Raw genomic sequence first — 72,089 nt, 5'->3', positions numbered from 1 at the left:
CTCTCTCTCTCTCAGAAATAAATAAAATATTTAAAAAATTTTAAAGTTGCTTTTAAATGATATTGAGATAAAAATGGCAATTATTTGAGGGAAGATAAGTGTCAGCTAACCTTATTGTGGTAATCACTTCACAACATATAGGTTTATTATACCATCATGTTATGTACCTTAAAGTCACATCTGTTATATCAATAATACTTAAGTAAAGCTGGGGACACTTACAATGGTACAGGAAAAAATATATCACTTGGGCAAAAATGTATAAATAAACTTAATGAAAATACTTCATTCCTACCTCATTTCATATAGAACAACTAATTTCACATGGATCATATGCCTAAATATAAAAGGTACAACTATAAAGATTATAGAAGAAAGCATAGACAAAGCTATATTAGAGGGCAGAAAAGTGTGTTAGAGGTGCCACCATTACACAAAAACTGGATTTCCTCAAAAAAATGGTACATTGGTAGTTTAAAATATACTCAGCCTCATTAGTTATCAAATGAAAATTCAAACCACAGAGATATAAAGCTTTGCATAGTCTCAAATTACTTTTAAATGGCTTAAAAATGTTTTTTAACTTTTATTTTTTAGAGACAGAGAGTGACAGAACATGAGCAGGGGAGGGGCAGAGAGAGGGAGACACAGAATCTGAAGCAGGCTCCAGGCTCTGAGCTGTCAGCACAGAGCCTGACTCGGGGTTTGAACCACAAACCGTGAGATCATGACCCAAGCTGAGGTCAGACATTTAACCAACTGAGCCACCCAGGCGCCCCAAATGACTGTTTTACAAACGTGCACAAAACAAAATATTGACAAGCATGTGATATAACAGAACTTTTATGACTAGTGGAATTTTAATGTTATATAAACTGAAAATACTCCTTGGATGTTTCTTATAAAATCTAACATGTGCCTATCCTATGCAACAGTATTAGACTTCTAAGCATTTAGTAATTTTAGTAGAAATGCAGACTATAGCACTGGGTGTTATATCGAAACCAACTGACAATAAACTATCTGTAAAAAAAAAAATGCAGACTATAAAAAGTTGGTACCTAAATGTTTATACTAGTTTTTTTCTATAATAATCAGATATCAGACTGAATCAAAACAGTTATGAAGGAAAGAATGGAGAAACAGAGTATGATAAACTCTATATAGCAAAATGTCACTCAACAATAAAAAATATTGATATTCACAACCATGTGAGCTGGGTGGCTACTGCAGTGTTCAGGTCTCTTCCTTGCTTCTTGGCTCCCACCTGCAGGCCCTGACCACTGTGGTATGAATGGGGGCCACCAAAGAGCAGCAACAGACCCTTGACGGTATTAGCCTAAGTGACCAGAAGGGCAGTCAGCTTCCAGAAGAAGGTTCTGGCTGGAAAACCATCTGAGAAGTTGTGTGTGAAGGGCATAGTTCCTGTTGTTGGGGCCTGGAGGATATTTTTGGTGGGCTACACCCTGCACCAGGTTCAGCAAGCAGGGAAACAGACACTGAGGTTCTGACCCAGGAAGAAGGACCACAAGAAGGGAGGTAGAAGGTGGCTCAGGAAGGGCAGGACAGTGTGTTAGAGGTGCGGCCAGCAACAACACCAAGACCAGTTTTAAGAAGTTGAGACATGGAGCTGCCATGCCATCGGGGCCACGTTGTGCACAGCAGGGAGTTGCCACCACTCTCGGTGCCTGCACTACTTGAATTGCGAACCCACTGGCCTCCACAGGGTCACCCCCAGCCCATCCAGGTTCCCCTGTGCCACAGGCACACAGAGGGAGGAAGGGAGGCTCCAACTTTTGGGGAACAGAGGAGGTCATGACAGGGGGAGGATGCTAAGGGACAGAACACAGCAACAGCCCATCTTCCAGGGCACACCCTGCACAGTTCCACTTAATACTCAGGAAGGTCTTTTATCATCACTGGTAACTTTGCCCAGGTCCCAGTGATGGCAGCCCATGAGCCTGTGTTGAAGACGACTACTGACAGGTGCAGCAGCACCAGACAGCCCAGAGCAAGTACCATCACAGCCCAGGTGAACCCTCCGTCACAGGGCAGAGGTCAGAGCCCACTCTTCTTCCCACCTGGGTTCACAGAAGACGCTCTGACACCTTTAAGAACTTCATGTTTCTGGCTGGCAGTCCAGAGCTTCAGCGAGAACCAGAACTGCCTGAGTGCAGACTGATATTGAGGGAGGGTCGGCCTTGGTGGGCTCAGCCTGGCGGGGTGTCCCTGGCAGTGCAGCCTTCACTGAGAAAGACGGCTCCCCGGCTTCTGTCCATGTTCGCAGGGACCCATTACCTGGCTCTGTCCCAGCATGGAGCAGGTGCACAGGGGCATAAGACTGGGCAGGGTATGGTATCTCCTCCTCACAGGCTGAGATTCAGGGAAGCCACAGACCTGTGGGCCTCCAGCAAGGTTCACTGCAACCTTTTGTTTGTTTTGACTTTGGACTTTACTCTTCTGTCAAATCATAGAGAACAGAGGGGAAACATAGGTTATGCACAGAAAATGGTACCTTTTTCTGTTCTCAAAGGTACAAATTTGGGGACAGAGACTTAAGTCCATGTTGGCATCTGGGAACATTTCTCAAAGGCTTACTTAGTTTTATTTTCTTGTATTTTAAGGATTCCTATAATCCTGTTTTATCCTGGATCTTGGGAAACAAATAATGCTTTCAATGTCCCATATCAGCAATATCATTCTCCAAGTAAGTGCTATCTGCCAACATAGTGAATATTACTGTAGGAGAGAAGTGACAGGTTTTGTAAAAACACGTTAGGAACTTTAATGCAAAAGTTAGATAAGTTGGCTAAATCATCTCTATGTTAACAACTTTCTCTTATTTATCAGCTTTACTTCTTGGTGACAATTTAAATATTTCCATTTCCAATTTCCCCTTGCAGAAAATTTTAGTCAGTCTTTTGTAAAGGACACTTTAACAGCACCTGCAATATGAGTAAGGTCTTGGCATTCATGTGCAAACTCTCCAAAAGGCATCTGTATCCCACAAACTGTATAAGAATGTTGTTACCCCAAGTTCAGTCCATGAAAAAATACCATGTACAAGTCTTCTCAGCCCTGATACCACCAACCTTGCCAATGATGTGACCTAGCCTCAGCCATGGTCTGAGTTCATGAGGGCCCCCAGGGGGAAGTACTCCTGGACCCAGTGGACTCCTTCATCTACACACCAATAAGGCATCACTGTTTTAGTGTACTAAAGTTCATTTTGTAATTTGGCTAAAATTCAGTAATTGTCCCTTATAATCTGTAGAACACATAGTGATATCTTAATTTTCATTCCTTTTTTTGAGAGAGTCAGAGACAACATGAGTGAGGCTGGGGCAGGGAGAGAGAGAGAGAGAGAGAGAGAGAGAATCCCAAGCAGGCTCCATACTGTGAGCGTGGAGCCCTATTTGGGGCTCAAACACACAAAACCATGAGATTATGACTTGATCTGAAACCAAGAGTCATAAGCTTAAACTACTGAGCCATCCAGGCACTCCTATTTTCATTCTTAATATTGGTAATTTGTGATTTCTCTCTTTTTATTTCTCAGTAGGTTCTCGCAAATTTTATTGTTTCAAAGAACCAATATTTATTTGGCTTGAATTCCTGTATTCTGTACATATTTTCTACTTCATTTGATTTATGTTTATCCATATTATTATTTTCTGTTACCTACTTTCAGTAAAGTATGCTCTTTCGGGTTATGTTATGTGGAAATTTACATAACATGTTTTCAGTCAGTTTATCTGATGAAGGCACTTAAAGTTATAATTTCACCATGAAGTCCTACATTAGGAACATGTCACAAATTTTTATTATGCTTTTGTTGTCAATATTAAAAATACATTCAAGGTATTTCCTATATTGTTCTTTATTTTTTCTTATATCCAAGGTTTGTATAGAAATAGTTACTTGAGGGGCACCTGGGTGGCTCATTTGGTTGAGCGTCCGACTTCAGCTAGGGTCAGATCTCACGGTTCATGGGTTCGAGCCCTGTACCAGGCTTTGTGCTGACAGCTTGGAGCCTGGAGCCTGTTTCGGATTCTGTGTCTCCCTCTCTCTCTGCCCTCCCCCACTCATGCTCTGTCTCTCTCTGTCTCAAAAATGAAAACTATAGAAAAAAAATAGTTACTTGATTCACAATTCTTTGCGGATTTTCGTAAACATTACGTTTTTATTGAATTCTACTTTAACTCCATCATTGGAAGATATGCTCCATATAATCCCTGTCCTTTGAACTATATTGAGACAGATTTATGGACCACATTCACTTCCTGAGAGTACGAAGGCATTCAGAGCATGTACTCTAAAATATGCCACCTTGGCATGTTTATTGTTTCAGTTATAGGAACTAACAAACAGCAGGTGCATAAGGGCACTCTGACCCTCCTTTTTTATCTGAAAGCAGGAGATAAAACTCCCTGTGAAATGTGCCCCTCTATACAAGGAGGTAGACATCCTGTTTACCAGATACAGGAAATTTATGATTGAAAAAGATGTAAAAACAAACCTTATTAATTCTTCACCATTTCTACCTGTAGCCCAAACCCTTCTGACTTGCAAATTCTTCAGAAATTTTTTGTTCCCTCTTTGAAAGATCTTTCTGCTCTGGTCACAATTTCGGATGATCATTGCCTTGTGAAGACTCTCACATATGTGTAAAGTCTCAGTGAAACTTGTACAATTTTCTCCTGTTAATCTGGTTTATGCCAATTTAATTCTGAGGCCCAGCCAGAAACTCTAACAGGGCAGAATAGAATTTTTCCTTCTCTACACATAGAACGTGTGTTCTGAAGATAGTGTATTGTTTTAAAGTTTAATTGGATCGAATTGTTTGACACTATTTGGAAATTCTATATGCTTACTGATATTTTCATCATTAATTACGTAGCATTTATCAATCACAGAGAGAGAGAGAATATTAAAATCTCTTTGATTTGGGGCCAGCGAGTTTTCCTTGCACTTCTATAAAGATTTGACTTAATGGTATTGGATGTTCCATTACATTGTTACATAATTTGGAATATTATTTCTTTCTTGAAACTGTCTCTTTTTGAGGGAGAGAGACAAACCATGAGAGACTCTTGAATGCTGATAAAAAACTGAGGACTAATGGGTGGGGGGGAAGAGGTAGATGGGCATGGAGAAGGGCACTTGTGGGGATGAGCACTGGGTGTTATATGGAAACCAACTTGACTATAAACTATTTATAAAAAAAATCACCAAGTTTTACTCCTTAAATATATACAATTACTATGCATCAATTATCCCTTAATAAAGCTGAAAACAACAATAAAAAGGATTACTTAGAAAATAAATAAATAAATAAATAAATAAATAAATAAATAAATAAAATTGTCTCTTTTTTCTGACTGTAATACTCTTGAATATCCCTGGCAGTAATCTTCACCTTATCATTTATTTAGTAAATGTCACTGGTTATTCCATTTTGCCTTTGCTTACTATGTCCATTGTATATCTTCTTTATTCTATGCTTTACTTTTTTGAAGGTGTATTTTATTAATGATTTATTATTTTTTACTTTAAATCCAAATTAATTAGCATATAGTGCAATGATTTCAGAAGTAGAACCCAGTGATTCATCACCTACATATAACACCCAGTGCTCCTCCCAAAAAATGTCTTCCTTAATGCCCTTGGCTCATTTAGCTCATTTTCCCACCTACAATCCCTCCAGCAACACTCATTTTGTTCTCTATATTTAAAAGTCTATTATATTTTGCTCCCTTCCTGTTTTATATTATTTTTGCTTCCCTTCCCTTATGTTCATCTGTTTTGTTTCTGCAATTCCACATGAGTGAAGTTGTATGACATTTGTCTTTCTCTGACTCACTAACTTCCCTTAGTATAATACACTCTAGTTCCATCCACATGGTTGCAAATGGCAAACAATTCATTCTTTCTGACTGCTGAGTGCTGAGTGATAATTCCATTATATATATACCACATCTTTGTCCATTCATCAGTTGATAGACATTTAAGCTCTTTCCATACTTTAGCTATTGTCGATAGCATTGCTATAAACATTGGAGAGCATGTGCCCCTTCAAAACAACACCCTTGTAATCTTTGAGTAAATACCTAGGAGTGGAATTACTAGGTCGTAGATAGTTCTATTTTTAATTTTTTGAGGAAACTTCATACTGTTTTCCAGAATGGCTTCACCAGATAGCTTTCCCACCAAAAGTGTTCCTCTCTCTCCGCATTCTTGCCAACATCTGTTGTTGCCTGAGTTGTTATTTTAGCCATTCTGACAGGTCTGACATGATATTTCAATGTGGTTTTCATTTGTATATCCCTGATGATGACTGACGTTGAGCATTTTTTCATGTGTCTATTAGCCATATGGGTATCTTATTTGGAAAAAATGTCTATTTATATATTTTTCCCACTTCTTCACTGGGTTGTTTGTTTTTGAGTGTTGAGTTTGGTAAGGTCTTTATAGATTTTGAATGCTAACTATTCATCTGATAAGTCACTTGCAAGTATCTTCTCCCATTTCATTAGTTGCCATTTAGGTTTGTTGATTGTTTCCTTCACCATACAGTCTTGATGAGGTCCTAATCGTTCATTTTTTGCTTTTGAGTCCTTTGTCTCTGGAGATGTGTTGGATAAGAAATGGCTCCAGCAGAGGTCAAAGGGCTTTCTTCCTGTTTTCTCCTGTATGATTTTGATGGCTTCCTATCTTACATTTAGAAATTTCATCCATTTTGACTTCATTTTTGTATATTGTGTAAGAAACTGGTCCAGGTTTATTCTTCTTCATGTGGCTGTCCAGTTTTCCTAATGCCTTTTGCTGAAGTAAGTAACTTTATTGCATTGCATATTCTTTCCTGCTTTGTCAAAGGTTAGGTGGGCCATACGTTTGTGAGTTCATTTCTGGGTTCTCTATTCTGTTCCATTTACCTAAGTGTCTGTTTTTGTGCCAGTACCATACTATCTTGATGATTACAGCTTTGTAATACATCTTGAAGTCTAGAATTGTGATGCCTCCAGCTTTGGTTTTCTGTTTCTGGATTGCTTGAGCTATTCAGGTTCTTTTCTGGTTCCATACAAATTTTAGAATTATTCGTTCTAGCTCTGTGAAGAATGCTGGTGTTATTTTGATAGGGGTTGCATTAAATATGTAGATTACTTAGGGTAGTATTGATATTTTATCTATATTTATTCTTGCATTCCAGGAACATGGAATATTTTTCCATTTTTTGTGTTTTCTTCAATTTCTTTTATAAGCTTTCTATAGTTTTCAGTGTATAGATTTTTCACCTCTTTAGTTATGTTTATTCCTGGGTATTTTATGATTTTTGGTGCAATTGTAAATGGGATTTATTCTTTGATTTATCTTTCTGCTGCTTCATTATTGGTGTATAGAAATGTAACCAATTTCTGTACATTGATTTTATATCCTGTGATTTTGCTGAATTAATGGATCAGTTCTAGCAGGGTTTTTTTTGGTGGAATCTTTGGGCTTTCCACATTGAGTATCATGTCATCTGTGAGGAGTGAAAATTTGACTTCCTCATTGCCAATTGGAATGTTTTTATGTCTTTGTGTTGTCTGATTGGTAATGCTAAAACTTCCAATACTATGCTGAATAATAGTGGTGAGAGTGGACATCAATGTAGTGTGCCTGGCCATAGAAGGAAAGCTCTCAGGTTTTCCCCATTGAGGATGACATTAGTGTTGGGCTTTCATATAAGGCTTTTATGATCTTGAGGCATGATCCTTCTATCCCTATTTTCTTGAGGGCTTTTATTATGAAAAGATACTGTATTTTGTAAAATGCTTTTTCTGCACCTATTGAGAGGATCATGCAGTCCTTGTCTTTTCTTTTATTAATGTGATATGTCACAATGATTGGTTTGCAGATATTGAACCTACACTGCACCCCAGGTATAAATCCCATTGATCATGGTGAATAATTCTTTTAATGTGTTGTTGGATCTGGTTGGCTAGGATCTTGTTGAGAATTTTGCATCCATGTTCATCAGGGAATTGGTCTATAGTTCTCCATTTTGGGGGGGGTGGTCCTTGTCTGGTTTTGGAATCAAGGTAATGCTGGCCTCATAGAATGAGTTTGGAAGTTTCCTTCCACTTATTTTTATTTTTATTTATTTATTTTTTTTTACAAATAGTTTATTGTCAAGTTGGTTTTGAACAGCTTCCAAAGAATAGGTGTTACCTCTTTATTACGTGTTTGGTAGAATTCCCCTAGAAAGCCATCTGGCCCTGGACTATTGTTTTCTGGGAGATTTTTAATTACTAATTCAATTTCGTTGCTGGTTATAGATCTGTTCAAATTTTCAATTTCTTCCTGTCTCAGTTTTGACAGGTTATATGTTTCTAGGAATCTGTCCATCTCTTCCAGATTTCCCAGTTTATTGACATATAATTGTTCATAATACTCTCATATTACAGTTTCCGTTTCTGAAGTGTTGTTTGTGATCTCTCCTCTGTCATTCTTGATTTCATCTATTTTGGTCCTTTCCTTTTTCTTTTTGATAAAACTGGGTTTATCAATTTTGTTAATTCTTTCAAAGAACCAGCTCCTGGTTTCATTGATCTATTCTACTGTGTGTGTTTTTAAAATTATTTTGATAGCATTGATTTCTGCTCAAATATTTATTATTTCCCATATTCTGCTGGTTTGGGGTTTTATTTACTGCTCTTTTTCCAGCTCTTTAAGATGTGATTTTATGTTGTGTATCAGAACCCTATCTTCCTTCTTTAGGAAGGCCTAGATTGCTGTATACTTCCCTCTTATGACTACCTTTGCTGCATCCCAGAGGTTTGGGGCTGTGGTGTTATCATTTTCATTGGATTTCATGTGCTTTTTAATTTCCTCTTTAACTTCTTGGTTAGCCCATTCATTCTTTAGAGGACGTTCCTTAATCTCCAAATATTCATTGTGTTTCCAAATTTTTACTTGTGGTTGATTTCGAGTTTCAAACCACTGTGGTCTGGAAACATGCACGGAATGATCTTGATCTTTCTGTGCTGTTGAGGTCTGATTTGTGTCCCAGTGTCCCAGTATGTGATCTATTCTGGAGAACGTTCCATGTGAATTCAAAAAGAGTGTGCATTCTGCTGCTTTAAGATGAAATGTTCTGAATATATTTATTAAGTGCAACAGGTCCAGTGTGTCATTCAAAGCCATTATTTCCTCGTTGATTTTCTGCTTAGGTGATCTGTCCATTGCTGTAAGTAAGGTGTTATAGCCCCCAACTATTATTGTATTAATACCAGTGAGTTTCTGTATGTTTGTGATTAATTGATTTATATATGTGGGTGTTTCTCATTTGGAGCATAAATGTTTACAATTGTTAGAACTTCTTGGTTGGATAGACTCCTTAATTATGATATAATGTCCTTCTTCATCCCTTATTACTGTGCTTATTTTAAAATCTAAATGGTCTGATATAAGTATAGCTACTCTGGCTTTCTTCTGGTGATCATTAGCATGATAGATATTTCTCCATCCCCTTACTTCCATCTGCATGTATCTTTAAGTCTAAAACTGGTCTCTTGTAAACAGCATATAGATGGATCTTGTTTTCTTTTCCATTCTGCTATGCCTTTTAACTGGAGTTGTTAGTCCATTGACATTTAGAGTGAGTACTCAAAGATATGAATTTTTTGCCATTATTTTGTCTAAAGAGTTGGAGTTTCTGGTTGTGTTCTCTGGTCCTTTGTAGTCTTTGTCACTTTTGGTGTTTTCTGTTTTGGTTTGTCTTTTCTCCCTTCAGAAAGTCCCCCTTAAAATCCCTTGAAGGGCTGGCTTAGTGGTCATCAGCTCCTTTAGCTTTTGTTTGTCTGGGAGCTTTTTATCTCTCCTATTTTGAATGACAGCTTTGCTGAATAAAGAATTATTGGCTGCATATTGTTCCAGTTCAGCACATTGAATATATCCTGCCCCTTCTTACTGGCCTGCCACGTTTCTGTGGATAGGTCTGCCGCAAACTTGATCTGTCTTCCCTTGTAGGTTAAGGACTTTTTTTCCCTTGCTGCTTTCTTTTTTTTTTTTTTTTAATTTTTTTTTAATGTTTTTTATTTATTTCTAGGAGAGAGATAGAGACAGCATGAGCAAGGGAGGGTCAGAGAGAGAGAGAGTCACAGACTGAAACAGGCTCCAGGCTCTGAGCTGGCAGTCAGCACAGAGCCCGACGCGGGGCTCGAACCCACGAACCGCGAGATCATGACCCAAGCGAAAGTCGGACGCTTAACCGACTAAGCCACCCAGGCGCCCCTCCCTTGCTGCTTTCATGATTCTTTCCTTGTCTGTGTATTTTGTGAATTTGACTCTGATATGCCTTGTTGATGGTCAGTTTTTGTTGAATCTAATGGGGGTCTCTGTACTTCTCCAGATTAGGAAAGGTTTCCGCTATGATTTACTCACATAAACCCCTTTTTCGGTCTCTTCTGGGACACCTAATGATTCCGATGCTATTGCTTTTTAATGAGTCACTGAGTTCTCTAATTCTTATATCGTGCTCTTTTGCTTCAGTTTTCCTCTTTTTTCTGCTTTATTATTCTCCATAATTTTGTGTTCTATATTGCTGATTTGCTACTCTGCTTAATCCACTCCTGCCAACATGGAATCCATTGGAGATTGCATCTCAGTTAAAGCATTTTCAATTTCATCCTGACCACTTTTTACTTCTTTTATTTCTTAAGAAAGGAATTCTATGCTTTATTCAACCCCAGCTAGTATTCTTATTCTCATGGTTATAAGTTCTAATTCTGATATCTTGCTTATATCTATGTTGATTAAGTACCTGGCTTTTATTTCTTCCCGTAATTTCTTTTGGGGTGTATCTCTTCATTTTGTCATTTTAGAAGAAGAAAAGAACTAATAAAATAAAACAATTAAAATTAAAAAATTAAAACAACACAAAAAATCTCATAAAATAAGCTAGATTGTTAGTGTGTTTTGGTCTGGTTGTTGAAAGAAGCTTGATAGAATAGAGAAGAAAAGGAGAGAATAGAAAAGAAAAAAGAAATAAAACATTTAACAATTTAAAAATATTTATATAATAAAATAGAATAAGATGAGATGAAAAAAGTAAAACAGAATTTGAAAAATTACAAAAAAATAAAATACAGAAAAAATAAAAAATGTTTTTTAAGAAAACAAATCAAAAATGTTTCTTCTCATTCTGTATTCAAGAATAAGAAGAGAAAACAAAAAGAAAAAAAGTAGGTGGACGAGTGAACAAAATAAAATTTGCATGAATTTACATCCAATTTCCCCTATATGTCAAACTACGAAGCATTTTATTGTCCTTACACTATGCAGTCAGAGAGACTTGTGGTGGTCCTTTAAGTCTTGGTTGGCGCAGTTGGACAGGGCTTTGTGTAATGACTACGTTCTCCACTAGGTGATTCTGCTTAGTTTACTGGGATGGATCAGTGTTTTGTGTGTGGAGGCACGTCTATGTGTAGGAGAAGTGAAAATGGCAGCACCCAGCTTTCCCCGTCTCTGGCACAGGAATATTGGACTCTCACCTACTGGCAATCAAACACCCCTCTTTTGTCTCTGGCTTCTGTCTACAACCCACTTGTACACTATCCCTGTCCATGTCTAAGCCATCAGCATACCTGTAGCACCTCCTTCCCAAATTTTATCTCAGATGGGGTTGGAATTACAGACTCATTTCTGATAACCCTGTGCCTTGGATCCACTGGGACCATCTGGAGGAAGGTCTCGCCAAGCAATGGCCAGGTGCTGGCTTGCTCTCAGGAACATTTGTGTGATCACGCTGCTGCAGAGCCTCAGAGATTGTGGCCATGTTCTGGCTTGTTCCAGAGAATGTTCTTGCAATCACGTGGCAGCAGAAGTTCAAGGATTATGGTAAATCACAAGGCAGACCAGGTGCCAGGTTTCACTACACTCTGGAAACTTTGTCGCAATACCACCCAACATGACCGTTCTCCGGAGTCCACTAGGATCTTTCCTTTGGAGAGGCTATATGGCCTCTACCAAATGCCTTCCTAACATGGGAACCACTGCTCCGCGTGTGGCCAGCAGACCCGTTGGTCCTTGCTGCCTGCTCTTGGGTAACCACCCTTCCTCCCCACCAGAGCACTGCCAGGCACTGAGCTGCAGAATTTTCAACTCTGCTTTCCCCTGTTTATTGAGTCCTACTGGTATTGAAACCCTCTACTTTCTCTTTTCTCCTTTCTTCCTTTCTGTTCAGTCACTTTTGGGTGTATCCATTCTTTCTTTTTCTCACCAGGCACTTTTGGGGACTTTTCCTGTACTTCCCACCCCTTTTCCCTGTCCTCTCTCCACAAAAACTTCTCCCTACCCTCTGTGGCTTCTCTCTCCCCTAGTTCACCTCTCTGTGTCACATACCTGCCAAGTTCAGTGCTCAAGTTATGCAGATTGTGGTGTTAATCCTCAGGTCAATTTTCTAGGTATCTAAATGATTTGGTGTTGATCTAGCTGTATTTCAGGAATGAGAGAAGCCAAAAACTTCGATGTTCCTCTGTCATCTTGTTTCCTCTTCTCTATCCTTTACTTTTTATGAGTATCTCTCTTTAGAACACACATTTTATAAACTATAAATCAAGTTCTTTATCTAGCCTGTTAAATTCTGCCATTATTTGCTGTTGGTGTTTTAAGTCTATTCCTATTTAATTAAATGTCTGATTCGTATTTTAAATATACCTGATTACTATTATCCCTTCATCCTGATTGCTACTGCTATTGTTCCTCATTTTATCGTTTCCTGCCTTCTGTTTTTCTTTTTCTCCTTCCTTCCTTCCTTCCTTCCTTCCTTCCTTTCTTCTTCTTCTTCTTCTTCTTCTTCTTCTTCTTCTTCTTCTTCTTCTTCTTCTTCGGTTGATGACACATTAATTTAGTGTTCCCTTTCCTTTTTTCCACATACTGTCACTGTTCATTGATACTTCGTACTTGCTTCTTCTTCCCGCTAAAACTGCCATAAAGTTTATAGTGTTCACTTCTTGCTCCTGCTTACACTTCCTGTTTCTATTTCTTATTTTACACATATAATAATTATCAGTCAAGTTTTATCATGTTTCTTTTATTGAACATTAGAGAATTCTATGCTCTTTATGTGTATACTTACTTTCTTGTTTTTTAGATAACATGATAAAATGAAAGCATAATCTTTCATTTCTGGTGCTTTTTGCTCTAATTATTTAATACAAATTTTCTTTTGGAATAATTTCCCATCAGCTTGAAGATATCCTTTAATATTTTCTGTCATCTACATATACTTGTGACAAATTATTTCTTTGTTTGTTTTATTTTAATCTGGAACATACTTATTTTATCATAATTTTTTAGAATATGGATGTTTGTCTTTGTTTTTTGTTTTTATTTTTTCAACCTGTAAAATGCATTTTTCTGTTGTTTTCTGCCTACCAGTTTTTCATGAAAACTCAGTGATTACTTTTAGCCATTTCTTTCAGTATTCAATGTGTTCTTTGCAAATTTTATCTTTAGGGCAGGCTTACAGCAGTTTGACTAGTACATGTCTAGATGCTCTTAACTTTGTAATGATTTCATTGAGATTTGCTAACCTTTGTTTATTTTTCTGGAAATCTATCACCTTAAAACTCTGAACTGGGAGTTAAATAACTGACTATTGTTTCATATTTTTTCTCAAAATGTGTTTCCACTCAGGGAATATAAATATTCAAGGAATAAAGAATGTCATATTGTAATAGGTCTCCCTTTGGAGCTACTCATCTTTCTCTCATTGTTTTCCTTCTCTTTCTCAGTTTAGATAATTCATATGAATCTACCTTCATGTTCAATTTCCCATTTTTCTACTACCTCTAGTCAGCTGTCTAGAAGTATAGAAAAGATCCTGGATATTGTATAAGTACCATTTTTTCTAAAGCAGAAATTCTCGTATTACCATTCACCAAATTCATATTTCCTGGCTTGTGAAATATATTGTTCTCTTTTCCGAGACAAATCCATATCTGAAATTTGCTCCTTTTGTTTACTTCTTCTTCAATTATCATATCTTGTTGCAGTCTATCAGTTATTATAAATGTCATACATATTCCTGAATAAGAGTAAGACTAATTATAAAACACTTGGCTTAAAGAAAGTGTCACATATATATCTTTAAGTACTTCATTTAGAAGATTTGCATAGCAATGACACAAATAAAATTGTACTGAAATGAAGAATAAAGCAAAATTAATAGCATCTATTTTTGCAAAGTAAGATAGAGTTTAAGCCTATATTAAAATATTTCAAATTCTATTCCAAAGTGGAGTTCCTCTCTTTGTATGTGTTTGTTGAGTACAAAAATGGTCTAAAAACTTTATTTTGCACAATCCAAACAGATGAACCGAAATACACATATTTAGATAATATATATGCTTCTAACTGATATCTGAAATAGAATTTTTAGTGAACAGTATACTACTACTTCTATTATTCTTACCCATCACTACCTTCTATTACTACCTAAAATGAAATTTTTAATTATTGCAACAAAATCTTCAAAATATAACATGCACATGAAACCTGTATATTTGGTTATCAAATTAAAATAATTTCATAGCATACATCTTTGTTCATTACATACATCATGGGGTTTGCTGGAATCATGGATGTAGCTGAGTATCCCAGTAGTAATCTGGATCTCACAGATTGTGTCACTTGGACCTCATTCCCTTGAGGAGGTTGTGGCCCTTGGCTAAGCTGTCCTTCAGTGCAGCTTTCATGGTTTCATTCCGTAGGCTGAAGATGAAGGGATTCAGGAGGGGTGTGATAACACTAGAGAGGATAAAGAGGATCTTGTTGAGATGCAAGCTGCTCTTCTGGGAAGGGCGGACATACACAAAAATGGAGGTCCCATAGCCCATGGAAACCACAGTAAAGTGAGAGGCACAGGTGGCAAAGGCTTTGCGTTGACCTTGGCCTGAGGGTATTTTCAGAATGGTGGAAATTATATAAAGATAGGAGACCACCGTGAGGGAGAGAGAGCTGATGAGCAGGACAAGGGAGCTGAGGAAGTCCAACAGTTCAATGATGAGGATGTCAGCACAGGCCAAGTGGAGGAGGGGGCCACTGTCACAGAAAAAGTGATCAATCACATTGGGGCCACAGTATGGCAGTCCCGCCTTAAGAACAGTGGACGGGAGAATGAGGAGAAAACCACCCACCCAGGAGAGGATAACAAGACGTACACACAGTGAGCTGGTCATAATCACCGGGTACTGAAGGGGGCTGCAAATGGCCACATAGCGATCATAAGACATGACTGCAAAAAGGATAAACTCAGTACATCCAGAGAGGAAGTATAAATAGGACTGGGTGAAGCATCCACCAAAAGAAATGCTCATTCTGTCTGACAGGAAGCCTGCCAGCATCTTGGGAACGGCACAGGTTGTGGTTAATACTTCACTGAAAGAGAGATTGCTGAGGAAAAAATACATGGGTGAGTGAAGCCTGTAATCCATGAGAATCAGGGCAATAATTAGGCTGTTTCCAAGGACTGTCACCAAGTAGGCCAATGAGAAAATAAAAAACAGGAGACCCCCAAGAGCTCTGGTGGTTGGTATTCCCACAAGAATAAACTCAGTCAACAACGTCCAATTCCTTCTTTCCATGTTTATGTCTCTTTTTACTGTAAAGAGAGTTATAGCATAGAAAAAAAGAATGGTGAATCATTCATTAAATTAAGAAATATAGGAGAAATTTAAAATAAAAATTTAGATACTTTTTCTAGCAAAATTGAGAAAACATTTTATATTATGTTTGGGTATACCGTATCCTACAAAAATTCAGTTGACGAGATATGAAAATCAATTTTAATATCTCCATCTCTCCTTTGTATATTCTATAACACTTTGGTGAGGTATATTAAATATATAATTACAACTATATATTTTATCAATAAGAACTTTGTCCAGTAAGTGTTCTGATAAAATACACCAATGATTGCTTAGTTGGTATTGTAAATATAACAGCAATTTTCATCCAATGTTTCCCTTAGGGAGACTGGGCTGTCTAGATATTAAAAATGCACACAGAGAGAGTACAAACGCCAGCTTCAAGTCAATGGTGCAGCTAGGTTTCAAGAGCCACATTGACATTGGGTACACGTGGCAGCCACATTTCCTCACTTGAGATTCTAGCACTCAAATGGCCAATAAGACAGGAAAAAAAATGAATTAGCTTATTCTCCTTTGTAAATTAAATTGGTTTTTAATTTTCTATTTAAATTCCTGATATCTCTATAGATTTCAACTTATCATTCCTTTCTAGTCCTATTTTGATTACATTGTACTGAATTCTATTGAGATGAATCTTTTCTTGAAATTTTTCCTTGTGTAAACTATGCAAATAACATATTATTATTTGCAAAAGTGTTGATAAGTTTTCAATTATGTTTTTGAAATGCTATATTTGAGGGGACAAGACAATGATTAAAGACGTGTCTGAATTAGTTACAGAAAAGAAAGACTTACTATGACTTGGCAGAAAAAGTACATAAAGAATCCTCATGTCTGAGAAATAATCTTATAAAAACCAAGCACAATAATACAATTACAGGGAGATAATATAACTTTGTAGAAATCAGAGGTATTAAAAGTGATTTCCTTCACACAAAAAATTAGATAAAGATAAACATAATCTACTTTTGCAATAACAAATCAAACAAAACAAAAACAAAACAAAAAATTGTGAAAATAAAAATCAAAAATCTTTAGCAATACGAATGGTACTAATAAACAGTAACATATAATTGGTACTGTTATACATCTAGGACTGAAATGTAAAGCCAATACAATTTTACATAAACAGAGACAACATAAAAATGGCTCAAGAAGTAAAAAATATAAGCTTTGGTAAAATATTTTAGGAAATGGTATAAATATTTTAGGAAATGTATGTAAGCATTGAAATGTTTGTTTTAATATTAACCATAGAAAATCATATCAATGGAAGGATTACCAACTTAGTCAAAATCAGTTTAAAATGTCCTGAAACTATATGACCTGAGAGATCACATCAAATTTCTGACAGGCAACTTTTAGAACTATAAGCAGAAATAAAAATATTATGATAAGATAATTTGACACAATATTTTCCATATGTTTCAGAAAGAATTAATCAATTGTAGATGAGTATTTTTAAAATTAACTATGTAGAAAAAATATAGAAAATATAAATGATATTATTAATGGAATGACAGGCCAAATCTCCTATATGGAATCAATATTGAAAAATTATTTATAACTAAGACTCAATTACAACCAAAATATTGGATTGGGTTTTATTTCAGAAATGGCCAAAATACTTAAAATATAATATTTAAAATATAGTTTCTATTATTTAAGAGCCTATTTTTAAACAAAGCAATAAGTAAAATTTCACAGTATTAGCTAGTATATCATTATTTAGGCACAGCAAAACAATATCAATTAATATGACAAATTTTATAGATGTCCATATAATCATTTTTATTTAATCCAGTTGAGTAGCTGTAAGGGAAGAAATTTAACTGTCGCAAACGATATTCATATGGGGCATATTCTGTCTGTAATCCATAATCTCATATTCTTTTTGAGAACCCATCCTCAGGAGACATAAAACATTGGAGCATTACCAGTAAACTTAAGCTAGAAGAGCCCAAGGCTAACAAATATATGATTAATACTTTTAGTGATAGCAGCGAGTAAGGCAAGGTTCTTGATAATCTAAATTCAGGCAACAGACATCAATATCAGAAGCAGTGATGAGAGGGGCGCCTGGGTGGCTTAGTCGGTTAAGCGTCCGACTTTCGCTTAGGTCATGANTAAAAAAAAAAAGAAGCAGTGATGAGAGAGGGAGAGAGAAGGACGGAAGGATAGAATGAGAGAAAAGCTCTCTCACAATAGATAAGAAATACACTGGTTACATAAGTTTGAAGAACTATTTGACGAAATGTGCCTTGAAGCAAATGTAGATATTGAATGTTTGCATTGAGGTTAGGAAAATAAAAGGGGAAAAATAGATATTAGAGAAATGGAGAAATGTTTGACATACCAAAGAAAAATGTGTGAGAGTATGGACGTTTCTTTCTTGTTAAAATGAATCAATCCTGAGTTTCTGAAAGCAAAATGTCAAATCCAGTTCCTTAGCATCTCACTTTTTAAAAATATTTTATTTACTTCAGAGAGAGAGAGAGAGACAGTGTAAGCAGAGGAGGGTCAGAGAGAGAGGGAGACACAGAATCCGAAGACAGGCTCCAGGCTCTGAGCTGTTAGCACAGAGCCCGATGCGGGGCTCGAACCCATGAACTGTGAAATCATGACCTGAGCCGAAGTCGGATGCTCAACCGACTGAGCCACCCAGCGCACCCTTAGCATCTCACTTTCAAACAAATGTAAAATATTAGATGTGGATGCATTTGTTCTTCTAACTAGAAATGCTTTTACACAGGGAATAACTTTAGTAAGTCCCTCATCTTCTTTCCAAACATAATAAACTTCTTCATTTCTTACCTCATAGTCTTTCATACAAGCGTTCCCTGTCTAATAAAAATGACTTTGATAAAGAAAAAACAGAAGAAATTCCCATCTTGTACCACTGGTTTTCCTTTTGAAACTGAGTTCTTGGGCCCAGGAAACACAGATTTCCATAAAAACTGTTCCATCCCAACCCCTTGTGATGACAAAGGAACACAGGACAATTCCACAGCACCAGACATTCCAGATGCATAGTTTCGGAGGATAACATTATTTTAAAAGCAGCTCCGCAGCCTATATGCCCACAGGGAGCGTGACTGGATGGGGAGGAGTCATGTTTGCACTCTTTCTGTGTTTGTGAAACTTTTTAATGAGTCTATTCTTCTGAGACTCCAACACACACAGAAAACTTTGCTTTCCCAGGAGAAGGTTTAAGTCTAAAAAGATGATGCATTTCAAATAAGTTTATTTTCTGCGCAAACTTGGCTAAAAGGTTTTAGATAATTTTTTGATCTATAAATAATCTGTCCTGTGATATCAGGAGCATATGTACTCCGTTATTTGTTTTTATTTCTTTTCAGTGGATAACTCCACTGAAATGCAATAATGATTTGACCGTAATGTGTTTATCTAATAAATATTAAAGATGTATTCACCAAACCTCTAATTATTTCACTTTACTTCTATGTGAGGGATGGGTAATATTGATTAACTTTAAAAGAGTCCTGGATAGGGACAAGATCCATAGGATATTCAAAATATGTTTGTGTGGATGTATGGATAAGATTCTCAAATTTATGAGTCCATTTTATTAAAGAAAGATATTTTTTTCATTTGTATAATGTTCCCTTATGTATTTTTTTTAATAGTTTATTGTCAAATTAGTTTCCACATAACACTCAGTGCTCATCCCTTATGTATTTTTGATAGTCCTATTTGTGTTGGAATTTACACCATTTTTTCTACATTTTATTTCCAATTATTGGCAAATGTATATTGCATTCTTGTTCTGGCAGGAATTATATTCTTTGATCTAAAAATAATATTCTCCTTCAACACTATTAGATTTGTAAATTTTCTCATGAATGAGTCTTTCTACCTTTCTCATTTAGGTAGAATAAAATTGATGTTTAGTGCCAGCTAGCTGTGTTCTCTCTGAATGCAATTAAAATTACCTTTCATACATCTTAGGGTCCTCTGCAGATTATACATATAATATATACACACTGTGCAGTTAGTCTATAGTTCTGCCTTTCATAAGTTTTTAGTGAAATTGTTCAGAATAAATACTTCATTCACTCTGTGTATTTGAACATTTAGTATCGTGGCATATAGTAAGTGGTTGAAAGTTCTCTATGAGTGTTTGAGTGAATGAATGAAAAATGAATTAATGACTATGGGAAATTGACAGTATTTGCTGTTATTCATGAATGGTAGCAAAATTTGTAAGAATCATTACTTTTCAAAAAAGTATTATAAATGAAACTTTCACAATGTAGACTGAAGTGTAATAAATGCAAATGCCTTTTCCAAAAGCAATAGAGAATTTGAAGGCTATCAATCAATGAAGAGCAGATAAGAAAGTGGGTTCATATAATTTATAATTTATCCTAAAAGCTAATATAATAAACAGACATTATTTTTTATAGTTTATTTATTTTTGAGACAGAGAGAGACAGAACATGAGCAGGGGAGGGGCAGAGAGACAGAGAGACACAGAATCTGAAACAGGCTCCAGGCTCTGAGCTGCCAGCACAGAACCCGACTCGGGGCTTGAACCCACGAACCGCAAGATCATGACCTGACCTGAAGTCGGACGCTTAACTGACTGAGTCACCCAGGAGCCCCAATCAACAGACATTAAGACCTGCTAATATATTCTTAATGAGGACCATCTGAGAGAATGAATCACATAATGTACAGGAGGAGCTACGGAATTATGCACAGGCAAAACTACTGTGAGAAAATGTATTTTATAGTTTCTTTTGAGGAGGAAGAGAATAGTTGTGGCTTTCTGTATTTCAATACTTTCCCTTGTGAAAACCAAAATATAACTCATTTTTAGAAGTTTTATTTGGAAGTCATGAATTTGAAGATTCTCCCAGGTTAGAACTCCATAGGAACAAACACATTTCCTGACTTGTTCCTTATCTTCCTCTTCCTCAAGGTGTAACTTGATACAATCTCCTAGAAAGGGATTTTGCTAGAACTCTACTGCCTACCAATCCATTCCACCTCCATGGCTCTGATTTCAGAACCCATCATGTGACCATTGAGCTGGGGTGTCACACAGGTTTCAGGTTTTTTGTGGTAGTTACTTTAATCTTTCTAAACAGAATGCTACACAATTTAGGTCAATAACCATACCTAGAGTTCACTACTGTTATGCTTAATGTCTAGCATTGTGATCGATAATTATTATAATGATTGACATTTTTAATTCCCACACAATTTTCACATCAACCTCACACAAGTAGAAAGTCATGAATCTCTTCAAGTAGTTTATTTGAAAAAACAACAAGATGTATGAAATATAATTTTGAAGAAATGAAATTTATCCATAACTTGAAAATATAAATCCATATTTATGATCATTATAATCAACATTTTATATGCATGCACCTTAATTTTAACAGTAATATTTACATACAATTGTCTTATCTGTTTTTTCCCAATAACACTACAAGATAAACTATATCCTATGTGTCTATTCCACATTTTTAAATTTATTTGTTGATAGGTAATTTACAAAGATGGTATTGGAGATGAATGTTAAGCATCACAGTTGCTAATGTATTGACCGTTGACAGAAAAATAACACAAGCAAAGACGAAGCTCTTCTAAAGAACAACAGGGCACCAGACATGAAAGGGAAAATAAAATGATTTTTTGAAAGATCAATATTTCAGTAGAACAGTGACATTGCAATTGAAGAGCATGATGACAAGTATGAGCATTTTAACATGTGATGATATGAGAAAGAATAAGTTAAGAAGGAAAGAGAATAAGACAGAGGTGCTGAAAATGTGTTGTGAATGACAAATAGTTTATAATGTGACATAGCTTGATGTAGAAAATATGGTAAAAGTTTGGTTACAATATTTATTTTTTACCATTTAACAAAGTTTAAAAATTATTTCAGTAAAGCACAATTTTAAATGAATAAATTCTGTCCAATAATTTTGTATGTGACCAAAATCAGAAATAGACACAAAATACATTTGTACACCACTATCTTGTTATAAGATACATTAAAATTCTATGTAGGATATCATAACCTCATTTCTGACTCAGGAAGTATTGGGTTCTCCCTATTATCCCAGCAAGTTATTAATATTGTTTGCTTTCATTATCACCAGTGTTGCACTTAGGACAATGAGTTACATAGTCATCTCACAAATAAGACAATGACACACTTGGTAATTAATTTCTTAAGCTCATTTGCCTCTGCCTTCACTTCTTTTGCTGATGTTCAGCATAAGGATCAAGAATGCGAGGCAAAATAGCAAAATAGGACACATCAGCTTTATTCCCCCCATGCGCACGCACGCACACACACACACACACACACACGCACACACAAAACACAATTAGCTGATGATAATAATAAAGAAAAATAAAAGAAAGAAATTAAAGTATCCCTTGTGAGGTTGAAAAGTCCAATTAAGAGTCTACAACAACAGAGTGGAGCCCGATATGGAGAATCACCATGCAGAGAGTGGACCACTCAGGAGACTGACAGAGTGAAGACATCTGGAGATGTGTGGAGAGGCTACTCAAACACAGGGGGAGCTATAGTATCATTCATGCAGCCAGTGTCATTGCAATCTTCAGTGACTTTCTCTGCTGAAGACCCTAAGAACCTTGGCTGTTGTGGACTCCACCAGCCACACAACAGCTACAGACTCCCCACAACTTTCAAAACATTGGGACCCTGCAGTGTCTGTCATCACAGACCCCAGTTGCCTGCCTTTGCAGAAGACATAGACAGTCTTACCACTAAGGTAACCAGCAGTCATTGCTGGGAGACGCAGCTCTGCTCCATCATCCCAGAAGGAACTACTATTGTGTCGCCATGCGACCAAGGCTGAGAATGCCCCTACCTGCCCTGTGAATTCCCTGAACCTCAGAGTCATAACCCCTCTATGTGTGCTTGAGAGCCAAACTCTGGCTCTGTACACTTCCTTATGTACCCGTCCTCCAGACGCCAGCTCCAAGCTGTTCCTCATGTGCCCATGTTTCAGGCAACAGGACCAATGCCACGACAAGCTAGCCAGTGCCCCGGACTCCAGAGCGGTTGTCACGCGTGAGCACCCATGCTCCAATGCCAGCTCTGTGGGTACTCCACTGGCATCCACCGAACAGACACTAGTGCCACCACCACTGAGAGGGGTCTTGAATACACCACCTGATTGATGACTCAAGAAACTAGAAAATGAGCACATTAAACCCAAGTTATCACAAGGAAAGAGATAGCTGAGAGCAGTAAAGAAATAAATTAAGTGGAGACTAGAAAAGCACTAGAAAAAAATTGACAAACTTTAACTACACTAAAAAAAGTGAGAATATGCAAATAAGTAAAATCAGCACTGAAAGAGGTGGCATTAAAACTTATACGGCAGATAAACAGAAATATGGATAATTATATGCCAACAAATTAGATAACATAAAGAATAAGATAAATTCGTAGAAATATATCATCTTACAAGATTGAATCATGAGAAATTGGAAAGTTGAGCAGACAGACGACTAGTAAAAGAGATTGAATCAGTAATCAAAAATCTCCTAACAAAGAAAGACCAAGAACAGATAGATTCACTAGTGATGTCTACCAAACAAGTAAACAATAATTAACATTAATACTTTTCCAACTCTTCCTTACTACTGAAAAGGAAGGAATACTTCAAAACTCATTTTATTGAAGAAACATTGTCTTTACACCAAAGCCAGAAAGGAATCTTCTAGAAAGGAATTTACAAGTTAATAACCTTGATGAAAATATATGCACTATACTCAACAAAATACCAAGCAAATGAAAATTCATAGCATATTGAAAGAATCATACACCATGTTCAATTAAAATTTATCTCTGGAAAACAAGAATGGTTTAAAATATGTAAATCAACAAATAGTATCATTCTGCCATGAAAAAGGAAGTGATTTTTGGATTTGGACAATGTGGATGAACCAGGAAGACATTTCATTAAACAATGTAAGCCAGGGAATGAATGACAAAAACAGTATTGTTATCACTAACATGTAGAATCTAAAAACAAAAACAAAAATAAAAAAGGAAAACTCAGAAACTTAAGATAGAATGGTGGTTGTTAGGGGCTGGGTGTTGGAGAAATGGGGAGATGTTGGTATAAGGATAAAAATTATTAGCTGTTGTTAGATGAACAAACTATGAGAATGTAATGTACAATATGGTTAATTTTGTCAATAATACTATATTGAGTAATTGAGATTTCCTAAGAGAGTAAATAGTAACCATTCTCCATCAAAACCAAAAAAAATGTTAATTATGTGATAATAAGATGGTAATTATCTTGATTGCGGTAATTATTTCACAACATATATACATATGTATACTTCCATCACTTGCAATCTTTACATCTATATAATTTATTGGTCAATTATATCTCAATAAGCATAAAATAAAAATTATCATTTTCTTAGAAATGAAGTCTTCAAATGTGAGACATGTGTATATATTTGTGTGTATATGTGTGTGTGTGTACATGTGTGCATTTGTTATTCGGGGGCTATTCAAATTATTTAAGGTTATTCTTACAGAAAGCTACTCTAGGCACTTCTTTTTGCTTTTTGCAGCTTTAGTTTTGTTTATTGAGTGATTTTTTTTATTACGATTAAAATCATTTCCGGCTTATCAGTGTCTTCAAGTTTTCTGTTTGAAATAAGACAAATTTTCCATGGCCTCTCCCTTCCACTTCTGTGAAAGTTTCCCGGGATTAATGAGTATGATTCTAAGTATGTTCTACCTTCATAACAAATATTGAAAATGAAGTGAGGTTTAAGAGGACTGATATAAGTTATTTAGTATGAGGCTCAATATATGTGCTCATTAAACACTTTTTTGGTTTTGATGGAGAATGGTTACTATTTACTCTCTTAGGAAATCTCAATTACTCAATATAGTATTATTGACAAAATTAACCATATTGTACATTACATTCTCATAGTTTGTTCATCTAACAACAGCTAATAATTTTTATCCTTGTACCAACTGGCTTAAACTTTGTGTAAGTTTAATGTGTATAGAGTGATTATTTGACAGATATTGCAAAACATTTATCAAAGTACAGTTGTTAACATCATAGTTTACCTCACATAATTACCATCCCTTTAAAACCTTAGTGTTTAATGAGCACATATATTGAGCCTCATAGTAAATAACTTATATCAGTCCTCTTAAACCTCACTTCATTTTCAATATTTGTTATAAAGGTAGAACATACTTAGAATCATACTCATTAAACCCGGGAAACTTTCACAGAAGTGGGAGGGAGAGGCCATGGAAAATTTGTCTTATTTCAAGATGAAAAAGGAACAAACAGAAAACTTGAAGACACTGATAAACCGGAAATAATTTTAATCGTAATAAAAAAAATCGCTCAATAAACAAAAAGTACAGACCCAGATGGCTTCACAGGTGAATTCTTCCAAACATTTAAAGAAGAGTTCATACTTATTCCTCTCAATCTATGCCAAAAAATATAAAAGGAAAGGCATCTTCCAAAGTCATTCTATGAGGCCAACATTACCCTGATAACAAAACCAGACAAAGACTTCACTAAAAACAAAAAACAAAAAACAAAAACAAAAAAAAAAACTATAGGCCAATATTCCTGATGAATATGGATACAAAAACTCTCAATAAAATACTAGCAATCTGAATCCAACAGTAAGTTAAAAGAATCATCCAACATGATGAAATGTGATTTATTCCTGGGCTGCAAGATTGGTTCAATGTTTGCAAATCAATCAATGTTGAGCTCCACATTATAAAAGAAAAGATAGGGACCATAGGATCCTATCAACTGATGCAGAAGAAAAAGCACTTGACAATACGGCATCCATTCATGACAAAAATCATCAACAAAGTAAGATTAGAGGAAATACTTCAACATCATAAAGGCCGTGTATGAAAAACCCACAACTAATATCATCCTCACTGAGAATAAACGGAGAGATTTTTTCCCATGGTCAGAAACAAGAAAGTGATGTCCACTGCATCACTCTTATTCAACATAGTACTAGAAGTCCTAGACATAGCAATCAGACAACAAAAATAAATAAAAAGCATCCAAATTGGCAAGAAATGTGTCAAACTTTCACGCTTTGCAAATGACATGTTATTCTATATAGAAAACACAAAGACTCCACCAAGAAATTGCTAGAAATTATACAAGGACTCAGTAAAATCCCAGGATAACAAAATCAATGTACAAAAATCTGTTACATTTCTATACACTAGTAATGAGGCAGCACAAAGAGAAATTAGGGAATAAATTCCATTTAAAATTGCGCCAAAAATAATAATATAGTAGGGATAAACCAAACTACAGAGGTAAAAGTTTTGTACTCTGAAAGCTATAAAATATTGATGAAAGAAAATGAAGACTACACAAAGAAATGGAAAGAAATTCCATGCTCAAGGATTGGAAAAACAAATATTGTTAAAATGTTTACACCACCCAAAGCAACCTATGCATTACTCCAATCCCTATCAAAATACTAATAGCATTTTTCACAGAGCTAGAACAAACAATTCTAAAATTTGTATGGAATGACAAAGACCCTGAATAGCGAAAGCAATCTTGAAAAAGAAGAGCTGGAAGCGTCACAATTCTGCACTTCAAGTTATATTACAAAGCTGTACTAATCAAGAGAGCATGGTACTGGCACGAAAGTAGACACAGTGGTCAATGGAACAGAATAGACAAATGACAAATAAATCCAACTATATGGTCAATTAATTTTCTACAAAGCAAGAAAGTTTCTTCAAAAAATGATGTTGGGAAAACTAGACAACAGCCTACAAAATTATGAAACTGGACAACTTCTTACAACATACAGAAAAATAAATTAAATGTGTATTAACAACCTTAATGTGACACAGGAAACCATAACAGTTTTAGAGAAGACAGACAATAATCAATGAAACTTCTTGCAAGATATATCTCCTGAGTCAAGGGAAACAAAAGCAGAAGTAAAATATTGAGGCTTTAGTAAATCAAAATTTTCTGCACAAAGAAGGAAACTATCAACAAAACTAAAAGATAAAATACAGAATGGAAGAAGATATTTGCAAATGACATATATGATAAAGTATTAGCACCCAAGATAAAGAATTTATGATTAATTTCACTCAGATGTGGAATTGAACAAGCAAAAGTGATAGGGATAAGATGGTACACTTATGATGGACACTGGTTCCGGTATGGCAGTTTTGAATCACTATGTTTTATACATGAAACTAATATTACACTATACATTAACTAACTGGAATTTACATTAAAAACTTTTAAAAACAGAGTCTGATTATTAGTATATAGTTTCCTTGAAAAGTTAAAAATAGAACTACTATATGATCGGGTGTGGACTTTGGTGAGTTCCTTATAGATTTTTGATATTAGCCCTTTATCCGATGTGTCATTTGCAACTATCTTTTCCCATTCCGTCGCTTGCCTATTAGTTTTATGGATTGTCTCCTTTGCCTTGCAGAATCGTTTTATCTTGATGAGGTCCCAATAGTTCTTGCTCTTGATTCCATTGTTTTTGGGGATGTGTCAAGTAAGAAATTGCTGCGGGTGAGGTCAAGGAGATTGTTTCCTGCTTTCTCCTCTAAGGTTTTAATGGTTTCCTGTCTCACATTCGGATCCTTTATCCATTTTGAGTTTATTTTTTGTGTATGGTGTAAGAAAGTGATCTAGTTTCATTCTTTTGCACGTTGCTGTCCAGTTCTTCCAGCACCATCTGCTAAAGAGGCTGTCTTTTCTCTGCTGGGTATTCTTTCCTGCTTTGTCAAAGATTAATTGGCCATACATTTGTGGGTCCAATTCTGAGTTCTCTACTCTATTCCACTGGTCTATATGTCTGATTTTGTGCCAATACCATACTGTCTTGATGATGACAGCTTTGTAGTAGAGGCTAAAGTCTGGGATTGTGATGCCTCCCATTTTGGTTTTCTTCTTCAATATTACTTTGGCCATTTGGGGTCTTTTGTGGTTCCATACAAATTTTACGATACTTTGTTCTAGCTTTGAGATGAATGCTGGTACAATTTTGATTGGGATTTCATGGAATGTGTACATTGCTTTGGGTAGTAATGACTTTCCAGTGAAGAAATGGGCAGAAGACATGAACAGATACTTCTCCAAAGAGGACATCCAGATGGCCAACAGACACATGAAACGATGCTCAGCGTCCCTCATCATCAGGGAAATACAAATCAAAACCGCACTGAGATACCATCTCACACCAGTCAAAGTAGCTAAAATGAACAAATCAGGAGACTCCTGATGCTGGCGAGGATGTGGAGAAACGGGCACTCTCCTACACTGTTGGTGGGGATGTAAACTCGTACAGTCCCTCTGGAAAACAGTGTGGAGGTTCCTCAAAAAATTAACAATTGAACTCCCCTCTGATCCAGCAATAGCACTGCTAGGAATTTACACAAGGAATGCATAGGAGCACATGTACCCCAATTTTCATAGCAGCACTTTCTTTTTTTTAAATGTTTTATTTATTTCTGAGAGACAGAGAGTGTGCCAGCAGGGTAGGGTCAGAGAGAGAGGGAGACACAGAATCCAAAACAGTATCCAGGCTCTGAGCTAGCTGTAAGCACAGAGACTGACGCGAGGCTTGAACTCACAAACTGTGAGATCATGACCTGAGCCGAAGTAGGACACTTACCCGCCTGAGCCACCCATGTGCCCTGTCAGCAACAGCCAAATCATGGAAAGAGCCTAAATGTCCATCAACTGACAAATGGATCAAGAAGATGTGGTTTATCTATACAATGGAATACCACATGACAATGAGAAAAAATGAAGTCTGGCCATTTGCAGCAACGTGAATGGAACTTGAGGGTGTTATGCTGTGCGAAATAAGTCAGGCAGAGAAAGACAGAAACCATATGTTTTCACTTATAAGTGGATCAGGAGAAACTTAACAGAGGAGCTTGGGGGAGGAGAAGGGGAAAAATAGTTGGGGAGAGTGAGGGAGGCAAACCACGAGAGACTCTTAAATACTGAGAATAAACTGAAGGCTGATGGGGGTGAAGGAGAGGGGAAGGGGCATGATGGGTATGGAGGAGGGCACTTGTTGTGAACACTGGGTGTTATATGGAAACCAACTTGACAATAAAATTATGAATAAAAAAGAACTACCGTATGATCCAGCAATGGTAATACTGGATCATTACCCAAAAAATACAAAAACACTAATGCAATGCGGTACATGCACCCCTATGTTAATAGCAACATTATTTATAATAACCAAGATACCGACACAGCCCATGTCCATTTTCCCAAATACTTTTCAAACTGCTGCTCTCTACTGTGTTTCAACTTAAATTACTTATTTTGCCAGTTCATTAATAGAGGTGACTCAGTTTTCTATTGCAGTTTCCTATTTCTTGCTTTCCTAAAGTTAGGCCCACTAATTTTTTAAGTACCCAGAGGTAAGCCCCACTGATTCTAAAAAGATTCTGAAGTTAAGTTTCACTGTATTTCATAGCCAGATGTTAACATGTCTATCTCAGTTTAGATCCCCCATTTGTGATGCCTGTTGTGGGATCTGATGCTCTTCTTTTTCTGTGCTTGTGATTTCCCTCATGTATGTGGTTATTCTCATCTGGGGTTTTGTTCCCAACCCTCCAACCCTTTCTGATGTGGCTTCTTTTCTAAGAGTAACTGTGGAAGGTCTATTCTCCTGGTCTTTAGTTCATTTTCAGGGCTAGCTGCCTAGAAGTATCTGTTTTCTTGGTGTCCATAGGATGAGGTGGGAAGATATCCAGACGGACAGCAGATACATGAAAGATTCTCAACATCAGTCATCATCAGGGAAACACAAAATAAAGCTACAATGAGATATCACCTCAGAATATCAGAATGACTAAAATCAACAAAACAAGAAACAAATGTTGGCAAGGATGTGGATAAAAAGGAACTCTCCTAAACTGCTGATGGGGATGCAAACTGGTGAAGCCACTCTGGGAAAAAGTAAGGCAGTTCCTCAAAAGGCTAAAACTAGAACTACCCTACGACCCAGCAATTGCAGTACTGGGTATTTACCCAAAGAATACAAAAGTACTAATTCCAAGGGGTAATGCACCCCAATGTTTATAGCAACATTATCTATAATAGCCAAAATATGGAAATGATCCCGTTTCCATCAACAGATGAATGGATAAAGAATACATGATTCTGACATTTTGCAATGCTTTTGGAAGTATTCTCTATTCCTTGAACCTGATTGGTAACAGCAGCTGCCCACTGTGCCTATGGCTGCCTTGGTCCACACTTGGCCTGGGCTTCCCTTCCTGAAGGGGGCCTGAGAGCATACCATTAGTTACCCCTCCTTGGGCGACCACAGATAGAACTCAGACTTGCTTCTGAACTCCCCACCATAGCTAGCACCCTGCTGCTTCTCTGGGTCTTGAGTGAACAACATCCTGTGTCTCCCTGACTCAGCCCATCTCAGGCTCTATGCCTGACCTGAAGACCCCTTTTCTCCTCCCGAGCCTGGAAAGCCCTAGCTTGTCTTGAGAGGCAGTTTAACCTACTTCTCCTTTGGGCAGCCTTAGGAACTTAATGAGTGGCGTGGACTTAGTAAAGGAAGGAAGGAAGGAATTCTCTCAAAGAGTGAGAAGTGGCCCTTTGTTCCTCCTGCCACCATCAGTGTGGAATCATAGCACATCTGAGAGAGGAGGAATGTGGAAATCATCTGGGCCTCTTCATTAACAGTGGGGAAACTGAGGCAAGGATGGACATGACAAGGGGTAGCAAATGCCTCTTGTATGCCTCATCAGAGCCTTGTCTCTGACAGCCCCTCCCCAACGGGACATACAGCGAGAGGGATATGATGGGTGCTCAGACTTCTCAGAAGTGCCTCTGAGAAAAGTATGAGGGTAAGAGTGTTGGTGGATTCTGACATCCTGTCTTGCTCCATGTCAAAGATAAAGTACACAAAAGAAACAGTCAAGTGAGTAGTAAAATTCTCACACAAGCAAAGTGTCTTTTTTTTTTCTTTTCTAGCAACACATCCTAGAGCCCAGCGCATGTATCCATCATAGATGAAGAGGAAATACACTCGCTGCAAGCAAACGCTGGACAGAAGAGTATATGTCTCTAAAAGAAAGCAAGCTAGTGGTTAGTTAGAAACCCATTTGGGGGTGCTTGTATGGCTCACTCTGTTCAGCTTCCGACTTGTGGTTTTGGCTCAGGTCATGATCTCACGGGTTCGTGAGTTTGAGCATCTCTGTGCAATCTGTGCTGACAGTGTGGAGCTTGCTTGGGGTTCTCTTCCCCTCTCTCTTCCCCTCCCCTGATCATGCTCTCTCTTTCTCTCTCTCTCTCTCTCTCTGTCAGTGAAAGCTTTCCTTTGTTGGAAAATGCTTGCCTACTGCTTTTACATCCTTATTCATTACCACTTATTACCCACTCATTACCCACTTATTTCTTCAATATTAAGCATTGATGGTTGCATGTTTCTAGGATTTTATAAATTTTTGCATGCTAATTTGTGCATAATTGTTCATACTAATCTCTTATGATCCTTTTTATTGTAATTGTGGCTGCAAATGCAGGAGGGGAAGAGGAGGGCATGAGAGAAACTTAAGCAACTGATGTCTGCAAACACAAAAATCCATGGGGAAACATCACAACCTCAAAATCTGTTAGACTGTCTATGGTGGTTGTGTTGGTCATTGGTTTCCTCATCAGCAGAAGATGCTGGGGTATACTGCCTGGGATCAATGACAAGTGCATCAGTAATACAAGCTTGGGATGCGGGTCTGCAATATCTACACGGGGTACTGAGGTCCGTAGTGGGGAAGGCTGATAGGGTCATGTACAGAGCAGACCACTGGCCATCACAGTCATTCCACTGCGTGGCCGATACTGGTAACACCTGCTGTTTTCCCTTGTTCCTACTCATTTATAGATGTCTTAGCTTTTCCAGTCTTTCCATAATTGAAATTGACATGAGTCATTCCCTCAGTACACTGAAAGGCTGGAGAATATGGTCATTTCTTCCCTTCTCCTTTCAAGAAGTTTCCTCTTGGCACTGAGCAGTACTGCCTTGGGGTATGGAAAGATACTGGCAAAATAAAACTTCCTCCTACATTTTCTCTGCAGTTTTCTTGTTTGGTTTGGTTTGGTTTGTTTTTTTTGTTTTTTGTTTGTTTGTTTTTTGTTTTTGTTTTGTTGTTCATTTTACTGAGTTGCTGAAGCTTTTTGAGTGGACTTCTGAACTTTCTCAGACCTACTTTTATTTGTGGATAGTCATCTAAGTGTTGATTTTTATGAAGGAAGGGAGGCCAAGATCTCTTATTCGGCCATATTTCTGATATAATTGCCAGAATGAATGATTTAATTAGTGAAAATGTTTTTCTTTTAACTATACTTGGTTAATGTATAGTGCAATATGGGAGTTGGGAGTAGAATTTAGTGATTCATTACTTGCATACAACATCCAGTGCTCATCCAAGTGCCTTCCTTAATACCCATCACCATTTAGCCCATCCCCCACAGTCTTCCCTCCAGGAACCCTCAGTTTGTTCTCTATAGTTAAGAATCTCTTTTATGGTTTCCCTCCCCCTTTCCCCTCCTGTGTTCATCTGTTTTCTTTCTTAAAGTCCACATATGAGAGTGAAATCATATGTTATTTATCTTTTTCTGACATTTCACTTAGCATAATATGGTTTAGCTTTGCCAGGCATTGCAAATGGCAAGACTGTACATTTTTATGACTAAGTTATGTATATACTGCATCTTCTTCATCCATTCATTAGTGTGGACATTTTAGCTCTTTCCATAATTTGCCTATAGTCAATAGTGATGCTATAAAACTTGAAGGGTGTGTATCCTTTGAATTTGTATATTTGTATCTTTTGGGTAAATACCTAGTACTGCAATTGCTGGGTCATAGGATAGTTCTTTTTTAGTTTTTTGAGAAACCTTCATACTGTTTTCCAGAGCGGCTGCACCAGTTCGTATTCCTACCAACAATGTAAGAGCATTCCCCTTTCTCTGCCATCCTTGTCAACATTTGTTGTTTCTTCAGTTGTTAATTTTAGCCACTCTGTCAGGTGTGAGGTGGTATTTCATCATAGTTTTGAGTTGCATTTCCCTGATGGTGAGTGATGTTGAGCATCTTTTCGTACATCTGTTACCCAATTGTGTATCTTCTGTGAAAAAATGTCTATCCATGTCTTCTGCCTATTTTAACTATTTGTTATTTTTTTGATTGTTTTATTTGTTTTATTATTTGTTTTTTGTGGGGGTATGAAAAATTGTTGTTACAATTTCAAACTCCCTTCTCCTACTCATAATGACACTCAATACGAATGCATAACTAGGTATCTTCAACATAATGAAAATGAAACAGAAAAAAATCCTTTCTCCAATTTTTTCTCTTCTTTCTATGACTGGATTCTGTTAATTTATAATTTTTATTCACATCCTAATTACTAAAGTGTAATCTTAAAGAGTTTATGCAATTAAACATTTTTCATTATCTTATGAAAAGGGACATTTTGAATCAATTACTTCATTAGGTCTACTGTAGAAATGGTAAGTGATGACATCTTAGTTGCATATTTCTCAAAGTTCCCAATATTTTAAATTTTTGACATTGATACTTTGAAAAAATTCTCTTTAAAATTTTTATAGGAAACACCATTAAACATTTTTTTCCTCTGAAGACTTTCTTCTCCTCTGACACCTTCTCCACTTAGTAATCTAGTTTATGTCCATAAAATTAAAGACCTTGAACTCAGACTCTTCTAGTTGACACAAATTCCAAATGTATTTATCTTCCTAAATATATTAGGTACACACTTGACTTTTCCTTAAACACCTAAAACTACACATTTACACAATAGCGCTAGGTTTCTTTTCCCAATATACTATTTTTCTCACATCGTTCACCCAAGTATGCATTAATGTATTCATACTATCTTTACTGATGTGGATTTACAGAAAATGGAATTAACATTTTAGACACAACGTTAGTATCACTAACATAGTTCCAAGTGTCATTGCTGTTTAGATTATTTGGGAAAATTGATATTACAAATTAGTGCAAGTATTATGGCTTCACAGATACAATAAAAGAATAATAGATTCACAAAGAGACTACTGTAACTAATAATATGGTTATATTTATAGAAGAAATGATTTATGCAGATCATGTAAGTCTTTACACTGGTACATGTAGTAGAATGTACTGAGAATATTCCAAGAAAAGAGAAAATAGATGCATTAACTATAACTTAAATGCATAAAGATATATAAAGAACTAAACAAAGTCCAATAGAGGTGGTGAGGAAATGAAATAGAAAACAAAGACCTAGAAGAGAGAGAAAAATATTATGAAAGCCTACCAAAAGTGTATAATTCATCCTAGAGACTAAAATAAAGTGAATTATTTGAGAAGGATAGTTTATTAAACACCCAAACCAGTAACAGTTTATCCTGGGTTTTAACTTGAATTACCATATATCTCCATGAATGGAAACCATCAATCTATTGATTAGGTAATTTATGGGCTTCTGTTTTTATATATAACCAGATATTTCTCTTATTTGTAAGAAAGATTATTTGTTGTAATGGAATATTTTAGAGGAAAATTATTCAAAAATTCCTTAAATGTAGAAGTATATTTTATTTACGTATATTCAAAAAAGCAAAGAAACATATTTGTAAAAATGGTTTTCTATATTTTTATGTCTTTTTACTCTAAATTATAAACCTCGGATTGTAGGCATCCTATGTTATATCTCAGTAACTCAGAATATGCACAAGTAATCAAAAGTTTAAGTAACTTACCTTAAAATAATAATTTAATAAATTCAAGATTTAAAGCAATTTAACACTTTATATTGTTTGTCTTATATTAATCATATGAAATAAATACCACAAATGAGAGTAATAGTATCACCTTTCTCACATTATTTTTATAAAAGTAAGAGAGAAAATACATGGAAAAATGTTAAGAGTCCCTAGCACATAAGTATTCAAAAAATATAAAAATTCCTGCTAATTATGATGCTGATGTTAAAAATGACAACTTGGGGGTGCCTGTTTGGCTCAGTTGGTTAAGCGTCTGACTTTAGCTCAGGTCATGATCTCACTGTTCCTGAGTTCAACCCCTTTGTCAAGCTTTGTGCTGACAGCTCAGAGGCTGGAGCCTGCTTTGGATTCTGTGTCTCCCTCTCTCTCTGCCCCTCCCCCACTCACACTCTGTCTGTCTCTTTCAAAAATAAATAAACATAAAAAAAGACAACTTGGTTCCTTACTCAATAACAATAAATTATAAATTTCTCTGTACACCTCTATTATTTTTTAATGTTTATTTATTTATTTTGAGAGAGAGAGAGCAAGTGGGAGAGGTGCAAGGGGGGAGAGGCAGACCAGAAAGAGGGAGAGAGAATCTCAAGCAGGATCTGTGCTGTCAGCGAGGAATCTGATATGACAGTCTCACAAACCATGAGATCATAACCTAAGCGAAAATCAAGAGTCAGATTCTTAACTACCTGAGCCACCCAGGCTCCTCAACGACACTTTTAATAATTGATTGTGGTATGAAATATATCGATAAAAGTTGTTACTTCCTTTTTTGGTGTAGGGTACATAATTTATGGAAGGTGTTTTTTTCACTTTGTTAAACTTGGGAAACTTTTATTTCTTGTTTAATTATATTTGTTCTTATAATTTTTCCCTGCAGACCACTTATCTTAGAAGCCCTGTCTCAAGGGGAGAAGCAATGATGAATTCAGGCTCTAATCCTCTTTCCAAATTGTGATGACTTAGGGATATGATCCTAGAAATTTCATAGTCTTGTCTTTCCTACAGGCAAAGGGAGAAGACCCATCATTCCCAGACAAAGCTATTATAAACTATTCTGTGGTCATGAATGTATTTTTCCCCTTTTTGTTTCCCAAAATTCTGAAATTGTCAGAAAAAAAGCAACAAAAACAACTTCTTATCCATAGAAGTGATTCCAACTAAGGCTCTTATCCAAACCATGCAGCTGTTTGAAGGGATACACTTTGTTCAGTTTTGAAAAGATGAGCATAAATATTAATACGAACTCTGAAGCATACTTCAGCAGGTAAGTAGAGATCTTACAACACAGTTGACTCTTGACCTACAGTAAACATATTTTGTCTTATGCTGTTTTAACAACATTTTCTCTTCTCTAGATAGCTTTATTGTAAGAATACAGTGTATAATACATACAACATACAGAACATGTTAATTGTTTATGTTATCAGCAAGGTTTCCTGTCAAGAGTAGGCTATTAGCAATTAAATTTTGGAGTAGTCAAAAATTATACATATAACACCCAGGGCTCTTCCCATCAAGTGCCCTCCTCAATGTCCATCAACCATTCTCCCCTCTCCCCCACCCCCTCAACCCTCCGTAAGCTTCTCTTGTGGTTTGCCACCCTCCCTGTCTGTTTGTAACTATTTTTCCCCCTTCCCTTCCAAATCCTGCCATTCGCAGCAACGTGGATGGAACTGGAGGGTATTATGCTAAGTCAAATAATTCTGTCAGAGAAAGACAGATATCATATGTTTTCACTCATATGTGGAGCTTGAGAAACTCAAACGACTCTTTTATTTAACTACAGAAAGAGCATGTCATAGTAATAATCCTTAATGCAAAAGTCATCTTTCCCTTCCCCAAATGCATAACATATCTTCCCTCTGGCATGATAAAAACGCTTCACACAATGTCACCATATTAAACATTTTATGTCTTGATAATTATTTAATTCATGTGATAAAATTCTGAAAGATTATTTTAAGGAATTACCTAGAAAACACCAACTTGATTCCAAAAAATTGCATTCAACCTTTGCAGTTTTAATTTCATGTCAGAAATTCATCGGTGTCCCTCATCCATTAAATGTATGATAATGAAATGAAAGAAAGAAAGAATAAATATTTTGATCCAGAAAGAACAACAAACTTAAGTCAGAAGTGCAAGAATATTGTCTCACTTCTACCACTGAACCTCTATGTAATTGAAATTTTAACTCAATTTTCCAAGCCTCGCCCACCAATCATTATAAAAAAGTTAATAATAAAACACCAGTCATTTTAAAATTAGCTTTCAAACATCACTAAATATAAACTTTCATGTATCTTATAATATAGAATATGGTATATCTCTGGGCACTTATCCTGTGCTCTTTGTCATCAATCACCTAGATATAGGGTGCAATATACATACTTCCAAATAATCAGCTTAGTGAGTAGGTAAAAAAGTCCCTTCTCTGCACCGTGTCCTGTTTATACGTATATTTCTGATCCACAAATTCTAGTATGAAGTAAGTTATCTTTTGTAGAAGCCTTTTCTCTCAGCCAGTGAAAATTCAGATGTTCAATATTTCCACACTGCTGTTAGACACATGGTCTCTTTGACTAAATGCCAAGATAAAAAGTAAATTGTGATAAAATACATCATATTTCAGCCTTTCCCTTACCCTTGTAAAACCTGTGATAATCTCCCTCACTCTGGAGCCTGATATCTTACACAAATTACTTAAGGTTGATTTCATATTGTTAGAAACTGATTTGATCATTCAGAGGTTGGAGTCAGGAGTCATGAACATTTTGGAAAATATTTCTATTATGTGATTGTGTTCAGCTATTTTTCAAAAAAATTTTAATGTTTATTCATTTTTGAAACAGCGAGAGACAGATCATGAGTGTGGGAGGGGTCGAGAGAGAGGGAGACACAGAATCCGAACATGCTCCAGGTTCTGAGCTGACAACACAGAGCCAGAAGTGGGGCTTGAACACAAGGATTCCGAGATAATGACCTGAGCCGAAGTTGGATGCTTAACTGACTGAGCCACCCAGACACCCCATATTCAGCTATTTTTATAATTTCAATCAACACATACAATATTGTACTTAGCTCAAAACTGTGTTCTTTTACATGAAAAATTATATAGAATTAAATTTTACTGCAGCTCTCTTAGCACCTCAAAAAAATGCCATTCCATCGTTAGTGGATTAATGACACAATAAGAGATCTATCTCAAAAGATTACTAAGAGTCTATTTCACATTACTTGAAGCCACTGTTAGATTCCCTACACTTAAAGAAGTCTCAAGCATTTCTCCAAAGCATAATTGTTACAATCTTAAGGTGGAATTGATTCTGCTGTAATAAGTGCAAATCAAAACTGAACACTTAAATCTTGTAGAATGTATCTCAGTAGATATTTATACATTGAAAATAAAATGGTCTGTTTGCATTAATCCTTCCTTGGCAGCAGCAACAACAACAACAACAACAACAAACAGTTAATGACTATTGACAGGGCACATTCAGGGTTAAGATGCAAGGATTAATTATAAAAGAATTTTCTGTTATTCCAGGTTACACTGGGAACATTATGGATTATAAAAACAAGACCAAAGTCACTGAGTTTATACTTCTGGGGTTTCAGAATGATAATGAAATAGAAATTTTTCTTTTCTCTGTATTCCTGCTCATGTACATGACATCTCTCATCGGCAACATCATGATCATCCTTTTGGTGTGTGGTGACTACCGTCTGCATTCACCCATGTATTTCTTTGTAGCCAATCTTTCCTTCCTTGAAGTCGCCATCACCTCCACAGTGGTGCCCAAGATGCTAGTGAACATATTTTCCATCACCAAGGCAATATCTTTCGTGGGATGTCTCATACAATCTGTCTTCTATTTCCTTCTGGGATCCACGGAATTCTTCATCCTGGCTGTCATGTCATTTGATCGATATGTTGCCATCTGCAACCCACTGAGGTATACCAACATCATGAACAAAGAGACATGCATAATGCTGCTTCTAGGATCCTATTTGGGTGCATTTTTGTCAATGTTGGTGCCATCCATCTTAACTGTGCCAATAGTATTTTGTGGGCCAAATAAAATCCATCATTTCTTCTGTGACAGAGCCCCAGTGCTAAAGCTGGCCTGTACAGATATCTCTCTGGCCGAGTTGGCTGACTTTATCTCCTCTGCTGTGTTGCTTTTGGGCTCCTTGCTCCTTACAGGAGTGTCTTACACCTACATTGTTATTACTATCTTTAGAATTCCCTCTGTTCAGGGACGTCAGAAGGCTTTCTCTACTTGTGTTTCACATATTACAGTGGTTTCACTTTATTATGGGAGTTCCATTTTCCTTTATGTTCGTCCAAAGAAAGGTGAGGCAATAAATATTAACAAATTTGCCACAGTACTAAACACCATTGTAACACCAATGTTGAACCCTTTCATCTACACCCTTCGAAATAAGAAAGTCAAAGAATCCCTGAGAGATGCCGCCAGTAAATATATAAGTATGCTAATAAATTTAAGACCTCAAAAATGATATTTTTATAAAATTCAATGATTCACATATTTGTCCACAAAAATCACTTATTGATATAATTATGTAAATATTTAAAATTTACATAAACATATGTAAACTTACATAAACATATGTAAACATATGTTTCTAAATATCTATCCTACATATATTCTGAATCAGTAGGCCCGATGTTCAGGTAGAGTCTCAAAATCTTTGTAGATAATTAGTAGAATCAAAAGCACATATAAAATTTCTACATACATACATCTATGTATAAAACTTTATGTGCATACTTTACTTATATACTTTGTGTATATGTATATGTATAGGTATAATGCATTCTTAAAGCAGTCTTTATTCTTCCTATTTTCGTGTTCTTTCAGTTATTCCAAAACCAAATTCCTGGACAGCCTCCTGATTTAAAATCTGGATGGCTCTGATTGAGATAGATTCTCACATTCTGTCCAGTGCCTGGTTGACTCACTTGGTTATGCATCTGACTCTGGATTTTGACTCAGGTCATGATCTCATAGTTCATAAGATTGAGCCCTGAGTGGAGCTATTTGCTGACAGCGTGGAACCTGCTTGGGATTCTCTCACTCTGCCCCTCCCCCACTAGTGCATGTGCACACACACACACATGCACACTCTCTCCAAATAGGTTAATGAACATTAAAAAAAACATTAATAAATATTATCATCTTCTCTTAAGAATCTACAAGTTTTTCTTTACAGTTATCAATGTATCTTTGAATTTAACAATTAAAGTCCTTTATTAAAGTGGTGATTTACTTTGACTTAATTTTTGATATATTAACTTCAAATGCTATATCCCATTGGTTAATTAAGATTATTTTAAATGTTTATTTACTTTTTTTGGGGGGGGGGAGGACAGAGAGAGGGAGCCTCTCACTAAAGCACAAAGCACTATGTGGGCTTGAACCCAGGAACTGTGAGATCAGGACCTGAGCTGAAATCAGATGCTTAACTGATGGAACCACCCAGGCGACCCAGACAATTAAGTTTTAATTTAAGTTACAGACAGATCTACTCAAGCTTCTACTTACGTTACAATCTGCAACAGTTATGCTGTTATTTCTACACCACAGCAGCTGTGTCAATAGCACTCAAAAAATTAAAAGCCTCTGGTGAATAGGTAGAAGATACACAAAGATATTTCTTAAAGTGTAATAGGGACCTGAGGGGCGCCTGGGTGGCTCAGTCGGTTGGGCGTCCGACTTCGGCTCAGGTCATGATCTCACAGCTCATGGGTTGGAGCCCCGCATTGGGCTCTGTGCTGACAGCTCAGAGCCTGGAGCCTGCTTCAGAGTCTGTGTCTCCCTCTCTCTCTGACCCTCCCCTGCTCACGCTGTCTCTCTCTGTCTCTCAGAAATAAATAAAATATTTTTAAAAATGTTTAAAGTGTAATAGGGACCTGAAACTTTCATTATAACAAGGAGATTACATTTGAATAAGCAGTCAAAATATCTTAATTAATTATGAAGAAATAGCCCCCAAAAAGTACTCATCTGAATATGAATAAAGATCCGTTCTTGTTACGACTCATTTATTTAACAATAGCTAATGTATCTCTCTCTTTTTTTAATTTTTAACGTTTATTCTTTTTTGAGAGGCAGAGAGAGACAGAGTGTGAGTGGGGGAGGGGCAGGTAGAGAGAGAGACACACACACAGAATCTGAACCAGGCACCAGTCTCTGACTGTCAGCATAGAGCCCAATGTAGGGCTTGAACCCATGAACTGTTAGATTATTTATTATTATTACTATTACTATTATTATTATTATTATTTATCAGGGCCAAAGCCAGACACTTAAACTGACTGAAACATTCAGATGCCCCTAGCTAAAGTGTCTCTGGTAAGAAACATGATTTCAAAAGAATATTGTTAGAATAATTTTATTAAAGTATACACATTATGAAGCTATCCCATCTTTGTCTGATCTTATGAGTGTATCAGTGTTTTCTATATGCCTCAGTAGAGGGCATAGAAATGAGGATGTAAAGCTCTGAAGTCATCTGCATTTAATTAACCAATCATTTTAAGATCATTTTTAATCTATCAATTTTGATTTCCAACTATTGAATTCATCATATCCAATATATCCCGTATATCTTTGACTACACCTCTTGACTCTCAGTAAATCAATAATAATAGTAATCTCTTCAATGTGTCTGTCTCTTCTTGGAACTGTAGCATTCTTGTTTACACTCCCAGGACATTTCTGGAACCATACATTTTGCTTGAGGCACTACTGGCTAGTGGAAGAAGATGATTGGTACTTTCAATCATAACCATTGATAATATTATTATTTTATTACCATGAATATAACCTGGAAATATAATAGATTTGTATGTATTTTAGCATGAATTCTGAACTAAAAACAGCCTTATAGTAATCGACTGGCCTGCTGACTGGAAGAAGTACAGACTCTCTAGCATTAATCTCCCTCATTACCCTCAATTGCCCCAAAGTAAGGTGCACTTCATCTTCTGTAAGTAAGTCACATTATTTTAATTGAGCATTAAATGGGGCACTCTATTATTTTAACATGAATCACAGTATTGAAATTGGGTGATGAATTATCTGTCTTAGAGGACATGATATTTCTTAATCACATTATAATGACTACACTGTTTATTTGTATATCTCTATTGCTGAATAAGTATGTTTTACTTAGTTGCATATGACACAAATCACACCAGGGAAGGGATTTTCATCTTTTGTATTTATTGTTGTATTTCCAATATGTATAAAAGTGCCTGAGAACTATTAGTTGTACATAAATATTAATTGGATTAGCAAATAGATGAATGAATTAACTTTAAGTTGTCAATATATTGACATTCCAAACTAATGAAATGATCCAACACTAAACAGGGAAGAGGAGTAAAGATGGTGGAGTAGCTAGGTGACCCTGGTCCCTTAAACACAGCTAGGTAAATATGGAACCATTTTGAACTGCTAGGATTTTGGTCTGAGGATTAACAGAGAAATCTGCATAATTTCAGGGAGAGAACTTGGCAGATAATGATTTGGAGAGGTAAACTGGGGGAGAGAAGAACCCTGGTTCCAAAGAGGGGAGGGAGCTATTTTCATGGAGAGGAGGAAGACAGCTCTTAGGGAAAGAACAGCACAGTGGGTTTATGCAAGAAAGCACTCCCCCTGAAAGGAGCTAAAGACACAGAGTGAAAACACTCACGGGTATTTGCACAAGGAAACTGTTCCCCAAAACCACTGATGAGGGGAAAAAGGAGAGAGTTTCAATACCGCCAGTATTTATAATCGATGAAGCAAAGAGTCTGAAGTGTCAGAAGTTAGCCCCTGGTGCTGCTCCAGTAGGGAAGCAGTGCAGAGCCCCAGGAACAGGCAGTGCAGTCTGAGGATCCGTTGATTTCCATGGGGAGAAGCAGTTCCCCTTCTTGAAGTGCATTTGGTAGAACTGATCTGGCCTTTCCATGGGCAAAAGAAAGCCAGTGTAGCCATAATACATCAGACAAACCAGATTTTTAAAACAAAGACTGTGATAAGAGATGAAGAATGACATTTTGTCATAATTAAGGGGTCTATCCATGAAGAAGATCCAATTATCGTAACTATTTATGCCCCCCCACCTTACAGCAGAAAGACATATAAATCGATTAATAACAAACATAAAGAAGCCCATTGATAATAATACAATAATAGTAGGGGACGTTAACACTCCACTTACAGCAATGAACAGATTATCTAAGCAGATCAACTGGAAATGGCTTTGAATGGCATGCTGGACCAAATGGACTTAACAGATATAATCAGAACATTCTATCCTAAAGTAACAGAACACAAATTGGTTTTGAGTGCACATGGAACATTCCCCAGAATAGATCATGTATAGGGTCACAAATCAGCCCTCAATAAGTATAAAAAGATTGAGAATATACCATACATAGCTTCAGATCATAATGCTATGAAACTTGAAGTCAACCTGAAGAAAAAAAATTGGAAAATCCTCAAACCCATGGAGGTTAAAGAGCATTCTATTAAACAATGAGTGGACCAACCAGGAAATTAAAGAAGAAATTTTCAAAAATACATGTAAACAAATGAAAATGAAAACACAACAGTCCAAAACCTTTGGGGTGCAGCAAAGGCAGTCCTAAGAGGGAACTATATTGCAATTCAGTCCTACTTCAAGATGGAAGAAATATCCTAAATACACAACCTAATCTGACAACTAAAGGAGCTAGAAAATGAAAAGCAAATAAAGCCTGAAGCCATCATAGAAGAAAAATAATAAAGATTAGACAAGAAATAAATTATATAGACATAAATAACAAAAAAAAAAACACAGTAAAATGAATCAATAATACTAAGAGCTGGCTCCGTGAGGTAATTAACAAAATTGGAGTGCCTGGATGGCTCAGTCGGTTAAGTGTCTGGCTTTAGCTCAGGTCTAGATCTCAGTTTGTGGGTTTGAGCCCCACATTGGTCTCTGTGTTTACAGCTTGGAGCATGGAGCCGGCCTCAGATTCTGTGTCTCCTTTTCTCTCTGCATTTGCGCTCTGTCTTTCAAAAATAAATAAAATTTTGAAACTTAAAATAATAATAGCCAAACCTATTAAAAAGAGAAGAGAAAGGACCCTCACAGATAAAATCACAAATGAAAGTGAGGAGATCCCAAGCAACATCACAAAAATACAAAAAAATTATGAGAATACTATGAATAATTATATCACAACAAACTTGGAAATCTGGAAAACATGGTCAAATTCATAGAAACTCACAAACTATCAAAGTTGAAACAGGAAGAAACAGATAATTTGACAAACCCATAACCAGCAAAGAAATTGAATCAGTAATGAAAAATTTCCTAACAAATAAGAGCCCTAGGCCAGATGGTTTCTCAGGGGAATTCTACCAGACATTTAAAGAACAGTAAATAGGGGGCAAGATGGCAGAGAAGTAAGGAGCTCCGTACTTGCACTCGCGTCCATACATCACACAGAAAAGATCTGAAGCCATTGGAACCTTACAAAACCTGAGAGACTGGGAGAAAAAGGACGCAGAATCCACTGAGAGAGCCTACTAACGTGAGTGCGAACCGGGGAAGGTTAAAATTGGGCGGGGATCGGAGACTCCAGGGTGGGAGGCGATCCCCCTCTACCCTCTACGGGGAGTGAGAGGGGAAAAGGAGAGAGTCTGGAACAGAAAAACCTCCTCTCGGTGGGGAAATACCTCTGCTTGGTGCATAGAAAGTCCGTACTTGCCAAATACCTGCACACCAGGTCCCCTCGCGCCAACAGGTCCCGGGGGGCTGAGCACACAAACTGCTTTTTTGTGCTGGCTCCTGGTGGCTGGACTTCAGAGTAGTGGCACGCCTGTCGCCACTGTAGCTCCCGGGCAGCAGGGGCCCCTGAAAGAGCCGCGCGGACACCAGACGTCCGTGCTCCTGGCTGGCTAGAACTCTGGAGGGAAGGCAAATAACTAAAAACTGGGAAATTTGCCTGTGAGCTCGTGTTTCGGGTGACAAGACATAGAGGGACCTGGTTTTCCTCACTCCAGCAGGCTCTGCGCACCCGGCAGGCAAGCCCCCGCCCATGCTCGNAATTCCAGCATCCTTCTCTCACCTATCCAACCATATTATACCTTTTACCTCTTTGAAAAAAGCTTCTTATCCCTTCTGCCTGTTCATTCTGTTTCCAATTTTGCCTCATCCCGCCCTGCCTTCTCTCTCTTTCTCTATGCTCTTCAACCAGCACTGAACACACGGCTATTTAACTATAGCTGGGAAATCCAGGTATATCCTTTAAACCGTTCTTTGTCCATAGGTTTTCTTCTTTTTTCCTTTTCTTTTCCCCTTTTTGACCTTTTTATGTATTTTATACTCCTTATTATTTGCTCTCCCTCCTCTGTATTTTCTCTTAACTTTTTGGTTTTCCCTCTCGCTTTGCATGTTAGTTGAATTAGCCTGTGCATTTGTGTGCTCCTGCTCCCTCTGTGTTTGTCTGTCTGTTTTCTTTTCCAGGGCTACCTCAAGAAACAAGCCAGAGTACACNACAGACCTATATACTGAAACTTGCCAGGCCAGAAAGGAATGGCAGGAGATCTTCAATGTGATGAACAGTAAAAATATGCAGCCAAGAATCCTCTATCCAGCATGTCTGTCATTCAAAATAGTAGGAGAGATAAAAGTCTTTCCAAATGAATNCCAGACAGAAAATCAGTAAAGAAATAATGGACTTGAAAGACACATTGGACCAGATGGATCTGACGGATATATTTAGAACTCTACATCCTGAAGCCAGGGTATTTACTTTCTTCTCAAGTGGGCATGGCACATTCTCTAAGATAGATCACATACTGGGATATAAAGCAGCCCTCAATATATATAAAAGAATAGAGATCATACCATGCACACTGCCAGATCATAATGCTTTGAAACTTGAAATCAATCACAAGAAGAAGTCTGGAAAACCTCCACAAACATGGAGGTTAAAGAACACCCTTCTAAAGAATGAATGGGCCAATCAGGCAATTAGAGATGAAATTAAAAAATATATGGAAACAAATGAAAATGAAAACACAACAATTCAAAATCTATGGGATGCGGCAAAGGCAGTGCTAAGAGGAAAGTACATTGCTCTCCAGGCCTATTTCAAGAGATTAGAAAAAGCACATGTCCAAAATCTAACAGCTCACCAAAAGGAACTAGAGGCAGAGCAACAAGAATGCCCTAAACCTAGTAGAAGAAGATAAATAGTACAAATTAGAGCAAAAATAAACAACATAGAGACCAAAGAAATGATTGAACAGAACAATAAAACCAAGAGTAGGTTTTTTGAAAATTAAACAATTGACAAACCTCTATCCAGATTTATCAAAAAGAAAAGAAAGAGCACCCAAATAGACAAAATTATGAATGAAAATGGACTTATTACAACCAACCCCTCAGAAATACAAGCAATTCAGGGAATACACTATGAAAAATTATATGNATGTTTGCACGTATAGGAGGATTAGGAGGAACTTGACGGAAGAAGAAAGGGGAGAAGAAGGGCGGAAATGGTGGGGGAAAGGGAGAGAGACAAACCATGAGAGACTCTTGATGGCTGACAAAAACTGAGGACTGATGGATGTGGGGGGGAGGGGGGGATGGGCATGGAGGAGGGCACTTTGGGGATGAGCACTGAGTGTTATGTGGAAACTAATTTGACAATAAACTGTTTGTAAAAAAAAAAAAAATGAATAAAGCCCTACTATTAGTTACAGCATGGATGGGCCTAGATGACATTATAGGAAAAGTAATAAGTCAGTCACAGAAAGAAAAACATAACCTAATTCTGGTGTTATGAGGTATTTAAAATAGTCAAACTCAGAAGGAAAAGAGAAAATGATGATTTCTAGAGAACAAAGAGCTAAGATTGGATGTAAAAGATATGTTTATTAGTTTAATTGTAGAGATTACCATGATTATATGGATATATCCAAACATAGCAAAAGGTATCCATTCCATATGTGCAATATTTCATAAAAATTAAATAAAACTAAATGAGGGAGAAAATGTGGGTATCAAGCCAGCTACCACTTTGAGCTACCGGAATTCAATCACCAGAGAATTAAATTTTTAACTTTATAATTTTAATTGCAGGATATTTGACATACAGGGTTATATTTGTTTCACGAGTACACTATAGTGGTTCAACAATTCTGTACATTATTCAGTGCTCATCAAAACAAAGTGTACCCTTTGGTCCCCATCTCCCATTGCAACCTTCCCTCCACCCACCTCCCCTCTCGTAAGCATCAGCTTGTTTTCTATAGCTAAGAATCTGTTTCTTAGTTTGTCTTTTTTTTATTTGTTGATTTCTTTGTTTCTTCCAAGAGTTTATTTTCATTGAAGTTAGTTAACATACAATATGTATTGGTTTCAGGAGTAGAATTTAGTGGATTCTTCACTTACATATAACATCCAGGGCTCACCACAAGTTCCCTCCTTCATATCCATAACCCATTTAGCCCAAACCTTCACACACCTCCCCTCCAGCAACCCTGTTTGTTCCCTATAGTTGAGTCTCTATTGATTTTCTTCCCTCTCTGTTTTTACCTTATTTTATTTTCCTTCATTTTCTCTATGTTCATCTGTCTTGTTTCTTAAATTCCACACATGAATAAGATCACATGGTATTTTTCTTTCTCTGACTGACTTATTTCACTTGGAAAAATACATTCTGATTTCATCTACATCATTACAAATGGTAAGAGTTTATTTTTTTTATTCCTGAGCAATATTCCATTATATATATATATGTAATTTATATATATATGTATATGTAATTTAATTTTTTAATTTTAGAATAGTTGTCACACAATATTACATTAGTTCCAGGTATACAACTTAGTGATTTGACAATTCTGTATGTTATACTGTGCTCACAAGTGTAGTTACTGTATATTACCATATAATGCTCTTACAATATCATTGATTAGATTCCCTATGCTATACCTTTTATGTCTGTTACTTAGTCATTCCATAACTGGAAGACTGTATCTCCCTGTCCTGGAGGAACGGGAGCAGCGGCTTCTGGCTCCATCCCCTGGTCTAGGCAAGAGGCTTGGAATTGCCCCTAGGGGATCACCTGCGAGGTTGTATCTACTGAAATTTCAATGGGGCACGTGGACTGGGATTTGGAAACTAGGCCTGGCCTGGATTAAAGAGCGCAACCCACTTTGAATGCGTCCCTAGCACAGGAAGGTTACACACCCAAAAAGCGAGGTGCAGCGCTTGGTTCTAGAAGGGACTGGAGCACAGCCACTCTCCCCACAACCCCCAAGGCAGAACTCCCACCTGAGGGATTGGATCACACCACACCCATCCCTGCTTGAGAGCTGCCCTCCCCCTTTTTTGTTTCTCTCTTTTTTTTTCTTTTCTTTTTTTTTTTTTTCCCCTGGAACACTTACCTAATTAACTCTGGTCACTGGCTTGCTTAAAGAGTCACATTTAGTCCTTTCTGTAGATGTAAATTCTACACCTACCAACATTTTCATCTCTTTCTCTCAGGAGTAATTAAACTATATAGTTTCTCTGGATACCACCAGCGTCCTTCTCTCACCTATCCAACCATATTCGACCCTTTAGCTCTTTGAAAAAAGCTTCTTATCCCTTCTGCCCGTTCATTCTATTTCCAATTTTGCCTCATTCCCGCCCTGTCTTCTCTCCCTTTCTCTATGCTCTTCAACCATCACTGCATACACCTGGCTATTTAACTGCTGCTGGGAAATCTGGTTATATGCTTTAAACCGTTTTTTGTCCATCGGTTTTCTTCTTTTTTCCTTTTCTTTTCTCCTTTTTGATGCTTTTATGTATTTTTAATTCTTTATTTTTGGACCTCCCCCCTCCATCTTTTCTCTAAACTTTCTCGTTTTCCCTCTCGGTTTGCATGTTACTGTATTGGTCTGTGCATTTGTGTGCCCCTGCCCCCAGTGTGTTTGTCCGTCTGTTTGCTTTTCCAGGGCTACCTCAATAAACAAGCTAATGTACACAAGGTGGAGAGTCCCAAAAATCACTACGAGTAGGAAAAGAAAATAACCAGGTTCTCAACATGAGAGACCAAGAGATACCTTTCAAAAAACACTCTCTGAAAGGACAGACCCTAGGCAGTCAAAGAGTCTTCTTGGATACAGCAGCGCTCACAAGTGCAGAGAGCATAACAAGTCTTTAAAATTAACAAGAGCCAGATGCTAACTAAAATGAAGAAACGAAAGAGCTCTCCTCCAAAGAAATTCCAAGAAGAATTGACAGCTAATGAACTGCTCAAAACAGATATCAGCAGCATAAATGAACAAGATTTTAGAATAATAATCATAAATTTAATATCTGGGCTTGAAAAAACATAGGGGATATCAAAGAAACTAGGGCTACAAACAAAATGGAGACTAAAAATAGTCATGAAGAATTAAAAAATGCGATAAATACGATACATAATAAATAAGAGGCCTCCAATGCATGCATGAAGAGGCAGAAAGGAGAATAAGTGATTAGATGACACCATTATAGAAAAATAAGAAGCTGACAAAAAAAGAGACAAACTGATCCAGGAACATGAAAGAAGAGTTTGAGAGCTCAGAGACACTGTCAAACACAACAATATCCGTATCATATGAATCACAGAAGAGGAAGAGAGAGGGAAAGGTGCTGAAGGAGTCCTGGAACAAATTAAAGCAGAGAACTTCCCCGACCTGGGGAAAGATGTAAAAGTTGAAATAAAAGAGGCTCACAGAACTCCCCTCAGACTAACTTGAATCAATCTTCTGCATGGCATATCATAGTAAAAATGGAATAATACAAGGACAAAGAGAATTTTGAAAGCAGGTAGGGAGAAAAGGGCCTTAACATGAAAGTGGAAACCTATCAGAGTGGTGACAGACTTATCTACTGAAACTTGGAGCGCCAGAAAGGAATGGCAGGAGATCCTCAATGTGATGAAGAGAAAAAATATGGAGCCAAGAATCCTCTATCCAGCAAGCCTGTCATTCAAAATAGAAGGAGAGATAAAAATTTTTCCAAATAAACAGAAATTGAGAGAATTTGTCACCACGAAGCCAGCCTTACAAGATATGCTGAGGGGTACGCTCTGAAGGAAATGTTGCAAGGAACAAAGATACAGGAGACAACACCATAAACATGAACCCTACAAAGGACACAAAGACTCTAAACCCACATATTTCAATAATAACACTGAATGTAAATGGGCTAAATGCTCCAATCAAAAGACATAGGCTAGCAGAATGGATAAAAAAAAAAATGCATCTATTTGCTGTCTACAAGAAACTCATTTTAGACTGGAAGATACCTTCAGATTAAAAGTAAGGGGATGGAAAAATATATATCATGCTACGGGAAATCAAAAGAGAGCCGGAGTAGCTATACTTATATCAGACAAATTGGACTTTAAATTAGACAATAACATGAGATGAAGAAGGGCATTACATAATAATTTCAGGGTCCATCCATCAGTAAGAACTAAAATTCATAAATGTCTATGCACCGAATATGGGAGCACCTAATAATCTAAAACAATTAATCACAAACAGAAACAAGCTTATAGATGAGAATGTGCTAGGGGCTCCTGAGTGGCTTAATCGGTTAAGCGTCCGACTTTCACTTAGGTCATGATCTCCCGGTTCATTGGTTCGTGCCCCGCGTTGGGCTCTGTGCTGACTGCCAGCTCAGGCCTAGAGCCTGTTTCAGCCTGTGATTCCCTCTCTCTCTGACTCTCCCCTGCTCATGCTGTATCTCTCTCTCTCTCCTAGAAATAAATAAACACCTTTAAAAATTCTAAAAATAATGTGCTAATAGCAGGGGACTCTAATATTCTGCTTACAGCAATGGATAGGTCAACCAGACAGAAAATCACTAAAGAAATAATGGACTTGAAAGACACATTGGATCAGATGGATCTGACAGATATGTTTAGAACATACATCCAAGGGCCAGGGAATTTACTTTCTTCTCAAGTGTGCATCGCACATTCTCCAAGATAGATCACATACTGGGACATAAAGCAGCCCTCAATAAATATAAATAATTGAGATCATACCATGCACACTGTCAGAACATAATGATTGAAACTTGAAATCAATCACAGGAAGAAGTCTGGAAAACATCCAAAAACATGTACGTTAAAGAACACTCTACTAAAGAATGAATGGGGGGTGCGTGGGTGGCTGAGTCGGTTAAGCATCCAACTTCGGCTCAGGTCATGATCTCAAGGTTCGTGAGTCGAGCCCCGCATCAGGCTCTGTGTGGGCAGCTAGCTCAGAGCCTTGAGCCTGCTTCAGATTCTGTGTCTCCCTCTCTCGCTGACCCTTCCTGGCTCACGCTGTCGCTCTCTCTCTCAGAAATCATTAAAACATTAAAAATTTTTTAAAAAGAATTAATGGGCCAATACTTTCTGATGAGTTAGATTATGAAGGTTCTATGGAGACCCAATATTCTTTGCATAATCTAAACAAATTATATAATGGCCTTCAAAAAAGTGAGGAAATAAAATAAAACTTGCAAGAAAATCTTAGGTTTAAAGTCTTGGATCAAAGAAGGTAACATTTACAGCAAAGTAAGGGTAGTCTTCACGTGAATAGATACTTTTCCAAAGAAAACATCCAGATGGTCAAAAGACACATTAAAAGATGCTCAGCGTCCCTCATCATCAGGGAGATACAAATCAAAACCACACTGACATACAACCTCACACTGGTCAGAGTGGCCAAAATCAACAACTCAGGCAACAACCGATGCTGGAGAGGATGTAGAGAAACAGAAACCCTCTTGCACTGTTGGTGGGATGCAAACTGGAACAGCTGCTCTGGAAAATTGTATGGATGTTCCTCAAAAAATTAAAAATAGAATTACCCTACAATCCAGAAATAACACTATTAGGAATTTATCCAAAGAATACAGTAGTGCTGTATACGGGTACATGTACCCCCAATATTTATAGCAGCACTTTCAGCAATAACCAAATTACAGAAAGAGCCTAAATGCTCATCAAATGATGAATGGATAATGAAGATCTGGTTTGTATATACAATGGAATACTATTTTGCAATGAGGAAGAATGAAATCTTGCCATTTGCAGCAATGTGGATGGAACTGGAGGGTATTATGCTAACTGAAATAGTCAGAGAAAGACAAATATCATATTTTTCACTCATATATGGAACCTGAGAAACTTAACAGAAGACCATGGGGGAAAGGAAAGGGAAAAGTAGTTACAAACAGATGGGGTGGGGGAGGCAAACCATAAGAAACTCTTAAATACAGAGAACGGCTGCTGGTTGATGGAGAGAGCAGGGAGAAGGGGAAATGGGTGAAGGGCATTGAGGAAGACAGTTGCTGGGATGATCCGTGGGTGTTGTATGTAAGTGATGAATCATGGAAATCTACCCCCAAAACTTAGAACACACTGTATACGCTGTCTGTTAGCCAACTTGACAATAAATTCCATTAAAGAAAAGAAAAGAAAGAATTGATGGAGAAAGTGACGATCGATTTGAAGTTTGCAATATTCATATTAAATACATGTCTGAAAAAAGCATTACTTGAGAAATTACACAAGTTTTAGGGGATGTAGTGACACTTTCAAAACACTCAGGAATTATCAGCTTACAGATGAAGTGCTGAATCATACAGTGTAATAGCTGAAAAACATCCAGAAACAGTGAATCAAAAAAATTTACACTAAAGTTTCATTAGTTGTTAAATTTGCTTATATTTACTAAATTATAGAAAGATTATATAACATTAGTGAAATGGTGTTTTGAAGTAGACATAGACTGAGGAGAGTAAAACAAGATGCTATGACATTTGGTCAATAAAAATATTTATAAATATTATACAGATAATGAATTTTAAGGTATTGAAACTATGTGAAAATGTAGATTCTGAAAATCTGCCTTGAAATCTTAATTCCACTTTTTTCATAACTAGACTTGCATGTTGTTTAATAAAGTATCAATATGTAATAATATTTAATAAAAGTAAAATCCATTAACACTAGTCATGAAAAGAAGGGTCATAACAGGGTGTTATCAGCGATGAATGACATCATACGTTTGCAATAATTCGGACATAGAGTTGCACAAATCTGTAATTAAGTTATTCATGTCGGTTCTTAAAAATTACATCAATATATACAAATTCTGTCTACTGGCATCTCAAGATAGTATCATTTGCCTTTGGGACACTGACCATCTCTCTAAAAGTCTCTTCAAAGCTCCTTTCACTTCCTTGTTCCTCAGACTATAGATTAGTGGATTCAAAGCAGGATTGATGACAGCATAGAACAAGGAGATCAATTTATCGCCTTCAGCTGAATATAGAGATTTGGGTCTCATGTACATGAACATACCTGTCCCATAATAAATGGTCACCACAGTCAGATGAGAGCTGCACGTAGAGAAAGCCTTTTTCCTGCCTTCTGCTGACTGCATCCTCATCACAGCAACCAGTATGCGTAGGTAGGAGAGGGTAATAAGGAGGAAGGGGAGCAAGAGGGTACCACATGCACCTATCACCATCATTGTCTCCTGCAGGGATGTATCAGCACAGACCATATGAAGAAGAACAGGTACTTCACAAAAAATATGGTCAACAATATAAGGGCCACATAAGGGAAGCATGGTGAAGTAGAGGGGCACCACTGAGGCAAAGAAGCTGATGATCCATGCTCCCACAGCAAGCTGTACACACATAGACCAGTTCATGATGAGCAGGTATTGCAGAGGGTAACAAATGGCCACAAAACGGTCCAAAGCCATGATTGCCAAAATAATGCACTCAGCTGCTCCCATTAGCAGGGAGATGTAGGTCTGGGCAAGACAGAGATCATAAGAGATAACTTTCTTAGGAGCAAGGAGGTTGAAGAACATCTTGGGGACAACAGTTGTGGTGTAAAATATGTTCAGAAAGGCCAAGTGGCAGAGGAAAAAATACATGGGTGTCTGGAGACAGGAATCAATTACCACCAAAAAGATAATCACTGTGTTTCCAAAGAGATTGACCAGGTAGACCACAGAGAAGAGGAAGAAGAGGGAGATATCAGCTTGAGGGTGATTTGAAAACCCTACAAGGACCAGCTCGATGATGGTGCTGGAGTTTCCTGAGTCATGTTGACTGATGACGTGAGCAGAAGAAATATCCTTTGAGAACAAACAATTATGGTGAAATCACAAATACACAATAATTTTTAACATAAAGTATACTATCCCATTGTGCATTTAATAACTTAAGGACTAAATTATCTCTCTTTTGAAAACTTCTTTAAATTAATGTTTTGAAAAGGCAAGTTTGAAAAATATTTTCATATGTTAGAACAAAACATGTTTCCATTCTAATTCTAAAACATTCATTAACACAAAACATAAGCATATGCACACAGATACAAACACCCGCATACAAATTATGGATAAATCTTGCTCCTGTACAGACGTGGCCCCTACATGTAGAGAGGGAATTTTTAAGGAATACTGAATTTTTATCTTATCATTGGCTGTTTGGTGTATGGAGGCTTATAATAGGGCCTTTCAAAAATTTTTGAGATGATTGTAAAAATATGAAACAAGCATTTTATTTTTTTTAATGTTTTATTTATTTCTGAGAGATAGCATGATCAGGGGAGGGTCAGAGAGAGAGGGAGATACAGAATCCGAAGCAGTCTCCAGTCTCTGAGCTAGCTCTCAGCACAGAGCTCGACACGGGGTTCGAACACACTGAGATCATGACCTGAGCTGAAGTCAGACACTTAACTGACTGAGCCATCCAGGTGCCCCTGAAACAGCCATTTTAAAATATCTTATATGAAGTCTGAGGACTTTAGTGAGTTTGTCAAATTCACTAACGTAGCAGAGATGAATATAGAATTTAGATAAGTAGGTTGTAATCCCCACATCCTGGTCACTTTTCATGTTTCCAATACAGAGATAAGAAGCTCACTTGGCTGTATACAACTTCCCATTACAGGAATATGTTGTGTAGGCTTCAAAGTTTAGAGAGAAATGAAGGCACATGTTAGTATAGACTTCCTTGTAATTCAATCTTCAACACCATGAAACAAATATTAGATACTTTTGGCATGAGAAATAAATGAACTTTCCAACTTATTTTAATTTTCACCATTTACACTGTTTAAGAACCTTCTCTGGCAAAAAGAAAGTCTTTCACCTTGAAGTAATACACTACTCAGTCTCTTCCAAATCATATCTAATAATTTTTTTAAAATATACCCATTGTATTCCCCTCTAAATATATATAAGTTTAAACAATTTTGTTGTTCCAGAACACACTCTATATCCACTGTATACCTCTTTGGGTTTTCCAAACGGTATGATATTAATTATGGAGAAGTTATAACATGATAAATAATAGCACCAGAATAACTGAAGTACTTTGAAACAATTTAATCTATAATAAAATGAGAATCATACTAATAATACAATAGTAAAGGTACAATTATTGTAAATTCTTTTTCTGACACTAATAAATTCCTTATTTGGATTAATTTAATTTACACAAATAATCATATGATGTGGCTTTTATTTTTATTTCTATTTTACTATGGAAAACTGTGCTACCAAGATTGTAGTCTCTTGAAAACTATCCACAGTTAGTTATTGAAGAAACTAGGTCTCAAAACAAGAGAGGATGGCTCTGGTTCACACTCTTTTTTTTTTTTTTAATGTTTTTTATTTATTTCTGAGAGAGAGAGAAAGAAAGACAGCGTGAGCAGGGGAGGGTCAGAGAGAGAGGGAGACACAGAATCTCAAACAGGCTTCAGTCTCTGAGCTGTCAGCACAGAGCCCAACGCGAGTCTTGAACCCATGAACCGTAGGATTATGACCTGAGCTGAAGTCGGATGCTTAACCGACTGAGCCATCCAGGTGCCCCCGATTCACACTATTTAATCCAGAGGTGTCTTGGTTATCAGAAATTCATTTTAACAATGAAGAATACATCAAAATAATTATGTAATCATGTTTTCCTGTGTGCTATAATTCAGTCACAAATACAGGTAGTACAATTTCTGGAAATAGCAATATCATTTTTAATCCAGGAACATGACTAAGAGTATCTTCTAAGGAACACCTTATAAATAATACTAATATTATAACTAATAATAAATCTCACCTTTAAGAAAATTATAAAATTCAAAATGACTTGTCTAGTTACCATTGGAGATTGTAGTCTTTCTTGACTGTTTATAAAAACAAGGATGATGACAACTTGAGTCTTCAGATAGAAGGGATAAAAAAGAAATGAAAATCTGTTTCTTATTCAGATTCATTCCTCTTATTATTGATAAATGTCTTGATTTGTTGATTTTGCCTGTTTCTGCAGAAACTTCAGGGATGAAAGGAGTCTGCCCTAGATCTTACTGAGGTTGGTGATACCTGGGATCCATCTCCCTGACTCATATTTGAACTACCTTTGCTTACTGTCTCCTCTTCTGCAGCACTGGAGAGGACTGAAATAAGATGATATGGATAGAAGTATTCATACTTTTTTGTGTTTCATACATAGTTAAGGACAGGTAACACATCTCTGTATTTCCAGACATTAAAAACAATCAGGTCCCCATCCCCAGGGTCCTTGTTAGCTTTTATGCAGCCATGCTGAGTAAAGGGAATGGAGAGGGAAAGGGAGAAAAAAACACAATTAGGTGCTGCCAAAATGAGGAAAGCTAATTTTATAATCCCCATAAGTGTGAATATGTGACATTTGAATTCCATTCTTTTGTCTTTAGCATATTGATCTCAAACACATAAAAGAAATAGAAATATTTTGCAGACTTTGTTCATGAAACTGACTAGTCATCTATGACTTTATAAAGTTGAGTTCTGCATCGTGACTATATTTTAAATAAAGGACTGCACTGACGTTTTCAAAAAGAGTGATAAACATAGTCCTGGACAAATTTTAGAAAACTCAGCTGAAAAAAATAAACAGTTGGTATTTGGTATACATGGTTGAGAATTACGTAAGTCTTCCCCATTTTTTTTATTTTTTTGAGAGACAGAGAGCATGAGCCGGGGAGGCTCAGAAAGAGAAGAGGACAGAGGATCCAAAGCAGACTCTGTGTTGACAGCAGAGAGTCCAATGTGGGGCTTGAACTCAGAGCCTTGAGATTATGATCTTGAAATCATGACCTTGAAATCCAGAGGTGGATGTTAAACAACCGAGTTAACCAGGCACTCCAACCTTCCTGTATCTGAAATATATGAGTGAATAGAAACTGCATCAAGAAAAAAAAAATACACCTCAGTGTCATGTAGAGGGTTCACAAAATGCAGGTCTCCCTGCTTATACATAATCAAAGCATCTGCTTATCATAGGTCATCAGCAGAGCTTGTAAATCATTTGATACAAAGAGATAAACATGAGATGGGAGGTCAAAACTATAGTTCTGTTGGTAGATTGGCTATATGTGAGAGCCTAGAGACTTGGAACACTGACTAAATGGGCTTTCTAATTGTTTCCGCTCCAAATATAACTAACCTATGTAAGTTTACATGGTAGGATATAATCTATAGTTTAAAAATCATAAGAGCTTTCCAAAAAATAGCCTTTGGAGACAAACTGGAATTAAGCTGCAAATCCAAGTTAAAAATGCCTACAGTCAGGATGATTATAATAAATGCAACAGAATTTATTCCTATTGATATCACCTGTTCAGATTATTTTCTTCATTTATGTGCTTCCTCTGTCCCCTGCATCTAAAGCTTATGCAAATGTATTCATCTTTAAATATTTTGCTCGAGTCATTTTATAAGTGATTTCTTCTGAAAAGACTTAAGTATTCACTTAATTTTACCATCCTCCACTCATTATTTGTACTCTTTTTTATTTTTTTAAGTTTATTTTTGAGAGAGAGACAGGGAGAGAAAGAGAGATAGAGACAGTGCAAGGGGGTAAGGGGCAGAGAGAGACACACACAGAATCCAAAGCAGGCTCCAGGCTCTGAGCTGTCAGCACAGAGTCCAATGCGGGGCTAGAACTCATGAACCACAAGATCATGAACTGAGCCAAAGTTGAATGCCTAACCAACTGAGGCGCCCAGGTGCCCCTATTATTTGTACTCTTATTTTTAGTGATCATGATTATGTATTCACTATATATTGCTGTATAATAGATTATTCCAAACCTTATCACAAAACAAAAAACACACAATTGCACCCATTTCTGAGGATTAGGGTGATGGAAACAGTTTACTTGGGTGCTATTGGATCAAGGTGTGTCCTGAGGCTCCAGTCAAGAGGTTAGGCAGGTCAGTGTTCATCTGAAGGCTTGACTTGGGGTAGAGGATCTACTACTCAATTAATTTGCATGGTTGATGACTGTACATAGTTCCTTTCTGTCTGTTGCTTATTGGTCTCAGTTCCTAGGCATGTGGATATGTCAATAGGACTGGTAACAACATGGTAGTTGACCTCTTGAGTGGTCTAAATGAGAAGGAGACAGAGAGGGTACAAAATGGATTTCACAGTCTTTTATAACTTAAAATTAAGAGATATACTAAAATATCTATCTCATATTGATAACATGCAATAACTGATACAATGAGGAAGGGGACCATACACATTTTATTTTATTTTATTTTATTTTATTTTATTTTATTTTATTTTATTTTATCATTTTATGTTTATTTATTTTTGAGAAAGAGAGAGAGAAAATGAGTGGGTAAAGGCAGAAAGAGAAAGAAAGAGAATCTCAGACTCCTCACTGTCAGCACAGAGCCTGATGCAGGACTTTAACTCACAAACTATGAGTCATGACCTGAGCCTAAAACAAGGGTTGGACGCTTAACTGCCTGAGCCACCCAGGCACCCCTATACAAATTATAAATACCGAGATATNGTAGATACCTGGGAAGCTAGCTCCTATAGTATAAAATGATTCCTCTCCTCAAATTTAGTGAATCAGATCAGAGCTCTTAAAGAGAAAAGCCTCTTATTCATTTTTTATATTTGCAGTTCTTTAAAATGTATTTACCTTCAGCTTTATTGACATACAGTAAACAAATAAAAATTATAAATGTTGGAGCGCCTGGGTGGCTTAGTTGGTTAAGCGTCCGACTTTCGCTTAGGTCAGGATCTCGCGGGTCATGGGTTCGAGCCCCGCGTCGGGCTCTGTGCTGACTGCCAGCTCGGAGCCTGGAGCCTGTTTCAGAGTCTGTTACTCCCTCTCTCTCTAACCCTCCCCTTCTCATTCTCTCCTAGAAATAAATAAAACATTAAAAAAATTATAAATGTTTAAGTTGTACAACATAATGTGCAATTTTTAGGTGTCCAATTTGGTAATTTAATATACAAATGCACTGGTAAATGATTGTAAGATTCCACAACTTTTTCTAGCTGCTACCTTAGGGTATAGTTTCTAATTACCCTTCATCTGAAAGCTGACAGGTAAATTAATTAGTGGTCTTTCAGAAGTGTGAGTAGGTATGTATGCACTCACTTCTTATCCCAGCTCACTACAGTAATAAAACCAAATCTAGAGGCACCTGGGTGGCTCAGTTGGTTAAACATCTGACTTTGGCTCAGATCATGATCTCGTGGTTTGAGGGTTTAAGCCCTGCGTTGGCCTCTGTGCTGACAGTTCAGAGCCTGGAACCTGCTTCAGATTCTGTGTCTTCCTCTTTCTCTGCCCTTACCCCACTTAGTGTTCTTTCTCTCTCTGTCTCTCAAAAGAAGAATAAAAATATTTTAAAAAGCCTCCAGCTTCTTCTTAGGTGAAAATTGTTCACATATCTAGCAGCTCAACTATTATGGCTGTAAACCCAAAGACTAGCTTCTTTATCGTATACCTCTGGACATTGATAGGAATCAGAATTGGTGAGTCCCCAGAATCACAAAAAATGAAGATTATACTTAAAATAGGTGGACAAGAACGTCCAATAGATATTCCCCTGAAATCCGTATAAAGCAGGTAGGCAAAAACACAGCATTTAATTTCACCCTGGAAGGAGATAGACTTTATATCAATATTTAGACTTTCCCAGATGCTACCCAAAGGTCAATATTGCAATTAACCTTCATCTGAGAACAAAGGGCCAGGCAATTTGTAATCCTTCAGGAGTCTGATTAGGAAATCTCTCTCTCTTTGTGGCGCTTAAGGGATTGGGTGAACTCCAACATCCTGGAGCCACTAAGAACAAAGAAGGCATTTCAGACAAGTGCACAGGTTTGAGAGCCATGCATAAACTCTTAGTAGCATGGTTGTTGAGATTAATTTCCTACAGAAGTTATGCACTTCAAATTTGGAAAATGTGGCTGCTTTATCTTTATCTAATGTTTAGGAACCAGTAGAAAGAAAACAATAATGAAGAAACATGGAACTATAATCCAAAGAGAAGAACAAGATGCATCTCCAGAAACTCACGCCAATTAAATTGAGATAAGAAATACACCCAACACATTACTTAAACAATAGTCACAGATCTGGCAACAAAGATAAGGACAGCAACACATTTTCAAAGGGGAGAATTTAAAGAAGACAGAAAATAGATTTTTTTAAACCTCTATTTATTTTGAGAGAGAAACAAGAGTGTGAGTAGGGGAGGGTCAGAGAGAGAGGGAGACCCAGAATCTGAAGCAGACTCCAGGCTCCGAGTTGTCAGCACAGAGCCTGATGCGGGGCTCAAACCCTTGTGTGAGATCATGACCTGAGCCTAAATCAGACGCTCAAATGACTGAGCCACGGAGGTGCCCCGCAAAAACAGTTTTTAAAATACCCAACAGGAATCACCTAGCTGGAAAGGATTAGCTGAACTCAAAAATTCAATAAAGGGGTTTTGTGGAAGAAACAATCCCTAAACTGAAGGATAAGTCACTAGAAATCACCCAGAGGAACAAAAAAGAAAAAACAGTGAAAAGATTGAAGACATCAGAAGAAATTTATCAGATACTGGAAAGTTGATCAATATAATTTATTATGGGAATCACAGGAGGAAAGAGAGAAAGAAAATGACAGAAAGATTAATCAAAGAAATAATGGCCACAAACATTCAAATTTGTGGAAGGAAATATATATATCCATATCCAGGAAGTTCCATAGATATGAAATAAGAGAACAAAGACTGACCCAAACCAAGACAAATCAAGTGTGAAGAATTAAAGAAAAAGAATTTTGAAAGAGAAAATCAAAGTGTTAGATACAGGTGAGCCTCTACCCGTCAGACCAAGAAAAACGTTTTGTTTTTTTTTTTTAAATTGGAAACATTTCAGTCCAGAAGGAAGTTGGATGATATATTCAAAGCAATAGAAGAAAAAACCCTGCCAATTTATTGAAGAAGATTATACCCAGAAAGCCATAATCAATTTAACAAGTTCATCACCTCACAAAGATTGATTGATTGATTGATTGTTAGTGAAAACCTGTAATATTTATTCTATTGCCACCTGTCAAGTATAAAACATAACATTAACTTAATCACCATGTTGTACATTAGATTATCAGAATTAAAATTTTTTTTTAATGTTTTATTTATTTCTAGGAGAGAGAGAGACAGCGTAAGCAGGGGAGGGTCAGAGAGAGAGGGAGTCACAGACTGAAACAGGCTCCAGGCTCTGAGCTGGCAGTCAGCACAGAGCCCGATGCGGGGTTCGAACCCACGAACCGCGAGATCATGACCTAAGCGAAAGTCGGACGCTTAACCGACTAAGCCACCCAGGCGCCCCAGATTATCAGAATTTATTAATCTTATAAATAGCATTTTCCTCAGAACTTCTCCACTTCCTCTCTCCCCCTGTTCCTGGCAACTACTATTCTGTTTTTTACTCTTATCATGTTAACGCTTAAATTTCACATAAAAGTAAAATCATACAGTATTTGTCCTTTCTATTTTACTTATTTCCCTTAACATAATGACTCCCAAGTTTATTCATGCTGTAACAAATGAGAGGATTCTGTCGTTTTTCATGGCAAAATAATATTTATGTATAAATATATATTAATATATAAATATATGAGTGTTATGAATACACAAGATATATGTACGTATATATAGATGGATGTTATTTAGCCACACACACACATACATGTACCTCTGATATCTATACAGCCATTGATGGGCATTTAGGTTATTTTCAAATATCGGTATTGCAAATGATTCTGCAATGAATAAATTGCTCTAAATACCTCTTTGAGATAGTAATTTCATTTTCTTTGGATGAAATATATATTCTTAAGTGGAATTTATGGATGACATGGTAGTTATATATTTAATATTATGAGGAACTCCATAAAGTTTTCCATATTAACTGCACAAATTTTTAGTATTCTCCACATCAACACTCTTTTTGTCTTTTCTATTTGATTGCAGCCATCCTAACAGGTCTTATGGCGGTTTTATTGTGACTTTGATTTGCATTTCCTCTATGACTAATGATGTTACATAACTTTCTATACTAGTCCACTGGAATTTCTTCCTGGGAAAAGTATATGTTCATATATTTGCTTATTTTATAATTGTGTTGTGATTTGATATTGAGTTGTCTGAATTTCTTTTATATTTAAGCTATTAACCCCTAATAAAATATTTTCTCCCATTCTCTACATTGCTATTCATGCATCAATTATTTCTTTTGCTAGACAGAAACAGTATGTTTTGCTGTAGTCACATTTATTTAGTTGTACTTTTGTTGCCTATGCTTTTGACAATACATTCATAACTATATTATATGACCAATGTCAGTGACCTTTTGTCCTGTGTATTCTTTTATATTTTTACAGATTCAAATTTACATTTAAATCTTGAATCAAAGACATCAAAAGCCTCGAGGATTTGAATCTCTCCCTTCCATATCTTGATCACATTAGTTCATCTGCCAACTCAGTTTGCTCAGCTACAAAGAGGCAGTGGGAGCAGTGCCTCCCACCTGGTGTTGTCAAGCAGACTCTGATGCACTGTGGAAAAAGCACCAACACTTTGTATACCTGAAGTTGGAGCTTGCCCTTTAGCTAATGGTACTTTCATTTATGGATAGTGTGAGTTTGAAGAAAACATTTTTGGACCATACTCTAGCTTATTGCTACCTGATGCCCATCAAGCATTGACTAACCTAAGGAGAATTTACAAAGTATGGGAGGAAAATAAAGGTGGAGTAAGAGGATGGTAGGCTAGTCTTGACCCACAAACACAACGAGATAACTGTTGAATCATTCTAAATACCCCAGAAATCAGCCTGAACACTGACAGAACAACCTCCATAACTAAAGAGAGTAAAGTGGCCACATTTAAATATTTTTTAAATGTTTTATTTAGTTTTGAGAGAGAGAGATACAGACAGCATGAACAGAGGAGGGTCAGAAAGAAAGGGAGACACAGATTCTGAAGACAAGCTCCAGGCTCTGAGCTAGCTGTCAGCACAGAGCCCGATGCGGGGCTCAAACCCACAAACCACGAGATCATGACCTGAGCTGAAGTCTAAAGTAAGACACTTAAATGACTGAGCCACCCCGGCGTCCCTAGAGGCCACATTTAAGAAGGAGCAAGACACATAATAGGCTTTCTTAGCACAGAAAAGAAAACAGAGACCAAGACGAAATGCCAAGATGCAGAAATTTATCCCAAATGAAATAAAAAGGTAAGGCAACAGCCAGCTATGTAAGCAATACAGATATAAGTAACCTGCATGATGGAAATTTTAAAGCAAAAAATAATAATAATAATAATAAGGATATTCACTGGGCTTGAGAAAAGAATAGGATATATTTTTTAGATCTTTATCACATAGATAAAAGAGTTAAAATGAATTAAACAGAAAAATTATATGCCAACAAATTGCACTACTTACAAGAAATGGACAAATTCTTAAACACACACACACTACCAAAATTCACACAGGAAGAGATAGAAAACCTGAACAGACCCATAACGAGGGAGGAAATCGAATCAGTTATCAAAAATCTCCCAACAAAAAGAGCCCTGGGACAGATGGCTTCTCTAGGGAATTCTACCAGACATTTAAAACAGAATTCATACCCATTCTTCTCAAACTATTCCAAAAAATAGAAATCGAAGGAAAACTTCCGGACTCATTTTGTGAAGCCAGCATCATTTTGATTCCAAAGCCAAACAGAGACCCAACAAAAAAAGAGAACTACGGGCCAATATCCTTGATGAACACAGATGCAAAAATCCTCAACAAGATACTCGCAAATCGAATTCAATAGCACATAGAAAGAATTATCCCCCAAGATCAAGTGGGATTCATTCCTGGGTTACAGGGATGGTTCAATATTTGCAAATCAATCAATGTGATACATCACATCCACAAAAGAAGAGATAAAAACCATATGATCCTCTCGATAGATGCAGAAAAAACATTTGATGAAATACAGCATCACTTCTTAATAAAGACCCTCGAGAAAGTCAGGATAGAAGGAACTTATTTAAACATCATAATAGACATCTTAGAGAAGCACTCAGCTAACATCATCCACAATGGGGAAAAACTGAGAGCTTTCCCCTGAGATCAGGAACGTGACAGGGGTGTCCACACTCACCACTGCTGTTTAACATAGTGAGGGAAGTCCTAGCATCAGCCATCAGACAACAAAAGGAAATCAAAGGCATCAGAATTTGCAAAGAAGAAGTCAAACTTACACTGTTTGCAGAAGACATGATACTCTACATAGAAAACCCAACAGACTCCCCCAGAAGCCTACTAAAACTGATCCAAGAATTCAGCAAAGTTGCAGGGTACAAAATCAACGTACAGAAATTGGTTACATTTTTATACACCAACAATGAAGCAACGGAAACAGAAATCAAGAAACTGATCCCATTCACAATTGCACAAAAAAAACATAAAATACCTAGGAATAAACTTAACCAAGGATACAAGAGATCTGTATGATGAAAACTATAGAAAACTTATGACGGAAATTTAAGACACAAAGAAATGGAAAAAACGTTCCATGTTCATGGATTGGAAGAATGAAGATTGTTAAAATGTCATTACTACCCAAGGCAATCTACACATTCAACGCAATCCCAATCAAAATTGCACCAGCATACTTCTCAAAACTAGAACAAACTATTCTAAACTTTGTGTGGAACCACAAAAGACCCTGAATAGCCAATGTAATATTGAAGGAGAAAACCAAAATGGGAAGCATCAGCATCCCAGACTTTAGCGTCTACTACAAAGCTGTAATCATCAAGACAGTATGGTATTGGCACAAAAACAGACACATAGACCGATGGAATAGAATTGAGAACTCAGATTTGGACCCAAAAGGATACAGGCAACCAATCTTTGACAAAGCAGGAAAGAGGAACCAATGGAAAAAAAGACAACCTCTTTAACAGATGTTGTTGGGAGAACTGGACAACAATATGCAGAAGAATGAAACTAGATCATTTTCTCACAACATACACAAAAATAAACTCAAAATGGATAAAGGACCTGAACGTGAGACAAGAAACCATCAAAACGCTAGAGGAGAAAGCACGAAACAACCTCCTTGACATCCACCGCAGCAATTTCTTACTTGACACATCCCCAAAAGCAAAAGAATCAAGGCAAAAATCAACTATTGGGACTTCATCAAGATGAAAAGCTTCTGCACTGCAAAGGAAACAATCCATAAAACTAATAGGCAACACGACACGCTAGTCAGAGTGGCTAAAATGAGCAAATCAGAGGACTCTAGATGCTGGCGAGGATGTGGAGAAACGGGCACCCTCCTACATTGTTGGTGGGAATGCAAACTGGTGCAGCCCCTCTGGAAAACAATGTGGAGGTTCCTCAGGAAACTAACAATAGAACTCCCCTATGGTCCAGCAATAGCACTGCTAGGAATTTACACAAGGGATACAGAAATGCTGATGTATAGGAGCACATGTACCCCAATTTTCATAGCAACACTCTCTACAATAGCTAAAACATGNGAAAGAAAGAAAGAAAGAAAGAAAGAAAGAAAGAAAGAAAGAAAGAAAGAAATTCAAATTTAACAATATTTGAAAAAATAATTAAAAAAGAAGAAGATGTGGTTTATCTATACAATGGAATACTACATGGCAATGAGAAACAATGAAATCTGGCCATGTGTAGCAACATGGATGGAACTCGAGGGTGTTATGCTGAGCGAATTAAGTCAGACAGAGAAGGACAGCTACCATATGTTTGCACATATAGGAGGCTTAGAAGGAACTTAGTGGAGGACTGTGGGGGAGAAAAAGGGAGAAATGGTGGGGGAAGGAGAGAGGGCAAACCATGAGAGACTCTTGAATGCTGATAAACAAACTGAGGCCTGATGGAAAGGGGGGTGATGGGCATGGAGGAGGGCAATTGTGGGGATGAGCACTGGGTGTTATATGGAAACCAATTTGAAAATAAACTATTTGTAAAAGAAAAAAATAAAAAAAGAATTATAAGAAAATAAATTTCTGCCAGTTTTGACATTAAAAAAATAAACAAATAAAAACAAAACTGAACAAAATATGTTCTTAAGGAAAGGCAGGAATTCAAGTTGAAAAAAATCAAAGGAGATTTTGAGCTATTTCTATTTTTTTTTCAAGGAAAAAGGCAATTTTTTTCTTTCAAGGACATGTACTGGGCATCTGGGTGTCTCCATTGGTGGAGCATGGGACTTTGGTTCAGATTATGATATCACAGTTGGTGGGTTTGAGCCCCAGGATATGATAGCCCCTGTTAGCGTGGAGCCTGCTTTGGAACTTTTGCCTCAATCTCTCTCTGCCCCTCACCTATTTTCTCTCTCTCTCTCCTTAATTTTTTTAAATGTTTTATAAATTTCTGAGAGACAGAGAGAGATAGCATGAGCAGGGGAGGGACAGAGAGGGAGACACAGAATCCGAAGCAGGCTCCAGGTTCTGAGCTGTCAGCACAGAGCCCGACGTGGGGCTCAAACTCATGAGCCATGAGATCATGACCTGAGCTGAAGTTGGATGCCCAACCGACTGAGCCACCCAGACGCTCCTCTCTCTCTCTCTCTCTCTCTCTCTCAAGAATAAATAAACATTTAAAAAAAATAACAGAAAATGTCCTAACAGGTTGAGAGAAGGAGCATCCTGACCACATCCCTTGTCCTAAGAAGGGGCCTGAGACGAGGGCAGGCATGATCAGGGCTTGAGAGAAGCTAATGGGACTCTTTGTGGCATGAGAGAAAAGACCAGTAGGCCCAGGAATGGGAGTTTGTTCTGTTATCACAAGGTACTGCCCACAGTCACAACTGGACTCAGAAACAGGACCAGGGTGGTCCTGTTCTGTCTCTGTGTCTGAGCAGTCTGGAAACAGGCTGTGGCAGAAGTCTCCCCGTTGGCAGTCAGTCATCTGAGTGTGATTCTCAAATTTATAGACCAATTTTGGGCCCCCTCTCCCCAGTGCCCTGTAAACATAAGAATGACCACCAAGTCATTCAGGACAAGATGAGAGTCTGAGACATATGGCTGAGCTTCAAGTGGCCCAAGAGCTGCCTGGAGTCTCTTATGTGAAGACCTGGTACCTGGTGCCCCCTGAAGGCCACCATCTTCTAGGTGCTGGTCATATGGGCAAGTGTTGGAAAGAGGCATCAGGGCTTCTGGGCTGTCACTTACTTCTCTGACTAGGCCTTCAGGAAGTCTTCATTGAGTAGTCTGTTGTCCTCTTTGATATCTGGCATGGTGAGGCTAGAGGAGCTTGACAGGACATCTATAGTCAAGGAAAGTACCTTGGGCAATGTAGACATTATTAGCTTCACATTCTCACCTACGATGTCAAGAGTCAGGGACTTAGGGACGTTCTTGATGGGGCTCTCCTGCAGCCCAGCCTTCCTCATCTGCTTCTCAGGTCTAACTTTCTCCTCAATGATGAGCTTCTCACGGGCCTCAGAGCACAGCACCTACTTCAAATTCTCCTCCAGGTTCAGGGTCTGGAGTAGGGGCTTTAGTGGTCCTTACTTCTCCAGGGCATTCCTTTTTTTATGTTTTATTTATTTCTGAGAGAGAGACAGTGTGAGCAGGGGAGGGTCAGAGAGAATCCAAAAGAGTCTCCAGGCTCTGAGCTAGCTGTCAGCATAGAGCCCGACGCAGGGCTTGAACCCACGAACCATGAGATCATGACCTGAGCTGAAGTCAGACAACTAACCAACTGAGCCACCCAGGCACCCCTCCAGGGCATTCTTGAATGGGGTGGGCATGTAAGGTATGTTTTCCATTGAGTACTTCTTATCTGGGGTTACAAATGCAACACATTTCTGGTGCAGGAGTATCTTATCCCCGTGTGGGGTGTGGTGACCACCACTTTCTGGTTGCACACCAGGGTGACATCAGGAAGGGGCTCTCCAGCTCCAGTGTGTCTTCCTTGTTTCAGAAGTCCAGAAACTGGGAGTGTGAGAAGGGCATAGTCTTGATGGGTATGCTCTTGGGGTGATGCTGTTACAGGAGTCCAGGAAGGACAGAATGACATTATTCTCTGTGACAGGGGATAGAGTGACATGCCTTTTTTTCTGCTGCGTGAGTACAGAACGTGGCATGCTGATGCCCAAGTCCCCCACTTCAGTGCTGGGGAAGGTAATGATCAGCTCTTCTCGGCTGCTCTGGCTCAGGACTGAGATCATGTGGACGTCCAGGTGATACTCATTCAAACTGGGCACTGGGGCAGCAGACTCGTGGGGTGGCAGTGCTTGCTACTGCTCCATTGGCTGTGGCTACACTGGGCTCTTGTTGATGGTGTCCTCTGCACATGGCTCCACGGGCAGGAGTGTCCAACTCCATCAAGTCCAAGGCTTCCAAGAGGCTGGACCTCATGGCAGGGATGAGGAGGTTTTACAGATTCTGCCACACACCTGTAAGGCAGGCTGGTTCGATCGAAGAGCCCTCCTAGTCTTCAGGAGGAAGACTTCTTGGGGAAGTCCTCCAAGAGCTCCAGTGTTCCCACTCTATCCAACTTCCTGCTCCTTAGAAGTGGTGGTTGCCATGGTCTGTTCATCACTGCTTTCCTCCTCCTTCATGGCAGGAAGCTCTGAGAGCCAGTTATTCATGAGACTTCCCTGGTCTTCCACATGCATTATTTTTACTGTGTGGACCACAGCCAGTTAATTAAGGATTACAGTCTTTAGCTTTCAAAATCCTTAAATAATATTAGGTCTTATTTCAAAGAAATTCTATAAATATTTACTGGGAAATTCTTCCAAAAAAGCAAGTGCATTATGCATGTTTACTCAATTTGGGCAGTTGCCTTCTTTCTTTAATGTCCATTTTGAATTTTCTCTACAGGTTCATATCTTATTGCCAAAATAAAATAAAAAACAAAAACAGTCTGATTTGAATGGAAAGAAAGTTTTCCCCTCTGTTTTCTAGAGATATTTTCAAAGGAAATATACATTAACATATAGCCTTTTAATACACAGAAAACTAAACAATATCATTTGAGGCTATAATCATAAAGAAATTATAGTAATACATTACCAATTTTTCATTTATATTTTTCTAAAGAAAATAAAGATGGTATTAGTTAAAATATTTATTCTGTCAATATTCTGAAAAATACTCTGGAAATATTTAAATAGCTGTAGAAGTAGAAATTAACAGTGATACTTATTTGTGTACATCAATAAGATTGTTAAGCAAGAACTAGAATTTTTCTTTTTTCAAAAATTGCATATATACAAAAAGCAGTGGTGAAATTAAGATCACAGTACTTGTTATGTATAAAGACTCATCCCATTTTATCAACATCTCTAATTTTTAGCCCTAAACTTTTCTCTAAAAAATAAAGAAAAATAGGGGAGGAGTTAAGATTATGGAGGAGAGGTATGCTGAGTTTTCCTCATCCCTCAAACACAGCTTTATTGAGGTCAGATAACTGGGAACACCCAGGAAATTGATCGGGAGACTATCCATAGGATCTTCACATTTGAAAAGAGACATCATGGCAAGGGTGAGTTACAGGAAACATAGCAACCCCTCAGAGCAACAGAAACTTGGTCAAAAATGAAAAGACAAGGAAGTTCCCCAAAAAACAAAGGTCAAGAAGAAATCACAGACATGGACCTCCTCAAAACATATAAATAATATATCTGAACAAGAGTTTATTTTATTTTATTTTTTTATATCTTATTTATTTTTGAGACAGAGAGAGACAGAGCATGAGCCAGGGGAAGGGCAGGGAGAGAGGGAGACACAGAATCTGAAGCAAGCTCCAGGCTCTGAGCTAGCTGTCAGCACAGAACCCAGTGCAGGTCTCGAACCCACGAACCGTGTGATAATGACCTGAAGTCGGACACTTAACCGACTGAGCCACCCAGGCGCCCCTCTGAACAAGAATTTAGAACAACAGTCATAAGACTACTACCCAGCTTGTAAAAAGTATAGAAGGCACCAAAGAAACCTTTGCCACAGAGGAAAAAATAAACACCTAAAAATTAGTCAGACTGAAATGAAGAATACTATAACTGAGATGCAAAACTGACTGGATACAGTCACAATGAATCTTGAGGAAGCAGAAGAGAAAATAGGTGATATGAGGATAAAATTATGAAAATGATAAAGCCGAAAAGAAAAGGACAAAAACTATTAGATCACAAACATGGTCATAGGGAACTAGTGATTCTATGATGTGAAATAAACCAGTCATAGGAGTCCCACAAGAAGAAGAACAGTAAGATGGAGCAGAAGTTTTATTTGAACAAATTATAGCTGAGAATTCTCTAATCTGGGGAAGGAACAGGGGTTCAATCCAAAAGTCACAGATAACTCCCTTCAAAATCAATAAAACATGCAAACACCATGACATATCATAGTTAAAATTTCAAAATACAAAGAAAGAGGGAGAATTCTTAAAGCAGTTATGAACAAAAGGTCCTGAAACTACAAGGGCAGACACATGAGGTAGGCAACAGACCTGTAAACTGAAACTTGGCCAGCCAGAAGGGAGTGGCAGGAAATATTCAATGTGCTGAATGGAAAAAATATGCAACTAAGAATTATTTATCCAACAAAACTGCCATTCAGGATAGAAGGAGAGAGAAAGTGTTTTCCAGAGAAACAAAAATAAAATGTATTTATGGCCATTAACCTAGCCCTGCAAAAAACTTTAAAGGAGAGCTTTTGAGTGGAGGGGGGGAAAAACCCACCAAGGCACCAAAGTCTACAAAGGATCAGCAAACATCACCAAAAACATCAAATCTATAGGTTACACAATGGCACTAAACTCATATCTTTCAATAATCACTCTGAATGTAAATGGACTAAATGCTCCAATCAGAAGACATAGGGTATCAGAATGGATAAGAAACCAAGATCCATCTATGTGTTGCCTACAGGAGACTTATTTTCGACCTAAAGACACATGTAGATTGAAAGTGAGTGAATGGAGAACCAACTATGATGTTAAGGGACATCAAAGGAAGCTAGTGTAGCCATAATCTTATCAGACAAATTGGATTTTAAGCCACAGACTGTAACAGGAGATTAAGGGCATTATATCATAATCAAGGGGTGTATTCATCAAGATCTCACATATGTAAATATTTATCTCCCCAACATGAAGCACCCAAATATATGATTCAGTTACTAGCAAAAATAAATAAACTCATTGATAATAATAGAATAATAGTAAGAGATTCTTACATCCCAGTTATAGAAACAGACACATCATCTAAGCAGAAAATCAGCAAGGAAACAATGGCTTTGAATGACACACTGGACCAAATGGACTTAACAGATATATTCAGAATATTTCATCCTAAATCAGCAGAATACACATCTTCTCAAGTGCATATGGAACATTCCCCAGAAGAGATCACATACTGGATCACAAATGAGCCCTCAACAAGTTAAAAAATGTTGAGATCCTACCATACATACTTTTGGATCACAATGCTATGAATCTTAAAATCAACTAAAAGGAAAAAGATTGCAAAGCCCTCAAATACATGGAGGCTAAAGAGCAACATACTAAGAATGAAAGGGTTAACCAGAAAATTAAAGAAGAAATTTTTAAAAATACATGGAAACAAATGAAATGAAGGGTTTGACAGTCCAAACCCTTTTGGATGTAGAAAAGGCAGTCCTAAGAGGAAAATATTAGGCAATTTAGGCCTATATCAAGAAACAAGAAAAGTCCCACATAAACAATTTAACCTTAAACCCTGAGGAGGTAGAAAGGAATAGGAACAAAAGCCTAAAGCCAGCAGAAGAACAGAAATAATAAGTACATGAACAGAAATAAACAATGTAGAAAAAGGATGAAAAGTTTTGAATATATCTGAGAAGTCCGTCTGATTCAGTGTGTAATTCCAAGTCATCGTTTTCTTGTTGATTTTAGGCTGACATGGTCTATTCATTGCTTTAGGTGGGGGTATTAAAGTCCCCTCCTATTATTTTAGTATTATCAATGAGTATTGATTTCTTTGTATTTAGTATAGTATTTCTTTATGTGGTTATTAATTGATTTATATATTTGGGTCTTTTCAAGTTGGGGGCATACATATTTACAATTGTTAAATCCTT

General features: G+C 37.2%; 3 protein-coding genes and 1 pseudogene across 3 annotated transcripts; 1 reads left to right on the top strand and 3 right to left on the bottom strand.

Annotated features, from left to right (window-relative positions):
* Nucleotides 1-14,672: 14,672 nt before the first annotated feature.
* On the bottom strand, nucleotides 14,673-15,278 carry LOC144241384 (olfactory receptor 6J1-like). Its single transcript, XM_077775945.1, has one exon. It carries the CDS (start codon nucleotides 15,276-15,278, stop codon nucleotides 14,673-14,675), a length of 606 nt encoding a protein of 201 aa, XP_077632071.1.
* A 22,802-nt stretch (nucleotides 15,279-38,080) lies between these two features.
* On the top strand, nucleotides 38,081-39,097 carry LOC144241383 (olfactory receptor 6M1-like). The gene has a single exon (XM_077775944.1). The coding sequence runs from the start codon at nucleotides 38,081-38,083 to the stop codon at nucleotides 39,095-39,097; it is 1,017 nt and encodes a 338-aa protein (XP_077632070.1).
* Nucleotides 39,098-52,259: 13,162 nt separating this feature from the next.
* LOC144241382 (olfactory receptor 2A12-like) lies at nucleotides 52,260-54,540 on the bottom strand. Its single transcript, XM_077775943.1, has 3 exons — nucleotides 54,475-54,540; nucleotides 52,826-53,775; nucleotides 52,260-52,275 (listed from the first exon to the last, which is right to left on the bottom strand). Exons 1-3 carry the CDS (start codon nucleotides 54,538-54,540, stop codon nucleotides 52,260-52,262), a joined length of 1,032 nt encoding a protein of 343 aa, XP_077632069.1.
* A 12,475-nt stretch (nucleotides 54,541-67,015) lies between these two features.
* LOC144241381 (myb-related protein B pseudogene) lies at nucleotides 67,016-68,644 on the bottom strand (annotated as a pseudogene).
* Between the last annotated feature and the right edge of the window lie 3,445 nt (nucleotides 68,645-72,089).

The sequence above is a fragment of the Crocuta crocuta genome, unplaced genomic scaffold, assembly GCF_008692635.1.
Source record: "Crocuta crocuta isolate KB4526 unplaced genomic scaffold, BGI_CrCroc_1.0 scaffold520, whole genome shotgun sequence".
In the NCBI taxonomy this organism is placed as follows: Eukaryota; Metazoa; Chordata; class Mammalia; order Carnivora; family Hyaenidae; genus Crocuta; species Crocuta crocuta.
Note: the sequence above shows the minus strand (reverse complement) of the source record. Positions and strands in the feature narration are given on the sequence as shown.

What these genes read in the sequence shown, in the direction of transcription:
- LOC144241384 (XM_077775945.1), bottom strand. Translation starts at nt 15,278, where the DNA reads ATGTCTTATGATCGCTATGTGGCCATTTGCAGCCCCCTTCAGTACCCG.
- LOC144241383 (XM_077775944.1), top strand. Translation starts at nt 38,081, where the DNA reads ATGCAAGGATTAATTATAAAAGAATTTTCTGTTATTCCAGGTTACACT.
- LOC144241382 (XM_077775943.1), bottom strand. Translation starts at nt 54,540, where the DNA reads ATGAAAAGTGACCAGGATGTGGGGATTACAACCTACTTATCTAAATTC. An exon ending in TCTATATTCATCTCTGCTAC is followed by an intron (nt 53,776 to 54,474) that starts GTTAGTGAATTT and finishes TTGTTCTCAAAG; the next exon opens with GATATTTCTTCTGCTCACGT.